General features: G+C 37.7%; 6 protein-coding genes across 10 annotated transcripts in view; 4 read left to right on the top strand and 2 right to left on the bottom strand.

The window, feature by feature from the left end:
• The window catches only part of LOC128017544 (snaclec convulxin subunit beta-like), a 3,382-nt gene extending 1,000 nt beyond the window's left edge, over positions 1-2,382 (top strand). Inside the window, exons 2-3 of the mRNA XM_052602947.1 lie at positions 828-866; positions 1,913-2,382. Coding sequence (XP_052458907.1) covers positions 828-866; positions 1,913-2,314 — 441 coding nt within the window. The 3' untranslated portion in view covers positions 2,315-2,382. The remainder of the gene's footprint in view (positions 1-827; positions 867-1,912) is intronic.
• A 10,024-nt stretch (positions 2,383-12,406) lies between these two features.
• On the bottom strand, positions 12,407-27,357 carry LOC128017468 (leukotriene B4 receptor 1). 3 transcript variants are annotated; one of them, XM_052602877.1, is made up of 5 exons: positions 27,200-27,357; positions 23,448-23,999; positions 18,339-18,612; positions 17,454-17,789; positions 12,407-12,499 (listed from the first exon to the last, which is right to left on the bottom strand). In XM_052602877.1, the coding sequence occupies exons 2-5, from the start codon at positions 23,963-23,965 to the stop codon at positions 12,434-12,436; spliced, it is 1,194 nt and encodes a 397-aa protein (XP_052458837.1). In that variant the 5' UTR covers positions 23,966-23,999; positions 27,200-27,357; the 3' UTR covers positions 12,407-12,433. The 3 variants fall into 3 exon arrangements, with proteins under 3 accessions (XP_052458837.1, XP_052458838.1, XP_052458839.1); XM_052602878.1 differs by having other exon boundaries at positions 12,408-12,505; positions 17,460-17,789; XM_052602879.1 differs by lacking the exon at positions 12,407-12,499 and having other exon boundaries at positions 16,761-17,789.
• Positions 12,786-16,106, top strand: LOC128017470 (macrophage mannose receptor 1-like). Its single transcript, XM_052602882.1, has 4 exons — positions 12,786-12,822; positions 12,913-13,260; positions 15,212-15,559; positions 15,722-16,106. The coding sequence occupies exons 1-4, from the start codon at positions 12,786-12,788 to the stop codon at positions 16,081-16,083; spliced, it is 1,095 nt and encodes a 364-aa protein (XP_052458842.1). The 3' UTR covers positions 16,084-16,106.
• A 9,506-nt stretch (positions 27,358-36,863) lies between the features above and the next one.
• On the bottom strand, positions 36,864-39,824 carry LOC128017542 (leukotriene B4 receptor 1-like). The gene is made up of 3 exons (XM_052602946.1): positions 39,243-39,824; positions 37,432-37,670; positions 36,864-37,167 (listed from the first exon to the last, which is right to left on the bottom strand). Exons 1-3 carry the CDS (start codon positions 39,822-39,824, stop codon positions 36,864-36,866), a joined length of 1,125 nt encoding a protein of 374 aa, XP_052458906.1.
• A 13,595-nt stretch (positions 39,825-53,419) lies between these two features.
• Positions 53,420-58,687, top strand: LOC128017466 (GTPase IMAP family member 7-like). 2 transcript variants are annotated; one of them, XM_052602873.1, is made up of 3 exons: positions 53,420-53,534; positions 54,097-54,131; positions 54,231-58,686. In XM_052602873.1, exons 2-3 carry the CDS (start codon positions 54,125-54,127, stop codon positions 55,448-55,450), a joined length of 1,227 nt encoding a protein of 408 aa, XP_052458833.1. In that variant the 5' UTR covers positions 53,420-53,534; positions 54,097-54,124; the 3' UTR covers positions 55,451-58,686. The 2 variants fall into 2 exon arrangements, with proteins under 2 accessions (XP_052458833.1, XP_052458834.1); XM_052602874.1 differs by having other exon boundaries at positions 53,450-53,529; positions 54,231-58,687.
• Positions 58,688-66,033: 7,346 nt separating this feature from the next.
• LOC128017472 (macrophage mannose receptor 1-like) lies at positions 66,034-68,119 on the top strand. Of its 2 annotated transcripts, XM_052602883.1 has the most exons (4): positions 66,034-66,070; positions 66,161-66,508; positions 66,818-67,171; positions 67,332-68,119. In XM_052602883.1, exons 1-4 carry the CDS (start codon positions 66,034-66,036, stop codon positions 67,691-67,693), a joined length of 1,101 nt encoding a protein of 366 aa, XP_052458843.1. In that variant the 3' UTR covers positions 67,694-68,119. The 2 variants fall into 2 exon arrangements, with proteins under 2 accessions (XP_052458843.1, XP_052458845.1); XM_052602885.1 differs by lacking the exon at positions 66,818-67,171.
• Positions 68,120-72,089: the final 3,970 nt, after the last annotated feature.

The raw sequence follows: 72,089 nt of genomic DNA, 5'->3' as shown, positions 1-72,089 counted from the left end.
AGGGATGAACCTCTTCTTCTTCTCCTCTTTGTCTTTTTCTTTTTCCTCTCTCCACACAAAATATTTATCAGTAATCACATGTATTCCTTCCTCCCAGACTCTGGATTCTGAAACAGAGGGGTGTTAAAGGCTCTCAGTAACCAGTATCACCTGTCTTCACTAGTTAACTGTGATTATCATCAATCGGTTCATTAGTAGAGTTGTTTGTATCAGCACCATATATATAAAAAAAAAAAAAAAAAAATTCAAAAGAAAAAAATATATATATATATATTTTCTAATTGTTATGCTGCTCACCTATAACATTAAATCAGCTTTTTAGTTGTGAGCATTAAAACATAAAATAATAATAATAATAATAATAATAATAATAATAATAATAGTAATAATAATAATAATTGATAATATGTAATTTTGTTGATTAACGTCCATATTTACATGTAATACTGACTGATCAAAAACATCAATATGCAAATTAGGGTAAGTGAGTACACAAATATAGAGGAAATTAAATTTGAAAAAGGTGTTTTTGAGTAATAAACAAATGAAGTGACGTGCTGAATGATGAATTAGAGCAGATATAATAATCATATGATTTGAAGCTGCAGACAGAAACATCAGACTCAGAACAGAAACACACGACCTCGAAAGTAAAACAACTCACATCTTCATTCTTTAAATATAATTAGATTTGAGGTGTTAATATTACCTAAATAGCTGTGAATCCTATTACGCTCCTAAGATGCTTTTTTTTTTTTTTTTCAATAATGTTTTACTTTGAGATGAAAATGAGAGTATCTGAGTTTTTCAATGTGTTTCTTCTTCAGAAATGGAGCAAACTCTATATTTCATTCTTCTTCTCGTTGGTGAGTGTTTGTGGTTTTATTTATGGTTTCTAGTTTCATCAGGTTTGATCCTGTTCTGAAAAGCATTAAAGCAGCGTCTTTTTTCACAGCTCTCTGCTCCGTATCTGAATGTTTTCATCTGGATGTGTTCAACATGGCCGACATGAACGTATCTGGATTGGGTTGCATAAGACGGGTCGTGAACAATGGCAGTGGTCTTCAGGTGAACCTGCGCTTTATCTAAACTAGGAGCATACACAACCTGATAGCAGAGATGATTGTGCTGGGATGAAAAATGGAGAATCGGAGGATTTGCGATGTAGTGATACCTGGCAACTTATTTTCAACAACAGTGAGTGCAGCTATTTCAAATGAATTCATGGAAATTCTTATAAAATACTTCATGTTAGATCTTTAATATAATCATGAAAATATAGTTAATATTCAATAAATCATCAGATGAAGAAGCAGCTCAAGTCTTTCAGTGATGTGTTTCTGATGTTTCCACTGATGCTCCTGTTCACATCCAAACCAGAAAGCAACATAAGAATGATGAACAAACTGATTCACAAATCTATTTTCATGTGTTTTCTGAAAGCAAACACAGGACTCGTCTTTATCAATCAGAAGAAAAACTGGAGAAACGCTCAGAGATACTGCAGACAGAATCACATTGATCTGGTCAGTGTGAGAAACCAGGATGAGAATGAGAAGGTTAAGAAGATCATTAGTGATAATAACTCATCTGGATCATATGTCTGGATCGGTCTGTTCAGAGACTCATGGCAGTGGTCAGATCAGAGTAACTACTCTTTCAGTTACTGGAATAGTGGTGAACCTGATAATAATGGAGGTGATGAAAACTGTACAGCTGTTGAAAAGAGCGCTCAGGGACAATGGATTGACATCTCTTGTAACAAAGAATATCCTTTTGTGTGTCATGAAGGTGAGTAGATCCTCACAAAACACACAAACCATCATCTCCTCCAGATCTCTTAAAGTTCCCGCTACATGTCTGACATGACAAATTCATCCACAGTGTTTGTTCTGATGTTGTTTTTGATCAGTCTCTCTCTAGTTTCTGCTTGTGCTCTGTTTGGTTTCCAGATAAACTGATTGTGATCAGAGATAATCTGACGTGGTCTGAAGCTCTGAGATACTGCAGACAGAATCATGTGGATCTGGTCTCGGTTCATTCAGAAGAGATTCAGTGTCGTGTGATGAACGTGGTACACCTGGCGTCTACTGCGGAGCTGTGGTTGGGTTTACGTCACTCCTGCACTGTGGGCATCTGGTTCTGGGTGAGTGGAGAGACCGTGTGCTATCAGAACTGGGCTCCAGGGAACGGCACATCAGAGGAGGACTGTGAACACACAGTGAGATCTGGAGCAGTTCAGTCTGGAGGAGATCAGCGCTGGATCAGCCGTCCTGAAACTGACAAACTCAACTTCATCTGCAGCAGATATTAAGAGTGAAAGGAAACACAAACCTTCATGTGAGGAAACAAGTGCTTGTGTGTTCACTTCCTTTAACTTCATTTTCACTCATCACTTTGTTAAACAATCATTATTCATATAATAACTTTAGTCTCAGCAGGCAGTCACACCAGAGGTGAATCTCTTGCTCAGATGATTTTTGTTTGGTTGGTTGATTTTTTGTTCAAATTTTATTCTTCAGTAAGCTGTTTCTGAGTTGTAAATTGACTAAATTATTCAGTCAGGGTCTGTTTTCCATCAGGTATATTAATTTATGTTGATGTATCAGTGTGATTCTTCTGGGTTTATTTGATCCATTTAAGAGCCCCGATGGCAAGAATCGCTATTAACATGTTCTGCTTTTACAACTCTCTCCATCATGTCTTTTTGTTATTTACTAATTTCAAAATTATCAGAAGTTAATCCGTTAATTGCATTTTTTGAGGGCATAATTTAAGTTTCCTTCTGTTCTATTATAAGATATTTTATGCATTTAAGCTTTACGTTTATGATTTAAGGATCTCAGATTTCTTGTGTTGCTACTTCTCTTTTTCTTTTATTACATTTGTTGTATTAACCATGTCTTTGATTAGAAATGACTGGTTCAATGTGAGTTAGCATACACATGCTTTAGCTCAGTGAAATATTGTTTATTATTAAAGGTGTGAAGGTTGGGTATAAATATCTACAATCATTTTATGCTTTACATGAAAGAACATGTCAACAACAGCAGCTCAAACTAGAACTAGCAATCTCATCTCTTGACTCTTTCCCAACATCAGAATGATCATTACATTATAAAAAGTAACATAATTAAAAGGTTTAAAAACCTGTTTAAGTTTTGATTAATAGTGTAACCCTTCTGTTGTTACCTAGTTTTTATTTATTTATTTATTTTATTAAGGTAGCTGATGAACAAGCACAATTAAATATTCATTATATACATTTATTATTGTAAATGTTTACAATTTGCTTCCCATGATAATAACAAACACTTAATTGGCATACAATTAAAAAAGATATTTCAAATAGCTTTGTATAAATAAATAAATAATAATTTTGCATTTTATATTTTTTTGTACATTTTTGGATTTAAGATGTCAAGGTAAAATGGCTATCAGATGAATAAAACTGAATGAAATGTAACAGATTATTAAAAGATCAACTAGATGAGTAAAGTTTGATGTCCAACTTTAAAGTTGGCTTGAAAAAGCTATCGCTCAGAAAGATTTAAAGCATTGCAATAGCTTTAAGTAGTTCTACAGTTTAAAGTTTTAATGTTTTGAAGGCAGTATAAGAAAGATAGACATGATTATCATGTTACTAGCATGTTGTTAGCATGTTTCTAGTATGATTTTCATGTTATTAGCATGATTAGCATGTTGCTAGCATTTGTCTAGAATGTTAAACATTCTGTTAACATGTTGTTAGCATTATTACCAAGTTGCAAGCATGTTGTTAGCATGATTAGCAAGTTATTAGCATGATTCTAGCATAATTAGCATGTTAGTAGCATGAAGATAGCATGTTTCTAATATGTCTAGCAAGTTGCTACCAAGTTTCATGCATGATTAACATGTTACTAGCAAGGTGTTACCATTTTTTTCATATGATTCACAAGTAACTAGCACATTTCTAGCATGAGCTCTGTTGCAACAATATTCAAATCAATCTCGGTGGCCTGCAACTTCTTCCGGTCCTCTCAATCTGGGACATTTGCATGCGCAATAAAGGCCTACTCTCAAAATATTTAACTTTAATTTCTACAATTAAAATTATCAAGATGATTTGACTTTATTCTCGTAATATTTTTAATTTATTCTCGTAATTTCAACTTCATTCTCAAAACATTTTGACTTTATATTCAAAGTATTTCGAGTTTATTCTTGTAATATTTCGACTTTATTTTCGAAACATTTCAACTTTATTTTCGTAATATTTCAACTTTATTCTCGAAGTATTTCAACTTTGTTCTCATAATATTTCGACTTTGTTCTCGTAATATTTCAACTTTATTCTTGACTAATAGAACATTATGAAACAGTAGGCAGTAATAACGTATTGACTGTAAATTATAATTTTAATTCAAATTATTAAATGGATATTACTGTCACAGCCACACCTTCTACACTCCCGGAATCGGACACTTACGCCACACCCACTCGTCCCCAATCACCTGAATTCTGAACTCCTGTGCATCATCACCAGAACCACATATAAAGCCATCAGTCACCATCACTCATCGTCTGGGCTTGCACCGATCTCCTCACTTGCCTGAACGCCATTATTAAACCTACCTGAACTCTTGAAACCTCTTCATCCTCGTCAGTCTTCCTGTCCCCATCGTCTTCATCTGAGCACCATCTGGATCACCATTCACCATAAGGGAAGTTGTGTTGTCACCGTCCTATCCACGTGTCAAGATTCACCTGTGTCTGAAACCTCTGATTCACATTAAACTACCTTATCACTGAATCCTCTGTGTCCTCGTCTGTGTCTGACAGAAGACCAGACCGCATGCAGAGCTCTTCGGACACGGGCGAGGACAGCACCGCGGATCCCTTCACGCAACTGGTTCACGTTGTACGGTCCTCACTGATGCAACAAACTCCCCCTTCTTCACCGGCTGTCAACAACTCAAACACCGCTACAACTCCGGTCACTTCTTCAGTTGCCCCTGCGAGTCCCATGTCCAAACCAGCGACATACAGCGGCACGGCGGAGGATTGCAGCGGGTTCCTGCTACAGTGTTCCCTCTATATGGAATCCAACTCTCATTTATTCACCTCCGAACGCAGTCGAGTAGCCTTCATCATCAACCTACTCTCAGGTAAGGCCCTCCAATGGGCTGAATCTCTCTGGGACTCGAACTCACCTGCCCTTGGATCCGTCACTAACTTCTGTTCCCAGTTAAAATCCGTCTTTGGCCATCAAACTTCTGCATTGTCTGTCCATGACCAATTATTTACCATTGACCAACAGAGAGATGAATCTGTGAGTGATTATGCCATACGCTTCCGTACTCTCGCTTACATAAGCGGCTGGAATGAAACTGCCTTAATTACAGCATATCGCCACGGATTGAATGACAAGATACAAAGTTTGATAGTTGTGTACGAAGACTCACTAGGAGTAGAGAATCTCATTCAGAAATCCATTCGAGTTGCCCAGAGACTCACTGCCTGTCATCCGCTCACTCCCGCTGTACTTCCTCCGCCCGCTATAACATCTGTCTCTCCTCCAGCACCTGAACCCATGCAAGTGGACTCTCACCATCTGTCCGCATCGGAACGTCAGCGGAGGATCAACGCCGGGCTATGTCTCTATTGTGGGGGAGATGGACACCTCTTACCATCCTGTCCAGTTCGACCTCCACGCCCAGCGGTGAGTACCATCCATATACCTCCTCAAACTGCTCATCTAACTAAGACCTGGGTTACTCTAAGACACCTTTGCTCTTCTGTTTCAGTACAAGCCCTCATCAACTCCGGTTCGGCGGGGAACTTCATCAACCGGCAAACCTTAACTCGTCTCAACGCCAAACATCACCGAAGCCCTGTCGAACTCAAAGTAACCACCATACAGGGAAAGCCGCTGGGCAAGGGTCGTGTCCACTATTTCTCCCCCACAATCATCCTCCGCGTGGGACTCCTGCACGAAGAAGACATCACGTTCATGGTGCTGGAGGAATCCACCGCAGACATCATCCTGGGACGCCCCTGGCTTAACCTCCACCAACCTCACATCCATTGGCCCACTGGCGAGATCCTGAAATGGGGAATGTCCTGCCATCATACCTGCATCACTCCTCCAGCTAAAATCCCCAAGGTCAGTCCTCCCTTAAGGAAGTCTTCCCTACCGGTCCAGTCCACATCAGTGGAGAGCCCCGACACGAAGATGGATCATATCATCCCTCCTGAATATCGGGCGTTCCAGGATGTGTTCAGTAAGCGGTTGGCAACGAAGCTACCACCTCATAGGCCATGGGACTGCGCCATAGACCTCCTGCCTGGAGCAACCCTTCCTAAAGGACGAATCTATCCCCTGTCCATCCCGGAGCAGAAGGCCATGGAGGAGTATATACAGGAAGCCCTCACTCAGGAGTTCATCCGACCATCTACTTCCCCTGCCGCTTCCAGCTTCTTCTTCGTGGCCAAGAAGGACGGAGGCTTGAGGCCGTGCATCGATTACCGCCACCTCAATTCACAAACCTTCAAATGGAAGACCGCTTTCATCACTCCTTCCGGGCACTATGAATACCGGGTCATGTCGTATGGGTTATCCAACAGTCCATCCATCTTCCAAAACTACATGAATGAAGTCTTCAGAGATTACCTCAACAAGTTCGTAATTGTCTACATCGACGACATCCTCATCTACTCCACATCCAAGCAAGAACATATCCATCATGTCATCCTCGTACTCCGAAAACTCCGGGAACACCACCTTTACCTCAAATCCGAAAAATGTGAGTTCCATACGCCCTCAGTCCAGTTCCTAGGTTACATCATCGACCCATGTGGCGTGAAGATGGACCAGGGGAAGGTGGACGCCATCACACACTGGCCTCAACCCGGCTCCATAAAAGAACTTCAACGCTTCCTGGGCTTTGCCAACTTTTATCGAAGATTCATCAAGGATTACAGTTTACTCAGCTCCCCTCTAACTTCTCTCCTCCGGAACCGGCCCAAGTCTCTGTCCTGGAACCCCGAGGCCACTGAAGCTTTCCACCTGCTCAAACAAGCCTTCAAGACCGCTCCAATCCTCATCCACCCTGATCCCAGCCACCAGTTCATCGTGGAAGTGGACGCCTCATCCACCGGGGTCGGAGCAGTCCTCTCCCAGCGGCAGGGGAATCCACCATGACTCCATCCATGTGCCTTCTTCTCGAAGAAGCTATCCCCGGCGGAGCAGAATTATGACATCGGTAACCGTGAATTACTGGCCATTAAGCTGGCTCTGGAAGAATGGCGTCACTGGCTGGAGGGAGCCCAGTTCCCTTTCGAGGTGGTAACCGACCACCGGAACCTGGAATACCTCCGTGAAGCCAAAAGACTGAATCATCGCCAAGCTAGATGGGCCTTGTTCTTCACGAGATTCAACTTCAAGGTCACCTATCGCCCTGGCTCCCAGAACAATAGAGCCGACGCCCTCTCCCGTCTTCATCAAGCAGATCCCGAACCCGAATCTCCAGAGCCAATCCTCCCTCCAGCCATGATAGTTAGTCCTATCCAGTGGAGTATTGATCATCTGATTGCACAGGAAAACCTTCAACACCCTGCTCCGCCGGGAGGTCCAGAAGGGAAACTCTTCGTCCCCCCTCAACATCGGATTACCCTCCTGGACTTAGCTCACACCTCTCCGGGCTCTGGACACCCAGGCAGGAGGCGGACCCTCTCGCTCCTACAACAGCGTTACTGGTGGCCATCGATGGCTCTGGATACGGTCCGCTACCTCAAAGGATGCTCCGTCTGCGCCATAGCAGACACCCCTAGAAGACTCCCGGAAGGTAAACTGGTGCCTCTGCCCATTCCTGAAAGTCCATGGACCCATATCGGCATTGATTTCATGACTGACCTCCCTCTCTCTCAAGGCTACACCTGTGTACTGGTAGTGGTCGACAGGTTTTCAAAATCATGTAAACTCATCCCTCTCGAAGCGGCAGAGGCACTATTCCACAACGTCTTCCGTCACTTTGGCATCCCAGAAGATATCGTCTCCGACAGAGGCCCCCAATTCATCTCTAGAGTCTGGTCAGCTTTCTTCCGTCTTCTAGGGGTGTCCGTCAGTCTCTCCTCGGGATACCATCCTCAGACCAACGGCCAGACGGAGCGTAAGATTCAGGAGCTTGGGAGGTTCCTGAGGATTTACTGCCACCGTAACCAGGACTGTTGGAGCCAGTACCTACCCTGGGCCGAATACGCTCAGAACTCCCTCCAGCAATCTACCACCGGGCTCACCCCCTTCCAATGTGTCCTTGGATACCAACCTCCGCTCTTCCCATGGTCAGGTGAGCCCTCGCAGGTCCCAGCGGTAGATCACTGGTTCCGACAGAGCGAGAGGGTCTGGGACTCGGCTCACGTGCATCTCCAGCGGGCAGTGCGGAGGCATAAGGAGCAAGCGGACGCTCGTCGAGGACCCACGCCGCAATACCAACCTGGACAACAAGTCTGGCTCTCGACGAGGGACATCCGCCTCCGACTGCCCTGCCGTAAGCTGAGTCCCCGATACATCGGACCATTCACTATTGAACGGCAACTGAACGAAGTGACCTATAGACTCCAACTCCCTGCACAGTACCGTATCTCACCTTCATTCCATGTCTCACTCCTCAAACCCTTCACTGAACCTTTGTCTCCTCCATCCACAGAACCTGGTGATGATGCCGTACCTCCTCCTCCGGCCATCGAAGACGACAACGACATCTTCCGGGTGAGAGCTATCCTCGACTCTCGACGACAGGGTCCTCAACTGGAGTACCTTGTGGACTGGGAAAACTACGGCCCGGAGGAGCGTTGCTGGGTTAATCGTAACGACATCCTGGACCCCAGCCTTCTCACTGACTTTCATCAAGACCATCCAGACCGCCCCGCTCCCCGTGGCCGAGGTAGACCCCGTCGTCGCACAAGATCCCAGCCGTCAGGAGCCGCCCGTGGAGGAGGGGGTACTGTCACAGCCACACCTTCTACACTCCCGGAATCGGACACTTACGCCACACCCACTCGTCCCCAATCACCCGAATTCTAAACTCCTGTGCATCATCACCAGAACCACATATAAAGCCATCAGTCACCATCACTCATCGTCTGGGCTTGCACCGATCTCCTCACTTGCCTGAACGCCATTATTAAACCTACCTGAACTCTTGAAACCTCTTCATCCTCGTCAGTCTTCCTGTCCCCATCGTCTTCATCTGAGCACCATCTGGATCACCGTTCACCATAAGGGAAGTTGTGTTGTCACCGTCCTATCCACGTGTCAAGATTCACCTGTGTCTGAAACCTCTGATTCACATTAAACTACCTTATCACTGAATCCTCTGTGTCCTCGTCTGTGTCTGACAATTACGACTTTAATGTCTTTTTTTTTTTCTTTTACATTATTAAACAGTATGCAGTAATAACGTATTGACTGTAAATTATAATTTTAATTCAAATTATTAAATGGACGCCATCTTAATGGGACTATAAAGCCCTCCATACACCTACCTTAACCCTAACCGATATTTAATTTGTAACTTTTTGATAATTTCCTAAATTTCATTGAAAATAAATGCTTTTCTAATGTGATTTGAAATTTGAAAAAAAAAAAAAAAAAAAAGTTTGGTAAAAGGCAGATTCGAGAACGCAAATGGAGAAAAACTAACTTAGAAGTTTTTAGAATTGCATGGAAAAACAGTATGTCCAGCTATAGACAGGCTCAAAAAACTGCTAGGGCAGAGCATATACACAAACTCATTGAAAATAACCAAAACAATCCAAGGTTTTTATTTAGCACAGTGGCTAAGTTAACAAATTACCAGACGCCACCTGATTCAAATATTCCACCAACGTTAAATAGTAATGACTTTATGAATTTCTTCACTGATAAAATAAATAACATTAGAAATACAATAGCGAATGTAGATTCTACAGCATCTAACACTTCAGTTTAATCCATCGCACGCAAAGATAAACTGCAGTGCTTTACAAATATAGGACAGGAAGAGCTAAATAAACTTATCACTGTATCTAAACCAACAACATGTTTATTAGATCCTGTACCCACTAAATTACTGAAAGAGCTGTTACCTGTAGCCGAAGAACCGCTTCTCAATATCATTAACTCGTCGTTATCTTTAGGTCACATCCCAAAATGTGCCTCTTATTAAGAAACCAAAACTAGATCCTAGTATACTGGCAAATTATAGGCCTATTTCAAATCTTCCATTTATGTCTAAAATTTTAGAAAAAGTTGTGTCTGCTCAATTGAGCGCCTTCCTGCATAAAAATGATCCGTATGAAGAATTTCAGTCAGGTTTCAGGCCCCACCATAGCACAGAAACTGCACTTGTTAAAATTACAAATGACCTGCTCCTTGCATCAGATCAAGGCTGCATCTCATTTCTAGTCTTACTTGATCTTAGTACATAGATCATGACATACTCATAGATCGATAACAAAACTATACAGGTATTCAAGGGCAGGCTCTAAGATGGTTTAGATCCTACCTGTCCGATCGCTACCATTTTGTTTACTTAAATGGGGAGTCATCTCATTTATCATCAGTAAAATATGGAGTGCCACAGGGATCCTTCCTAGGTCCCCTTCTATTTTCAATATACATGTTGCCCCTTGGTAATATTATTATTATTAGCTTCCACTGTTATGCTGATGATACTCAGCTATATATCTCAACGAGACCAGATGAAACTTCCCAATTATCTAAGCTAACAGAGTGTGTTAAAAATGTAAAAGATTGGATGACAAATAATTTTCTCCAATTAAATTCGGATAAGACAGAGATACTAATTATTGGACCAAAAAACACTACACAGAATCTTGTAGATTACAATCTGCAACTAGACGGATGTACTGTTACTTCCTCTACAGTCAGAAATCTGAGTGTTATATTAGACAGCAATTTGTCTTTTGAAAATCATATTTCCAATGTTACAAAAACTGCATTCTTCCATCTTAGAAACATTGCCAAGCTACGAAACATGTTATCTGTTTCTGATGCAGAAAAGCTAGTTCATGCATTCATGACCTCTAGACTGGACTATTGTAATGCACTTCTAGGTGGTTGTCCTGCTTCGTCATTAAACAAGCTACAGGTCGTCCAAAATGCAGCAGCTAGAGTCCTTACCAGGTCAAGAAAATATGATCATATTACCCCAATTTTACAGTCTCTGCACTGGCTACCTATTAAGTTCCGTATCAGTTACAAATTATCATTACTTACCTATAAGGCCCTAAATGGTTTAGCTCCTGCGTACCTAACTAGCCTTCTACCACGTTACAACCCATCACGCACCCTAAGGTCACAAAACCTTTATTCATTAGCTTGGGTTAAACTAATTTTACTTTGTTGGATCAGTAGCTATGCTAATGATGTCTCTATTTTGTTTCTATGTTTCGCCCCGGGATTCACATCCCGTGGTAACTAGGATTTACACAAGCTCCAGTCTGGATCCAGAACACCTGAGAAGAGATGATGCTGACCCTCAGAGGACCTCAGATGATGCTAACCCTGAATCCACAAACAGAACTAACAATTATTGCTAAATGTGTGACTGAATCATATAATAACTTAATTAATAATATTCATCGTCTAGCTGACTACGTCTTGTATTATTATTATTATTTTAATTTTTTCTAAAATCCTGTCAAATGTGCACAAACTACTAGCTACTACTAAATATTGTAGAAACATAATTTTCTGTAAAGTTGCTTTGTAACGATTTGTTTTGTAAAAAGCGCTATACAAATAAACTTGAATTGAATTGTGATTCGAACCCAGGTCGATGTCACACATTTTACCATCTGCACACCAGGAGCTGACTAATGTCAACTGTCGATTCACACATTGATGGGCTGAGGTAATGTAAATAGCCTCTTCCAACACTCAAGCTATTTGCACAAAAATCAAGCTATTTCATTTACTCTTGGGGGTCCCCTGTTGGCCACTTAGTTTGGTTATGCCTTGCGCTGGCTCTGTTTGATGGTCTTGTTTATGAAAACCTTAAACCAGATTAGTCTAACACAGCCATGTAAATATAGTTCAGCCTGAAGGTCTAAATGTGTTATGGAAATAGGCAAATGAATGAGGATGTGTTCACATGCAAATGTGTTGATGTTTTCTAAAAAAAAAAATAATAATAATAAAAAAGAAAGAAAGAAAACCTGGTAAACAGAGGAAGTATTAAATATAATAAAATTACATTTTCCAAACTTCTAAAAACTAAACTTACAAAAAAAAAAAAAAAAAAAAAAAAACTGGCAATCACAATCAATTTATTTAGACAGAAAATAAGAAACTTTTATTGTAAGACAGCAGCAGCAGCAGATTATATTATTATTTCATTTGATATAATGAGAATCCATCAACATTTACTAACATTATAAATGAACTTCAGGGGAATAAATGCATGATTTGAGCACTTAAATGCAGGGTGGTGAGAGTCTTCATCTCATCTCTGTTGTGTTCGTCTGCTGTGGTCTAGTCTTCACCACCAGGAACTCAGCTCTCGCTCCGTGGACAAATACACAAATAATATGCAAATGAAGTGACGGATGAGAGCAGATATAATCATCACAGAGTTTGAAGCTGAAGACAGAAACGTCAGGCTCAGAACAGAAACACACGACAACTAAAGTAAGAACAACTCACATCTTCATTTTTCAACTATTTTTTTTACATCCTAATGTTTCACTTTAAGATTATTATGAGAGATTCTGAATTTTTCAATGTTTCTTCCTCAGAAATGGAGCAAACTCTAGATTTCATTCTTCTTCTCGTTGGTGAGTGTTTGTGGTTTTATTTATGGTTTCTAGTTTCATTAGGTTTGATGCTGTTCTGAAAAGCATTAAAGCAGCGTCTCTCTTTCACAGCTCTCTGCTCCGTATCTGAATGTGTTCAGCGTCAGTATCACTTTATAAATGAGAAGAAGACCTGGACTGAAGCTCAGAGATACTGCAGAGAGAATTACACAGATCTGGCCACCGCTGACGACATGAATGACATGAACGAGCTGAAGAAGAGTGTGATTAATGAACGTTTCTGGATTGGGCTGCAGAAGACGGGTCGTAATCAATGGCAGTGGTCTTCAGGTGAACCTGTTCTCTATTTGAACTGGGCATCTGGACAACCTGATGGCAGTGATGAGTGCGCTGGGATGAGAAATGGAGATTGGCATGATTTAAGATGTAGTGATACCTGGCAATTCATCTGCAACAACAGTGAGTACAGCTATTTAAAATTAATTTATAGAAATTCAACAACCAATCATTTATAGATGTGCAAAGATCACATTTTTATGCAATACTAACCATTTTTTTTTTTAAATTTGATTATGAATATAGAGGTGCCTGTATATTTTTCACTTTCATTGTTAAAACAATTTCTGTATAGACACAATTTTTAATTCCAGAAAATAATAGACTTTACACTATGGGGTAATTTATCACAATGATAACCTGCAGTTAAAGAGATTAGAGATAAATAAATCACAGAGAGAGCTATTGATATGGCTCCAATAATTAATAATCATAACAATAATCGGTAACACTTTACAATAAAGTTCCATTAGTTTATGTTAATGTATTAATTAACATGAACAAACAATGAACAACACGTATTTGTGTCGTGGCACGAAGGGGCTGGTTCAAGGGCCTGTCTTATAATACTTTCTACCACAAACCAGCAACATTATTAAACCCCACTTACATAAAAGTAGCCGACTACGCCACCTAGGTTGTTTACTAAAACCCAGGACCCAAGTTAACCCAATTCAATTATTCGCTGAGGGCTGTGCACGATTGACACTCAACAGTAGTAGATTGAATTACAAAATATTTGGTCCCACTTTATATAAGGGTGGCCTTAACTACTATGTACTTACATAAAAAAATAAGTATAATGTACAATGTCCCACCACACATAGGTCTCCACAGATCCAGCCAGTCATGTACTCTCACTTGTGCACACAAATACCCACCATAACCAATATACCCTGCACCCAAATAAGTCACACTACTACAAAAAGGAAAAATATGAGTTATGGCTAGTATACTAGCAATTAGTTCTTAGTCTCTATTAATTAGATGCCAATTAGATGCTCTATTAATTAGATGGTCACAATAACATCCAGCAAACGTTCTTCAAACTGGGGTTGTACTCACAAGATGACTGGGTAGCAGTGCCCACTACCCAGTCTAGTCAATTTCCAGCATTGCACAAACCCTCCATTGCTGTCACACTTGTCTCCGAACAGCACTCGCTGAATTGCTTGTCTCCAAACAGTTGGACAAATGTGGTTACTCTGATAGTCACCGTAGTGCTCACCAACCGCTGATGCACTCGACTCCGAACACACGCTGACTCACTCGTCTCCAAAAGCTACGCCTGTGATTGCGCTACGTCGGCGTCTTCACAACACTTCAACTCACGGTTTTCTGCACAGCCATAAAATGTTCGGTTATCACTGCTCCTGTGTTCCTTTTCAGATGCCAGCACTGGCGCACAACACTCGCCAGGGCGTCGACTTTCACGTAAGTGATGCAATCCAAACGAGACACCTGTCAGTCTCTCAAGCACGGTCTTAAAAAGCAACAGTCTCCACTTCTTTTTCTAACCAACCTATGACACTAGGTCACTGATTAGTCTATCAACAGAGTCTTCACGGTTTAGAGTTGATAAAGTTTGTTATTTCAGTCTTCAGTACTTTCAGTCTCAATACAAACCTGTAACACATTTTTTACTTGTACATGAACTCAAGTCCAGTTCATTTTCAAGTCCAGTTCATTTATTAACTATTAATCTATAAATTACTAATCTACAGTCCAAATGAATGTTAACGAGCATATTTATCTGCAGTGTAACATCTTCCTCTGTTTGATGTTTCTCTCATCGGCTCTTTGTGTCTGAGTCAAGTCTTCATAATGGATCAGTAGAGAGAGCTTTAAAATCATCACAATGTTCCTCAGTGTTACTTCATGATAGATCTTTAATATAATCCTGAAAATATAGTTAATATTCAATAAATCACCAGCTGAAGAGGCAGCTCAAGTCTTTGAGAGATGTGTTTCTGATGTTTCCACTGATGCTCCTGTTCACATCCAAACCATAAAGCAGCGAAAGAATAATGAACAAACTGATTCATGAATCTTTGTCCATGTGTCTTTCTTAAAGTGAACACAGGACTAGTCTTTATCAATCAGAAGAAAAACTGGAGAGACGCTCAGAGTTACTGCAGACAGAAACACACTGATCTGGTCAGTGTGAGAAACCAGGATGAGAATGAGAAGGTTAAGAAGTTCATTAGTGATAATAACTCATCTGGATCAGATGTCTGGATCGGTCTGTTCAGAGACTCATGGCAGTGGTCAGATCAGAGTAACTCTTCATTCAGATACTGGATGTCTGACGAACCTAATAATGTTGGAGGTGATGAAAACTGTACAGCTGTTGAAAAGAGCGCTCAGGGACAATGGATTGACATCTCTTGTAACAAAGAATATCCTTTTGTGTGTCATGAAGGTGAGTAGATCCTCACAAAACACACACATCCATCATCTCCTCCAGATCTCTTAAAGTTCCCGCTACATGTCTGACATGACAAATTCATCCACAGTGTTTGTTCTGATGTTGTTTTTGATCAGTCTCTCTCTAGTTTCTGCTTGTGCTCTGTTTGGTTTCCAGATAAACTGATTGTGATCAGAGAGAATCTGACGTGGTCTGAAGCTCTGAGATACTGCAGACAGAATCATGTGGATCTGGTCTCGGTTCATTCACAAGAGATTCAGCGTCGTGTGATGAACGTGGTACACCTGGCGTCTACTGCGGAGCTGTGGTTGGGTTTACGTCACTCCTGCACTGTGGGCGTCTGGTTCTGGGTGAATGGAGAGACTGTGTGCTATCAGAACTGGGCTCCAGGGAACGGCACATCAGAGGAGGACTGTGAACACACAGTGAGATCTGGAGCAGTTCAGTCTGGAGGAGATCAGCGCTGGATCAGCCGTCCTGAAACTGACAAACTCAACTTCATCTGCAGCAGATATTAAGAGTGAAAGGAAACACAAACCTTCATGTGAGAAAACAAGTGATTGTGTGTTCACTTCCTTTAAATTCATCTTCACTCATCACTTTGTTAAATAATTATTTACATAATAATTTAAGTTTCAGCAGAAGGAAGAAGGAGGAAAGAGGTGTGCTCTTCTGTGTACATATCAGTATATATATATATATATATATATATATATATATATATATATATATATATATATATATATATATATAAGTTTCTCTCTATCTGTGTTGCAGTGGTTTCAGCATGTGTTTTTGAATTGAAACAACAGTTCATTCAACTTTCAGTATAGTTGAGGTCCAATAGACTTAAATGTTCTTGCTGTCTGGACAGTTTATCAAATGTAAAAATGTGGTGTCGAAAAATAATAAAATAAATAAATAAATAAATAAATAAATAAATAAATAAAGTAGCTGTTGTGGCTTCTCTTTATCGCATTTCATTTTTTATCATGTCTCAGATTATAAATGACTGGTTAAATGTGAGTTACATTAGAACAACTAACATTATGTGTGTTTTCACACCTAGTGGACTTGAACCCTCCAAACACTTTCAGAGTGGTTTATCTTTGTGTTTCATTAAGCTGAGTGTACCAGGAGTGTACCTGTAGCCATGTTCCCTCACTGCCTAAAATAACACACAACTTTTACCATGTTAGGCTGCGGGGTTTATTTTTTATTTTCATTATATGTAGTTTATTGTCATTATTATATATTATATAAGATCAGAATGATCAATGAATTGATAAAATCCAACAAAAATAAGCTTTAAATCATGTTGAAATTTTGAGGCGTAGAGTAACTTTCCTGTTGCGTTAACAATAAGAAAGCTGAAGAATGAGCACAATTAAACAATCATTAGATATATTCATTGTTAAAAATGTTTACAATTTGCTTCCCATGATAATAACCAACATTTAATTGACATGCAAAAAAAAATCATTTTAAAAAATACATATAGAAAAATAAGACTCCCGGTGTTTGCTTCTGTTTCACATCAGAGATGTAAATATAGTTCAGTCTCTAGGTCTTAATGTGTAATGAACGTAAGCAAATGAATGAGGATGTGTTCACATGCAAACGTGTTTATGTTTTCTAAAAAAAATAAAACATACAGTAAACATCAGGAATATGAAATGAAACAAAACTAGAATTTTCACAAAGAAACTCTTCTAAAAACTGTAAAAATAAAATAAAATGTAATGCCCGTATTCCAGTAAATCACAGTCCATTATTTAAAGAGAATTTTATTGTGAAACAGCAGCAGCAGAAGATGATATTATTATTTCATTTGAGATATGATATAAGCACTTTAATGCAGGTTGGTGATAGTCTTCATCTCATCTCTATTGTGCATGGCTGCTATGGTCTCGACTTCAACACCAGGGGTCTCGGCTCTCACTCTGTCCCCTTTGCGACTCAGTTTGATGGACAGCTTGGTGAAAACAGAGCTCTCTGTATTAGAGCTGCGACTGCTGCGGGTGGAGACCAAATCCGAGTTGGTTCCCTCAAAGAGCTTGGCCATGAAGCCCAGACCAGCCTGACGGATGTGAGAGCTGCCGGCAAACACGTACAGGACGGGGTTCACGCTGCTGCTAATGAAGGTGAACGCCGTCACGGTGGGACGAGTCGCTACTGCCACTGCTAAAACAGAAGAGGAGGAGCCCTGCATCAGACCGATCACCTGTGAGAACAGAACAAGAAAGAGAAATGCTTTTAACATAACATGAGAGAAAACTGACTTTATTGACCATAGCCTACTAGCTGTCTTTAATTCATCCACTAATGTGCATAGCTCAAAGGCTTTTATAATGTAAAAGGGTATTTTAATTCATGAACATCTTAAAAACGCCTCATTAGTAAACTGACCAATCAGAATGGTTATTCAAATAACTTCAAAAATGATTTGCCACCTTACACATAAAAACAATTAATAAATCACTATAAGTGACCCTTCAAGGCAATCATCAAGTCCAGCATGTATGCAGGCATGAACATCTTAAAGACATCTTCTAAATGTCTAGTTGACATCTGATAGGAAACCTCTTATAGACATATTGCAAATGAGCAAACACTACAAAATACATCTCGCAGATGTAAATGCAGTCAAACAGACGTCTCTGTGATGCATGTGTGCTCTCAGGACTAGATTGAATATTTTTCTGGCATGTATTCATGTGATGTTTGAGCGATGAGATGTTAAATGGATCATCCAGTGCGAGGTGTTGCTCACCTGCAGGATGTTGATGAGGTGATACGGCAGCCAGAAGATGGTAAAGGCAGCGATGATGAGGAGGATGAGCGCGTTTCCTCTTCCTTTGCGGTGGAACATGGCGCTGCGCAGCCGACGGATCGCTGAGAGGTAGCAGAACAGGATGAAGCTGAAGGGCAGCAGGAAACCCAGGAGAGTCTCAATCAGGTACTGAAAGGTTTCATGAGCGCTGCTCTCCCAGTGGTACGGCTTACACAGATAGATGGACACATTCATAGAGACTGGCAACACGGAACTGTTGGTGCAAAGAAGGAAACAACAAGACAGAAGGAGAAGGTTTACAATTATATAAAAACCAATAGTTTCAGTCCTGGACTCCTGGTTGTTGATAAAGAGTTCTGGAGGTATTTAAATTTCACTGCATTCATCATTTATTATAATTCCAACTCGAGTTTAAAATCTGTTCATGACATTTTTTTCTGTGAAATGCCACTTTATTATTCCCACAATTAGTTTTATTTGGTTTTATAAAGCATTATTTAACTATTTTGCTCCACGAGAATATCTTGAGTAACAGAACACTGATATGCAACAAAAAGAACATTCTGCTATGGAAGCTGAACTGGCATTTTGCATAATTTATTGTACTTTGTATTTTATCTTCATAAAGACACATTGTCCAAGTTCCTAATTGGTGCAAATGTATGGTAATTGCAACTAAGAAACTAGGGTTTTGTTACACAATTTAGTTTAATGTACTATAACCCAACATCTGCTTAATGCCATAATACTAAAGTGTTATGTCTGCCTTATGCAGCTTCATTTCCAGCCAAAAAGTTACATCTGTGCAGCTTTGCACTTTTTTATTTTTATTTTATTTAACCTTTATTTAACCAGGAGAGTCCCATTGAGATTAAAAACCTCTTTTTTACCTGGCCAAGAGGCAACAACGTTTACACAATTTTAAACATACAAATAAATATTAAATTAACACAGGTTATGAAAAACAATTGCACATTATTGAGGCAGTCTCCATTGCTTTCAGCTTAGTTTTAAAAGTGTTTAAGGACAAGAGCTCAGTCCGGTTCCAGTCCTTCTGCAGCATATTCCAAGCAAAAGGAGCTGAGTGAACAAACGCTTTCTTCCCCAACTCAGTTCGGGCAAAAGGAACAGAGAGCAACAGCTGATCATTTGATCGCAGGGAGTAAGAGTCAACACTTCTCTGTGTGATTAAAGTACAAATGTATAGGCAGTAATCGAAGCATAGCTTTAAAAATAAAAGTGTACCAATGTCCCTGCCTCCTGGCCAGAGAGGGCCATCCCACTCAATCCAATTCACAGTGATGTGTCATGACTACAGTTGGTAAAGAACCTCAAAGAAGCATGATAAACCGTGTCCACCATTTGAAAACATGAAGAAGCAGCATTCATATAAAAAAGATCACCATAATCTAGCACAGATAAAAAAAAGTTGCAGTGACAAGGCGCTTTTTTACTTCAATTTTTTTAATTTATTACGGAAGAAAAAACCCAGTTTAAGTTTTAATTTCTTCACAAGTTGTTTTATGTGGGGTTTAAAAGTGAGGTTAATTTGAAAACAACATTAGCTTAGTTTTGTCAGCATTAAGGACTAGTTCTTCTATGAAGGTGATAAATGATATTATTGTGGCACTTGATAAGAAACAGTTCTGTGCTTCACTTTTTTTTTTAGATCTGTCAAAAGCTTTTTACACTGTCGACCATGCTGTTTTAAAGAACAGATTAATTTGCTCAGGATTGTCAGAGCATGCAGTTGCATGGTTCTCAAATTATCCGAATAACAGGACTCAATGCATTAAATATATGCATTGAGGGACTCTGTTTTGATTTTATTTTTGTCCATAAGGGGGTGCCACAGGGCTCAGTTTATCTTGTATAGCAATGATTTGGGTCAAAATGTTTCTGATGCTAATATGCATTTTTATGCTGATGATACAGTCATTTACTGCTATGGATCATCCCTTGCTCAGGCCATTGAAACCCTGCAGAAAGCTTGTGTTGCTGTCCAGCATTCAATTCTTTGGTTGTGGTGATAGTACAGTGCCTTTTTCTGAAGCCTGACTGAAATTTAGAGAGGATGTCATTTGAATACTGGAACGCTTTCAGCTGATCACAAACAAGAGATTCCAGAATTTTCGATAAAACACATAAATTTGATATTGGCCTATAATTAGACATAACTGCTGGATCACCTCATTTTAATAAAGGTAGAACAAAAGCTGATTTCCAAACTGATGGAATTTCTTTGGTTTTGACTGAAAGATTAAAAAGAATTGAAAGTGGCTGTGCTATAAAATTTCCCGCCAACTTCAAAAAGTAAGGCTTCATCATGTCTGGTCCAGGCACTTCAACGTCTTTATGATGTTACAATGACATCCAGTGCCCGTTGGTGGAAGATGCAAGCAGAAAATGAAGAATAATAACATATTCACAAAATTTAATGTGAATATGACTCAAACTTCCAAGATTGCATAGTAAAACTGTTAAGAGATAACAAACTATATCACCTCTTTTATGAAGAGGTGATTTCATATAAATATGTATGATCATCATACTAAAACATCCCTGCTGAGAGAGAGAAAAAAAAGCCTAAGCTAAGTGATCAAAACCCCTCTAAAAAAGCTAAGATCAGGCTGGATTACCACTTAAAGCCAGCTAACCGGCTAAGACTGGTTATAGGAAGTAATTTTTTTTTTTTTTTTTTTTTTTAGCAGGGATAACATTTGTAGGGACAGAAAGGTAAGCATTAGGCTATAACATTAAAACACGCATCACTGGAGCGTAAGCAGACTGTATGAAAATGTATGAAATTCATTCGAATTGGCCACCAGTTCGCCAAAAAAAATAAATAAAAAAAAAATGACAGTGAAACTGTGTTGCCTATATGCTAACTGTCCAACATAAGAAATCAATACTATTTTATTTTGCTCATTTATATATCTCATGTATATTACCCTTCTTCGAGTTCTGATTGACAATTATTCAATCACTTATAAATTTATGAAGTGCAGTTTTTGAAATGTAGGCTGTGAACTCTTCCTCCTCGTGTGATGAGCGCAGTACAGTGAATATCAAAGCTGATGAGCAGTTGCACACACACATAGTACATCACCATCACTAAAATGTATACCATTATGCTACATCGTAATAAAAATCACAGAATAACATTTCCGAGAAAATATTAAGTAAAGGTAACCAATTAGAATTTACCATGTTTACAAAATTTACCATCTTTTATCCTACATCTACAAGGCAAATGTATTTGTTTCATTATGTCAACATCATCACCATACTTGGCTGAATGTCACTTCACTTTCACTTTCACTTTCAAACAATTCCATGGGTTTATGGTGGGTAGTTCAATTGATGCTTTGTTTTGCGTTCTGTGTAGACAGACTTTAGTGTAAGGGTAATTAGGGTCAGTGTAGGTGTTAATTAAATTAATTGAATGCATTTAGCAGATGCTTTTATCCAAAGCTTCTTATAGTGCATTCAGGCTATCAATTTTTACCTATCATGTGTTCCCGGGGAATCGTACCCCCAACCTCGTGCTTGATAATGCAATGCTCTAACAATTGATCTACAGGAACATTAATTAATAAAGCATAATCCATTGGGAAGCATTTTTTTGTTGTCACATTGTGCTAGTTACAGTTTCAAATGGTAGCAACAATTGGACAGGGTAGCTCAAATCATCAGAACATCAACCTGTGCTTATTAATAGTTTTAAGTATTAATGTTAATAATACTGAATTTGGTCCTCCACACTGTTTCAGTACATTAAGCGTTTCAGAATGTCCCTAAACTGTGCCTGAACTACTGACTGTAGTATTTTTGGTCTATTATGACATACAGAGCTGTGTGAAACACTGCAAGCTGTAAAGTAAGTAGGAAGTCTTTGTCCAAACTCAACTGGTTTTTTGCGAGAGAACGCAAAAGATTAGAAAAATATTGTTTCCTTCCACTCCATATTTTGTTATTATGTGAATAAATACTATTTAGTTGTTCCAGTTTGTTATTTTTACAGAAATTACATCTTTATAATATTATATTTTTTTTAAATATTTTTTTTTCAGATTCCTAAAATATGTTTTGTCTGATGACAGGAGGTGTAATAAATGTCAGCACTGTATGTTTTCATATCATTCAGTGGGCACATTTGTTTTAAGGACATTGGGCAGAATGTGGAATAGTGTGTTTTTTGTCAGTAAAATTAAAATAAAGAAAATAGCGGTTTTAATCTGATTAATAAAAAAAAATTATTGGCCAACTAATCAACTAATCAAAATAATTGTTATCTGCAGCCCTAGACCTGATTATTATTCCTGAGGTAAAACACGCCCTTCTCATTACTCTACGGACAAAGAAATGTACAGTAGAAATAAATAAATGTTAAAATAAGTAAATATTGAAATAAATATGTTAATGTGGAAATAAATGAAATTGAAAATAAGTAAATGTATAAATCAATACAATGTGGAAAAAATACATATATACACACACAGACACACACACACACATATATATATATATATATATATATATATATATATATATATATATATATATATATATATATATATACTTAATTTTACATTTCTTTGTATATTTATTTCTGATTTTGTCAGGTTTGGCATTCCATCCCTTACGAAAATGAGCCATTTTGAACCAAAAGTTTTTAAGTTTAGTAACCATGTATTTTGGTGTATTGATTAACATTTGGTAGTTTTACATAGTTTTACAACAAATACCATGGTTAAACTACGGTTAGCGTTGCAAAACCATGGTAAATTTGTGGCTGCCATGTATTAACTATAGTAACCATGTTTATCATTATTATTCTTTTTTTTAATTTTGGTTGTATAATCATGGTTAATTTTCATAAGTGATAGGCTGAAATTTGCCTTTGTGCTGGACCCATCACGTTATGCATTGAATTATGTGTTGGACCAATGGCATCCAGCTGTTTAATGGTCAAGGTCAATATATTATGAATCTGCTGTTCCAAATGTTGTGCTGACTGATCGAACTGTTTGAAGGAAGTGTGATTTGTGTTTCAATATCTCTGTAAAACAAACCCCTCAGACGTACCGATAGAACAGCATGGGAATAGCCATCAGAAAAGCCATCACCCAGATCGCCACCATGACGGACAGGAGCCTTTTCTTAGTCTTCAACCTCTGAGACAGAAACGGCTTTGTGACGGCCAGCCAGCGGTCCATGCTCATCAGGCAGATCAGGTAGATGGAGGCGTACATGTTAACGCAGCACAGGTAATGGACCGTCTTACACAGGGCGGCTCCAAACTCCCAGCCTTTCCTTCCTGTCAGGTACCGGAGGAACAGTGGAGCGCTCAGGAGAACCAGCGCATCCGCCACGGCCAGATTCAGGATCAGCAGACACGTGATGGAGCGGCGACGCATTCGAAACAGAACCGACCACACCACGAACAGATTCCCAGGGAAACCAAACACGAAGGCGATGACCAGGATAGCAATGCTGATCTGATGGGACAGGGACAGGGATGGGGTGTAAGGTGAGGAGGTCACGAGGGAAGACTGAGCAGGTCCAGATAGGTCTGAGGGATTCGTAGGAACAAGAGTGGCCATTTGATTTAAAGACAAGTGTTAGTTCTCGTATTTCCTGTGAAGAGAAAACAAACAGAGACAGGAAAAAAACTAGATCCATTTCCCAATTATGCTTCATCAGGGGCATCATGCACCAGTGGTGGTCAGTAACGGAGTAGCTTTACTTCATTACTGTACTTAAGTATATTTTTCTAGTAGGCCCATCTGTACTTTACTGGCAGGGGCGGACTGGCCATCTGTGTGATCTGGAGAATCACAGAACGGCCGGTACTCCAGGACGGCCGGTGGGCCAGCCCACCACCCGCCAAGCATGCAGTCATCACCGTTTTTTCCCCCCACTAATCTGTTTTTACACTCCAGTATTGTAGGTGGCAGCAATGCACTGCACTGGCCGTGGCCGCCAAGTAAGGAGAAGAAGAAGTGGAAGAGTAGGAAGAAACCAACAGCAAAGACGTTAACGTTAGATGGAAGAAGCATAGAAACAAACAAATAATATGCATAACACGACCGGCGGGTAAAAAACGGAAAGAAAAGGGTGGGGCTGAGAAGGCTAGAGAAAAAAAATTCGGAATTTAGATACTGAAGCCGCTAAATGTCCCAAACTAACTGAAATATATAACAGTATTTTCCAGTAGCAGCACCTCTCAGATAAATATTAGCAACAGTGAAGAAGTGAGCCAGACTACTATTCAGGTTGCTACATTTTTAATGATTACAGTAGTTAAAAAAGCTAAACTTTTAGCTGTAAAATGTAACATGCAGTAGCTAATATTAAGAAATATGTTGTGCTTTTACTTTTAAAAATGTTGGTAACATTACACTTAACATTTACAAATTTTGAAGATTTTGAATATAGAAGTTAAATTTGTAATGGTGTATTTTCATTTAGATGTGGTATTATAATCTGTGCAGTAAGATTGATTACTGCATAAATTAAGATTATTAAGTAATAAATTCATTTTAAGACAGCAGGAAATAGATTGTATACTATACTTTTTATAACAGCATATTATATAAACTATTCCATGCCATCTTGGAATAAATGATATCTTTTTTTTTTTTTTTTTATCCATTCCATCGTTTGTTTATTCAGGTTGAGCTTAGACCAAGAGCAGAGAAAGACACCCACTCCAGCTCAACATCAGTGCTATTGCTATAATTTGGATGGTATAGTATCATGAGCCACAATTAAAGTCTCGTGACACTCATGCTAGGAATTATTTTTGTTGTTGTCGAGTTTACGCACGCCGATTGTTTTGGGCTAGTCAAAGTCCAGGGCCGTTTTTTAGTCCCAGTCCGTCCCTGTTTACTGGAGTAGTTTATTTTGAGTTACTTTTACTTCACTACATTCCAAAGTATAAGATCCTACTTTTTACACGCAAAAGCGGTGTCTGATTTATGAACAAACTGAGTCTTTCTATGAACCTAAATTGTTTCACAAATTGGACCAATAATTAGAATGATACGATTGCAGCTGTTCTCGAGTCGAGATTCAAATGAACCGTTTAGTGTGAGTCTCCAGTGAACTGAATTCATAAGTAAGAACTGGGAGATCTTATGATCACGTGTGCATCTGATACTGTTAAAAAGTACGTTATTAATGTCGAAATTTAGGATTAATTATTGTAACTGTAAACCCTATTTAGGTCAAAAACGTCAGTTGTTTCTGAACTAAATCTGCTGTAAAGAATGATCTATTTAAGCCCACTGAAATGCTTGAATGCAGACACATCAATCAGTTTAAAACAAACAAAAAAACCTTGAAATAACACTGATTAAATAAAATAACGCATGCCCTATGTGTTTTTATATTGGTTATAAACAAAATACATTTTCATTTTTTTTTTTGGATTATCTAACCGAGTAGGCAGATATAATTTTTTTAATTCATATCCATATATTTTTATTCAACCACCTGGATTACATCTGGAGGAAAAAGGAAGCATGTGATGTTCAGAACATGTTAACTACAGTAATTATCAAAGTGATAAGTGTTTCCCTCCAGGGGCATTTGGCCAGTAAAATTTAAAAAATAAGTACTTTTACTTTTACTGGAGGAATATTTTATTACATACGCATCTGAACTTTTACTAGTACTTGATTTGTGTACTTCCACCACTGTCATGCACTCATGCTTTTTGAGGGGGCAAAACGGTAAAGAGAGTTAAAATTATACTTAGTTATAAGAATTTTCCAGATAATTCGGTCAGTGAGTAATTAAACGAAGCACTGCATTTCAGTGATGACTCATCTGAACGTCTCTGATTGGCCATTGAATTCATAAGCGCAACAGAGTCGCGTGTGATTGGTTATAATGCAGCGCTGCACCGACGCGTCTGTCTCTGGCTCAGGGCCAGTCAGCGAACACAGATTTGAATTTAGCAGCTAATGCTGTGCCACAATGAGCGATCTAATCTTAGAGGTGAGATTGTATCAAATATAAAAGATTATTCTGCTATTTGGAAGCTGCATTCATAATCCACTTGGTACATCTATCTATCTGTCTAAATAGTATTTTTTTTTTCTGCTGCGTTTGCAGTAGAGATTTTGCCCACCACAAAGAGCAGTTCCCCTTTTGGTTTCTGTCAATCCCCATAAATATGACTGGGATTTTTACATTTATGTAGGACTGCAACAAAACACATTAAGTTGGCAGAGTTGAGGTTTTTCTTACTTTCTGAAAATCTAGATGCAGTACTGCAGGAGTCTGAAGTCTCTTTTATTTTTTTCTTATTGTAAAGTTTTACTTCTCTAATTTAACAGGTGCTGAAGAAACACTGAGACCTGTTGTTTTTCAAGCACACCACAAACCGTTACACTTACATCATTGCCCATTAAAATATGCTTATGGTTGCAGATTTTGCCTTTTTAATTTCATTTTATTTAGATTTTTTGCTTAAAGTTAGTGTTACAGAATGAATTGTGTTTCAATATCAGTTATGATGATTCATCTGTATTCTGTGGCGAGTTTCCTGCTGAAAGTGAGTTAACCATATTTTACATATTTATGACTTTTAAGATGCTACGCTCACAATTTTAAATGTTGTAAAGTTCTTAAAGAACATTTCAAGCACAAGCATGTAAAATTTGACTAGGTCCGAGGTCTAGAAAAACTGTCACCAAGTCTAATTTACTCTCAATAAAACATTACCCAAAGACTATATCTTGTATTGTAAAACCCCTCATATTTTAAAACTGCACACAGAGAGAGAGAGTGAGAAAGAGATAAACAAACCTGTATATGTATGCACTTACCTCAATTCCTTGTAAACCTTTTTGCAGCTGAGCACATTAATGTGGCAGTAAACATATAGAATCAGTTCTGCCCAATGTCTCAGAAGTGTCCTTATCATTAATATCTTTTAATAGTGGGGCTGCTTTCACTTCCTCTTGACATAAACCACTTGAGAAACAACCAATTGCCTCAGACAGGAAAGAGCAAGAACACCTAACATGCACAACATTTATTATTTAGGTATCTTTTCTTTCTGTTGAATTGTGTCCTCTTGATAAACTTTTTTTTTTCTTTAAGCATTCTAACATTCTCTCTTATTTGCATAGATGTAAATGGGGAAGCTGTGTCCTGTAATCAAACTGACAATTGCGGTATGTGTGTGTGTGTGTGTGTGTGTGTGTGTGTGTGTATGCATGCACGCATGTGAAATGCTTCTATTTCAAAATGACCAACGTTGTTTGTTTTCATAAGAGGATTGTTCTAAGACTGTTGTAACCAGGATGGGAGGATACATTAATCACACGCAGTTGATTTCTGTGAAGTGATGGGACATTTTGTACAAATGGCTCCAGATTCACTTCAAGTTCAGAGTAGTGCTGCTCCAGTCCAAATGTTGTGTCATTTCAGTAATTGGTTTAGGACTCTTCTATCTCCTGTACTAGAAAACAAGAAGAAGAAGGAAAAAAAAAAGATAAAAAAAATGGTCAGGTGCAAATAACAAAATATTTGAGAATTATTATAAGAAATGGATGATTTTCTATAAAGAAAACTATGAAAGAATAGATGTATTGTGTATTGTAACAATCCCCAAGAAACAGGGAAGGAAGCCACATGGTTTTGCTGTACAAAAGAATAATATGGAAATCGATAGCCAAGGAAACACCCAACCACACAAGGTTTGTCAATACAAATATAATTATTATTATTTTTTATTTTTTTTACACAATCATATTCCTGTTAAAATCCAAAGTGGCTGGGTTGCAGGTAACAGTAAACAAATACAATTCATCTAGAAGGCATTTGAGATTGGTGACAGTTGACAGGGTTAAAGGGTTAGTTCATCCAAAAATGAAAATTATGACATTAATGACTCGTGACCCTGTGAGACCTCAGTTCATCTTCTGAACACATTTTAAGATATTTTAGATTTAGTCCGAGAGCTCTCAGTGCCTCCATTGAAGCTGTGTGTACGGTCTACTGTCCATGTCCAGAAAGGTAAGAAAAAACATCATCAAAGTAATCCATGTGACATCAGAGGGTCCGTTAGAATTTGTTGAAAACACCATTGAAAACACATTTTAGTCCAAAAATAACAAAAACTACAACTATATTCAGCATTGTCTTCTCTTCCGTGTCTGTTGTCAATCCACGTTCATGACTCCGCAGTGACGCTGCTGATGTAAGTCACTGCAGTAGCGATGGGAAGTTTGGTTCTTTTCCGCGAACCAGTTCTTTCGGACAGTTCGATTCAATAAACTGGTTAAAGAAAACGGTTTTTGCGCTCGACGTAATGACGTCATTGGCGAAGATTGCCCTTGATTCAAGCCTTCGGTTTACCCGCGCACATAACACTAGCACAGAATCAGTTCAGAATCAATCACCAAAAGAATCAGTTCGGTTCAGACGCTCTGTATGTCAGTCTGCTTCACACTGAAACACACATGCGCAGTATCATCAGCTCTTCGGTTCTCAAACCGGACGTTCTAGGCTAAGTATACTGGTGATACGAAAACCGATGCAACCGGTTCTTGACTAGTGAATGAGTCAGTCTATTGTTCATTATCTGTCTCAGCTCTGTGTTCATCTTCATGTCTCTCTTCACAGCAGTTCAGTCAGTGTACTGTTTGAGTAAATGAATTACTCCGGAATATTGGTTTGTTTGAACTCAGAGGGAGTTTCAGCCACATTAAAAAAGTTAACAGCTTAAGTCATTTGTGGATTAATGCGTATTAGAGATGCGAACCGTTTAAAACGATTCAGTTCGATTTGGTGAACTGGTTTAATCGTTTCACTAAGAAGTGACATTAGGGTGAGTCATTAATTACATAATTAACATTTTTGGGTGAACTAAGCCTGTAATTTAGGAAAAATGGATGAATCGACTAGCAGGTTAAAATATGCAGCACACTGTCACAAAGGTACCATAATGTAAACATTAAAATGAATGAATGTGACCATCCAACATGCAAAAATTAAACACACAGCAAACACACAGGAGACATGCTATAAGTATCCATAAATATACAGGTATCAATTAAATAACACCAATAAATACATACCAAAGATCACTCAGTATCAAATTTTACATTGATCAGGCTTAACATTATGACCATCTTCCCAATATTGTGCTGGTCCCCCTTTTGCTGCCAAAACATCCCCAACATCCCACTGGTGCTCGAATGGATTGAGATGCGGAGATTTTTGAGGCCAAGTGTTGGAGTGCAATAGTGATACACTTGCACCTGGCCATTCACGTGACGTAAAAGAAAACATGATTCATCAGACCAAGCCACCTTCTTCGATTGTGCCATGGTCCAGTTTTGATGCTCTCATGCCCACTGTTGGTGCTTTCGATGGTGGACATGGCTCAGCATGGGCACCCTGACAGGTCTGTGGCTCAGTCCCATATGAAACAAATGGTGATACACTGTTTATCCTGACACCTTTGCAGAACCAGCATTAACTTCTTGAGCAATTTCAGCTATGGTAGCTCATCTGTTGGATCAGTCCACACAGGCCAGCCTTTGCTCCCCATGTGTATTAGTAAGCCTTGTCGCCGGTTCACCACTGTTCATTACTTGAACCACTTTTGATAGATACTGAGCACTGCAGACCAGGAACACGCTGCAAGAGCTGCCGTTTCGCAGATTCTCTGACCCAGTTGTCTATCCATCACCATATGGCACTTGTCAAACTCAATCAAATCCTTACACTTGCCCATTGTTCCTGCTTCTAACACATCAACTCTGAGGACAAAAATGTTCACTTGCTGCTTAATATGTCCCATCCACTAACAGGTCCCATGATGAAGAGCTAATCCGTATTCATTGCTAATGCTACTTATTGTGTATAGTCTATAGCCATTGTCAATATACAGTTTAAAAGACATATGATATAACAATATCCTGCACTCTCACGCACAGATGCACATCATTAACTCCCAGTGGCAAACAGAGAAACCCTCTAACACAGCGGTCTCCAACCCTGCTCCTGGAGAGCTACTGTCCTGCAGATTTCAACTCCAACCCCAGTCGAACAAACCTGAACCAGCATACCAAGATTTGTAATGATACATCAGTGGGTTCATAAATTATATAATTTTATGACTAAATTCTAAATGACCAAACCAAAAATGTTTAACATGGGAAAATTGGGTGTTACTCGACTCCACATGGTTCACCTAATCTTAAGAGACCAGTTTTGTGGTTTTTGGCCAAACCATTCAACAATTTTATGCAAAAATATAATTTTTTTATATCTCCTAACATCTAGTTGGCACAATGCTGAAACACTGCAGGTAGTATCAGGTCATGCTTGTTATAACACACATTAAGTTTAGTCTCAATATGCCAAACTGTTGCGGAGATACAGCCTCAGATCAATTTGAAGTGATTTGCATTAAATTCATTCACACATTATTTGAGAATAGTTTGACAAATCAACTTGATTTTTGCCAGCATGGTCTGAAGATGACCTGAGCTAATTTTGTTTAGAATCAGACAAACCGTCTAGGACGAGTTTGAAAAAGTCAGAGCCAAGGATTTTCCTTCTGTGCCTTATGATTCAAAAGTTATTAACATTGATTAAATTTTGGACATACAAACATTGATGAAATTTTGGACATATAAAATTGATGAAATATTGGACATATAAACATTGATGAAATTTTGGACAAGTGGTGACACTTGAGAGTTTGAGTCAGAGACTCCAACTGTGGTTAATGTTAATACTGTCCTCTATCAGTGTGCCAAATTTCACAACTTTCCCACAAAGCGGTTCAATGGGTTGCCATCAGAGCCAACCAAAGGCATAAGCGAACTAAGTGCTTAGGGCCCACGTGGCCAACATATAAAATAAAATATTAATAAAATATTATTTTTGATGTGTGCTAATTAATCATTTAAACTGTAAAAAAAAAAAGCACTGTTAATGTTAGATTGCATTTTAATTGGTCCCCTTGGTCTATTGACTAAATGCAACTTTGCAACTAAGTGTCAACTTATTTGAGTATTAGAAGGTTTACGTTAAGATAAGAGGTTGGGAGAATGTTGACGCACTTGCAAAGACACTTATGTCAGTTTACCTGTTTGTTAATCATCAAAATAAAGTGTTAACATATATTTAGCAGACATACTACTAATGACCGCTAGTTGATGGTAGTTTCAGAGTTACTTATCAACAGCTGTCTAAAGGCTACCATCAAAATAATCAAACTGATATTACAATACAAATAGCTCAAAGCAAATGTTATATTACACATTCATCGGATCTGATATCTGACTTATGGCATTTAAGGAAAAAATATATTATTATTATTATTATTATTATTATTATTATTATTATTATTGTTACTTATAATAAGTGGTCATTACCGCTTTAAGTAAATACATTATGCATTCATTAAAATGTCTTTAGAATACTCTTTTAATGTATTCTAAATATGGGCTTCATAGAAAGTGTTACCAATTCTTTTTTTGCTGGTGCTTAATTGGAATGTCTATTTAAATGTCTGAAGTCTTAAAATAAATTGAATAGAGCGATTGAAAACTGAACAGTTTTAATATATGAAAAGCACAGAGCGTGTTTTTTTTTATGGCTCATTTCACATTTCGGGGGTGGAGGGGGGTAAATTGAGCCTGGGGTGGGAGGGGGCCTGGCTGACTAGTTCATTAAGAAGGGTATCTTTTTGTTTTAGGGATGTTCATTTAAACATCAGTAAATAGCCTTGACATCATACTATATTATAATATTTTACTTAGTTTTTGTCTTCTGTTTAAAAATAACTTTACTTTAGCTTAATCTACCTTTGGAGTCTTGCTATATTCCAATATCATTATGCCTACACTAGCTAGTTAGAGATTAAGAGTGTTAGATGGTAAATTAGGTGTGGACGAGGCCTCAATCACACAGTCGCAATGCTAAACTGTTCACTAATTTCAGCCATGTACATAACACTGATTGCAGCTAATATTTTTAATTATCAATGTAGATTTTTAGTCGCATTGGCAGGTGCCAGTATAGGACCCTGTAATTACTAACATATATATCCAAAAAATTGACATCCTCAAATTCGAACCTGTCAGCTTGGCTGTGGTCGACAAGATAACAGAAGCGAGCAGATTGCATGTCTTTTAGTAAGTCTTAACATTAAATAAGTTAACATTTGCATTAAGAATTATATCATGATACACAACAAAAAAACTTACCTGCTCCTCAACTCTTCTCGGTCCTACTGGAAGACGTTGAATTTGAATTCCGTGATTCCCGCCTGGATTCTGACATTGAAACATGCGTAATTTGCAATTAATATGTACCTAATATTTTGTGGTAATTTATGTTTAACTTTTTTTTATGATATTAATGTTAACAAATAAGTAATGTAGTTAGAATGTACTCATTTATACATATTTTATTTTATAACTAATAAAATAAAACAAAAATAAAAACTAGAGAATGTATAAGCCTTCTATATAGAGCTCTATAGGAATCTAGTGGCTAAAACAATGAACTGCAGATTTTTATTATTATTATTATATATATATATTTTTTTTTTTACTCCCACCAGATGGAACTAATCTGCCTTCAAAAATTTATTTTAAAGGCATCGTCTCTATTTTAACATAAAATACTGGCATAATTGAAAAAGTAGTAAAAAAAAGTATTAACATATTAAAAAATGTATCATAATTATTGCATAAATATTAAAAAGTATCATGCCATTCTCTCAAAATACAATATATTATAAAAATATGAACAAAAATAGATTAAATCGATTTCACTGAAAATAAAAAATTCAAGTGTCCATTTAACCGACATCAGAGAACGGTGAACATGAAAGTGATTTCTTAAATTATTCAAATACTAATTTTTATTAATCTCAGAAGATATAAATCTCAGGAGAACATAGTTTGGCTGACAAAAAAATGTTTGAGAATCCCTGTACAACAATGTTGAATATCAGAAATGGTTTCATTGTACAATATCTATAGTTGTAAAATATGAAAAAAAAAAAAAAAGATTTTCAAATGTTTAACATGATTAACACAACAATGTAGATCATGACATTTTGGATGCTTTCACACACCATTCTTAAATATGTGACATGAAAGTAGGTTGCTTTCAGTGCAACATATGGTCAAAGAACAGACACAATGTATGCTTATACTATTTATAAACAGTATTAGTTATTTCTCACCTTCCCTAAAACTGTTACACAACGCTCTGTTTTTTGTTCCGTATTTGACTTTGTATTTGTGCTTTTGTAGGTCCATTCACTCCCTCTCATGTTGTGTCAAGGTAGTATGAAACAGTCATCTGTAGACGATGCTTTGAGAAATGGGCGAGTGATTTTTAACCTACGGGGTGAGTAAAAACTGACAGATCTGTCATTCTTGGGTGCACTTATACCTTTAATCTCTAATAATCTATTAGCATGTGGAGATGATTCCCAAACAGGTTAATGTAGAAAGATGTTGATGTTAAAAAAAAAAAAACATTAATAATAATAATAATAATAGAGAACACATTTGCACATTTAATGCATATTTACTTGTGTGACTTTAATTATAATTCTACATGATATCCAGTATAATATGAAAAAACACTGGATACTCACAGCAGACTTGCTTACATTTTATTAGGCCACATTTACATTTGTAGAGGTTTATTTCAAGCATTGGTGTAAACAGACTGCAGTACTAGTCACCAATGATAACTAAGTTGGCTACTAATCAAGCAAAACAGTAAAGTCTCACAAATGAAACAAAAAGCTAAACACATCAAAGAGTAAACCCAGATTTTAGCCAGGGTTAGCAAATGTATGCTGTCTGACTGTAATCAGGCAAAACCGCGTATATGATTGAACATATTACACAAACTATGCATTGTTTTGATTCTGTTGCAGGTAATGCTTTGATGCTTAACATTAAAAGATCTTAAACCTTTTTCTAAATAATCCATTATACGAGCTGTTATTCATGTAACTCCATCCACTGGAGCAGTCGATTAACAGATGAATACATACCACACGGCTCATATTTACACACCATAAGTGAAGTTCTTGTCTTTCTATCCACACACATGCAGACATAAAACGGTTAAAATAATCGCATTTAATATGACTGATCATGTAGTAAGCCTACACATAAAAAACAGAAAGAAATGGAAATGACACTTTTAGTGATGTGATTAAACACACAAACCTTATTTACCTCACTGATGACATGACAACAGTCTCAGTTAAACCCACTCTGTTTTACTGTAATCCAGGATCATTGAAAATATGGAGCCATCAGGAAATGTAATGATACTTTTTTTTTTTTTTTTTTTTTTTTTTTTTTAACAAGGCAGTTGTAAAGTATTCATTTGAGTGCAATCTGTCAAATCATAAAAAAAAAAAAAAAAAAAAAAAAAAAAAAAAAAACCATCAAACATTAATCAAAAGTCATGGAAATTTTATTTTGAAAGAAAACAGTAACTGGACATTGGGTTCCCTTATATTTCAGTACTGAATTTCAGTAAAGCAGAAAACACTAAGAATATTAAACTAGGCCAAAGATATACAGAAAAAAAAGTGAATAAACCAGCTTAACAATACACTACAGACTATTGCGAGAACAGCACAGTACAGACAAATTGACAACACAGGAGGGAAAGAGAGCACAATATAAACTTGGGATCTCAGACATGAGGAACAGGGGCCCGTTCCAGTAAGGAGGTTCAATAAACTCAGAGTTCAAACTTGAACTCTGAGTTGACTAACTCTGAGATTGGAAACTCTTGAGTCTTCGGGTTCAGAACAGCTGAATTGTGTACGTTCAGTTAATTCAAAGTAGGTTGACTCTGAGTTTAGCACATGCACAATGACTATGAAAAGCCATGATCAATGGAGCGCTGATATTACGATTCACCATGGCTCCCACCAAAAGGACATCTGCATACTTCATACAAAATACAAGTTGTCTATTAACACTAAGTGGAATTAATATACTGTTGCCTACTTTTTTAGCGATAGACTCTATTTACACTTAGTGAAAATCATGAATCTATTTTCCACGGAAAATTAGCAGTTCTTTGCAACAGACTAAGTGTAAATAGTAATTAGATGTTAGTTATACTTTATACTGGCAGATACATTTGCACCTCAGTATTGTTAACAGGATCCAATAATAACAGATTGTAAATAATTATATTTATTAAAATTATAAATACGTTTATACTTATTAAAAATTCTTTAAGCACTTTACTTCCACTTTTTTTTTTTTTTTTGCAAAAGCCAGACTTGAAGCCCATCAATCTCATTGCAATCTAGTTCTCCGCACCCAACACATTACGTTATTCACACACGTCATAATTAACCTGGTGTAATTAAAATAGCTAGAGTATTTTTCTACTAAGTAATATATACTCAGAATAATCTTGTTTTCCATTTGCATGAAGATTATTTTTATTACCACATCTTGATGAAATATCTTATGGATTTTCTATATAAGTAAATTATATTGATTATATATATATATATATATATATATATATATATATATATATATATATATATATATATATATATAATACAATAAAAAAAAGACTTAGTAAGAAAATAATTTTTGCAGCATGCATGAATGAATTAAGTATTTAAACATAGCTTGTGCTTTAAAAAAAGGTGGAGGAGACCGAAAGAAACTCTGGGTTTGCTCCTGACCAGGTTAGGTTCATAGAGTAAGTTATTACGGTAACTTACTCTGAGTATAAGTTACCTCTCTTTCAGAAATGGGCTTGACTTACCCTGAATTCTTAGGTTCAACAAACCTCCCATTCCTAAACAGGAAACTAGTGTTTCTCTCATTTCAGGGTTAACATACTCAGAGTTTTCACTTAACCTCTTTTCTGAAACGGGCCACTGGTGACAACACTCGGACAAAAAAAAAAAAAAGAAGAGGACTCAAGCACTAAACAAGGGGGTGTGGTAATGGGAAACAAGGAAGCAGGACAAGAGGAGTGCATGGCAAACACAAAGAAAGCCTGCCATGTGTTCAGAGGAGAACCCTGTCATCAACTCAGGTTAACGATGCTTTTTGGAAACGCAGGCCTGAATCGATCACCTGTCTCAGTTGCGTGATTACACCTGCTGGACAATGACATGAAATGGTTATTGTAAAGCACTGGATACAGCTCTTTGTTTGTTGGATTTGTGGTTATAACCTGTTCCTTTTTAGCCCATCAGTCGATGTTAAAAACCCATTGGCTGTCTCAGTCCTTAGTCTGGTCATGGTTTGGCTTAGGCATTGGTCTTCTTGTTCTTTTTTTTTTTTTTTTTTTTTTTGGGGGGGGGGGTGTACACAGTCTTTATTTTATAATACAAACTTAGATTAACCTCCATCTGTTAAAAAACCCACCGTGCATTACCTTTAAAAATCCACATCCCACTGCAGATTGAGTGTCCCATCACAAGCCGCAGCCAGATGCTCATTTACCATTTTTCTGCGGCACAACTTTAATAACCGAGCTGGAGTTAGCAGTAGTGGAGGAGTCAGTGTCTTTATCTTTGAGACTGTCTCCCTCGTCAGTCTCCTTCTCTCGGTCACGGCTGTTCTGGTTGCTGTACTGGACCCTCCGCGTCGTTTTCAGCATCGTTCCCTCGAACAGCCGCGCCATGAAGGCCAGGCCATCGCGCCGGATGAACGACTTACCGGCGAAGGTGTAGAGGACGGGGTTTATGCAGCTGCTAACAAAGGCCACGGTAGAAGTAACCACTCGCGGATCTGAGACCCTACAAAAGAACAATTTCAAAATGTTTGCTTTGGATTTCCACACTAATGACAAAATTATCTTGTTTAAAAAAGTTAATCACAATTAATAGAAAAAGTTATGTGAACTAGTCCGTGTTTAAGAGATATTGGACTCTTCATTTGCTATGGTCCTGGTGTGAGTGTTTAAAGTTACTCACTTTTCATCTATTGAAGTTTTTGTATGTAAAGCTTCAGCCACCTGTGTGAGGAAAACACGTTTATGTTTAATGTTTTTTTCTTTTTGCATTTGAGAAATAGAGTGTTTGTTGAACAGACACATGACCTGTGCCACGTTTATGATGTGGTACGGCAGCCAGAAGAGTCCGAAGGTGATGATGATCACCAGAATGAGTTTCTCGCTGCGGATGCATCTGCGAAAGCGCGTCTTGCGGATTCTGCACAGGATGCACACGTAACTGCCTATGATCACGCTGTATGGCAACAAGAAGGCCAGTAATGTTTCCATACCATAATGCATCACCACCTGCAGATTAACAACACTGTCATGAAATAACAGAACCGTAATGGGAATGAACAAACACTGTATTAGACGTTTTAATTCTGTCCTTGATCTTACTGAAATGATGTCTGCCAGAAGGCCTGTTGAACACATTACAAACGAGAATGATATAATAAATATCAGAACGTGAAGAACTCAAAACGCCTGGTTACAATTCCCTTTCAATTAACCCTACAGAACCAAGGAGAATTTCCTGATAAAAAATATTACTAGAACAGAAGCAGCCAAATATGTTTTTTTTATGGGAGCTGATGCATTCTTACAATGAGCAAATGTTGCATAAGGCTTAATTAACTTTTAGGGTTACACCAAAACCATATTTTGCACATTCAAACTGTTATACATTAACTCAATTAACTTATCGTAATATCAGACTGCAACTGATTATAGATTGTATGACCAATAATTTAGATGTTCTTTGATATTACTTCTGGCTAAAATACGAATCCATAATATTACTTCCTCCAGTAATAAAAAAGGTAATCTCATTCAGGAAAGAAATATGCAAAGATCTAACAATGTATACAAGCCAAAACAATTCTAAACAAACATATGTGTGGATTTTGATGTAAGAGGACTACAGGGGCCCGTTTCACAAAGGAGGTTAAGTGAAAACTCTGAGTATGTTAACCCTGAAATGAAGGAAACTTTAGTTCCGGTCACGTTCGATGTTACGAATGGGGGATCTCGCCCGAGAGCCCAATCACCTTCGAGTGGTACAAAACGAGCCAATGGTACACAAAGTACCTTTGTCTGCGGACTTTGCATCATTAGAATTAGCTATTAGCATTAGCTATTAGTTCATTAATGTAACGTTCTGCCAGTTTTCACCTGTGATATTATAACACGGAGAAGAATTACATTTGTATTGAGTCTGAAGTATGAAGACGGCTTTTTGGCGGGTTGTGGTTTTTTATAGTTGTGGTGCACACGATTAACTCAGAGTCAGTCAATGTAGAGTTGATTAAACCAACTAATTTCAGCTGTTCTGTAACCAAAAACTCAAGAGTTTCCCATCTCAGGGTAAGTCAACTCAGAGTTAAAGTTTAAACTCAGAGTTGGTTGAACCTCCTTAGTGAAACAGGCCCAGGAGGCAGACTTGTTCACTGGAAGAAGTGTTATTATGAATTATGGACTTGTGTTTTGGCAAGAAGCAACATCTTTTTTTTTTCTTATAAATGTATAAACTTTTGGCTTTTGGCTTAACAAGACATAAACTGATGGATTAGAGTGGTGTGGATCATTGTGATGTTTCTATCAGCTGTTTGGACTCTCATTCTGATGGCACCCATTCACTGCAGAGCATCCATTACTGAGACACTGATGCAATGCTACATTTCTCCAAATCTGATGAAGAAACAAACTCATCTACATCGTGGATGGCCTGGGGGTGATTTTCTGCAAACTGCAATATTTGGGTGAGTGTGTATGCATTATGTGTATGTCTTGAAAAGCTTCATTCATTTCAATGTTCTTTTTTCTTGAATGTGCATGTAATATGTTTTAATCTGAAATATTAAGGAAGAAAAGACTCACATATAGATATTGTTGGTGTTTGCAGTAGCACTGGATACTCGGAGTCTCATTGCTGACCTTGAGAGTCTCATTGCTGACCTGGAGAGTCTTATTGCTGACTTTGGTGGTCCTGAAAACCAAAGCGGGCGCAGAGAGTCCTAGAGCAAGAACCCAAAGACCTGCAAGCACCCGTGTGACCATCCTGTGATTCGTCAGCATGCCGACACGCTTTGGCCACACTATCGCCACCAGCCTGTGGAGACTCATCAGCATGATCATAAATATGGAAGCGTACATGTTGGCGGCGCAGAGGTAGAATAGGATTTTGCACATCTCCCAGCCGAAAATCCAGCTGTCCTGAGCCAAATACACCATGAAGAAGGGCGTCAGCAGCATGAGGAAGCCATCGGCGAAGGCAAGGTTTAGGATCAAGAGGGTGGTGATGGAGCGACTGCGCGCTCTGGCCAAGATGCTCCAAATGATGAAGACGTTCCCGGGGACGCCGAGGAGGAACACGAGGCCGAGGATTGCTGCGCCAGTGATTGCTCCGATGCTGTTGCTCATGATCGTGCTGGAGGAGACCAGAGATGGGCACAAATGCATCAAAATATATTTTAAAAATAATAATAATAAAAAATACTTTTAGTTTCCAAATCCTGGTCCTAGAGAACTTTCAACACTGCACAGTTTTGGTGGTGTTGTCGCAGTGGATAAGACACATGCCTTTGGTGTGAGATGCCTGGGTTCGAATCCACTGTGAGACACCAATGTGTCCCTGAGCAAGACACATAACCCCTAGCTGCTCCAGAGGCATGAGACCTCTGACATATGTAGCAATTGTAAGTCGCTTTGGATAAAAGGGTCAGCTAAATGTAAATGTGTCTCTCTTATCTAACACACACACACACACACATTTGAAATCTTGGAGTCTTCACTAATTAACTGATGAGTTTAATCAGGTGTGTTTGAATAGAGGCAGTCTAAAATGTGCAGTGTTGGGGTTCTCCAGGACCAGGATTGGGAAACAATGCTCTGACCTGTCAATAACTCAATGAACTCAAGGTTCAATCGATTTACATTTTATATCATAACCACCATTTATATTGTCATATCGCTATAGCAGTATAGCAGTAATGCTTAAAGTTTAATGAACACATTTAACTAGTTGATAAACCAAAATCTGACCAAAAAAAAAATAAAAATACTATCAAGAGAGAGTCGTGCTAATGCTATGTTTGTATGTTTTCTACAAAGCAAAACAGCATGCATTTGACTGAAATTCCATAATCAACAACAGGCTAACTATAAAGATAGCACGGTGAATGTTTACATAGTTGTCAGTGAACGGGATGCTATATTCAAAATTAAATATCTTAAATATCTACGATTTTGGCTTCAGTAGGATTTTCCCAAGAAACCTGGCATCCTCCACGATTCCTATTCAGTCCAACAGCAAAACACTTGAATGCGCAAAGATTGTAATCAGGACTTCTGAAATTGGAAGTAGGACATTTTGATAGCACACAAAGGCAGTATTATTCCTTATTTCTTACAGGAATCCAGAAAAAGTGTCATGCCGCTGCAGCTCACATACATGAGAGGTTTAAGACTAGTTGATACAGGAAATCAGAAGACTAATAAAGAGGTTGATTGGCCAAAAATATTTTATGTATTTAAAAAATTAAATAATACTAAGATTAAATTGAAAATCGAATTCCGTATTCCACATACGTTTATGAAATACATGTATTTGAAACAGAGCCCATCCCTGGAGGAGACGATGGCAGCATGCTGTGGTACATGTTCAGAGCAGGACTGTGAAAGATAGATGTGCTGGAGGATACAGAAGAGGACAGGAGCTCAGTGTGCTTCAAGGACATCTTGGCAAGCTAAGGTTTAAAATAATGTTTTGACAGTTGCAGTGACTCTCTAGCTTGTTTTTAACACTGTTTGCACATGCGTACTGGTTGTGGCATCATAAAATGGTGACTTACATTACTGGTCAAAATAATAATTATGTTTTTTTTTTTTTTTTTTTTTTAAAGAAGACTCTTCGGCTCACGAAGGCTGCATTTATTTGATTTAAAATACTGTAAAAACTGCAATATTATGAAAAACTATTACATAAATAATGGGTTTCTAAGTGAATATATATGTATATATAATGTCATTTATTGATTTCTTCCAAAAGAACAAATTAATTTGAAATAGAAATCGATGTCTTTACTCTCACTTCACTGTATCCTTGCTGAACAAAAGAATTCAACAACACTATATGTGTCTCTTTAAACAGATATAGATTTAATAACTGTAAACATGCAATATTAAAAGTGTATAACTGAAGCTCCAAAAATACAGTTCAATAAAGGTGACATCGTTTCCTGCAGTGACTGACCAAATGTAAATGTGGAGCAACACAGTTTTTTTTTTGATTATGTAACGTTTATGTTTCCAGTCCATTCTGTTAATATGCATACAGTAAGAAGTTACTGGAATACACTCATTTCAACAGAGCTCTTTTTCCTCATTACACAGTGATTTGATAGAGCATAATTTTACTGATCAACTGATATTTTCAAATGAACTCTTTTCGTTTGATAATGGCATCAGTTTTATAAGACAGTAGATAGATACAGAGATAAGCAGTGTCATTTTATCAGTACTGGATCCAGAAGTATTTGCCATTCAGTTCTTGTTTCTTCCATAAGTTCTGTCCGCAGAGCCACTTACTGTACATTAGTGAAGTCATTAGCATACAGCAGACGCTGACAGGCTCTCTGGTGCAGAACAAACACATTTCACTGAAGTGATTACAGGAGACCTCGCCCACATCTCCACGACTCAATATGACCACAAACCATCCGTTCAAGAGACACCAATGTTGTACACAGAGTGAAAGAACACTGCGTCCATTAGAGGAAAGATAAGAGACGCAGAACACCACAAGTGAAAGTCTAGGAAACGCAGGATCAATCTGTGCTAAAAAAGAAAAAAATGGCAATGGACACTGTGCAGACTCAGTCTTTACATGTGATGAATGCCAGTGTTTGTATAAAGAACCACTTCTGCACACAAAACGTTTCATTTTTAGATATTTCAGATATGTAAGGCACAATGTTTTCAGGTTACTGATGACCTAATATTTTGTCCTGTGAAAGCCTTGCTATTCTGAACCGTACAGATTTTATTCATCATCTGAGTCAGAATGATTTGATTGGCCCAGATTATACAGATTAAATTTGTACGTGCTCATACCGGTAATTTTCCTTCTGTGTTCACACACAGCAGAATTCTGGCAATTTACTGGTAATGTTACAACTTCTCATACCGGTAAACTGCAGCGGGAACGAATTTACCACTGTTCGCCAGTGATGTCTCCACAATCTCAGGTTCAAAGCCTGAGTTGACAAAGAAAGTTATAATCAGCATCATTTAGTGATGCCATCATTTAGAGTGCCATCAAACAGCTTGAAAGATCAAAGACAATTTTTTTTCAATAACGTAGGTCATATACTCCTAGGATGACTTCAGGGTGAGTCATTTATGGCTTAATTTTAATTTTTGGGTGAAATGGGCTTGACCTATTCTGCTTTCTCGGGTTTGACAAACCTCCCATTCTGAAATAGAAAAACCTAGAGTTTCTCTCATTTCAGGATTAACATACTCAGAGATTTCACTTAACCTCCTTTCAGTAAAGGCCACAGGACTGAAAACCACTTGTTTATGGTAGTTTTTGACTTCTCTGGATCTTGAAATCTGCCCCCCCCCCCTTTTTTTTTTGGCTTTAATTTTTTTTTTATGGGAACCAGCAATTTGGATCAAAATCCCAATTCTCAAAATAATTCTCATTGTGTTCCACAGAAGGAAATCAGTCATACTGGTCTTGAACAACATGAGGGTGAGTGAGACACATGTTTATGTTTTGAGTGCACTATTGCTTAAAAGTTAGCTATCATCTCAGTAAATCAGAAATGAGCATCAGGAATGAATCATTATCATACAAGATATAACAGTATAAGCTGTAATCTCTCTCTATAAATATAAAGGTCTCATGGAACTAAAAAATATTTTTGAGGTAGAAAAATCTACATTTTACAATTTATATACATTTATAATGTGTTTGGCATGGTAAATGGGGAATACAAAGTGCATCAAAAGTAGATTTTCTTGGTTAAGTAGATATAAAACATAACATTTTCACAAGTGTGAAAATAAATAATTTAAAAAGCTAAAGATATAATATCTGAGCAGAGGATGAGGGATGTACAGTAACATGAGAACAAATAAACAAAATGGGGAGAAATGCAGTGCAAGATCTGAATGTGGAAAAGTGCCAAAATGTGTACTATTTTGCCTATAAAAAGGAAATATAATTAACAAATAAATTATTATATAAAATGTAACATTTTGTGTCTGTATTACGTTGATTGCAGACAGAAGTCTAAATTATATCACAGTTTGTTACAACACTATTCGGTGAAAACATCAGAATTCCAAATCCACAGGATCCACATGCAGAAAGTCACTTCTTTCCATTCAGTTCCAAGGAAAAAAGGGACAGAAGTTGGGATTTCTCTAAATGTTTTTCCTCATAAACCTGCTTCCTGGTAGCGAGACCAGACATGAACTCTTCTGGCATAAATGTGCTCCAGAAATCTTTCACAATTCTTTCCTAATTCCACCAAAACATCAGATTAAAGAAAGGCGGGTTGATAACAAGGTTTGCTCAAGTGAAGTCTAACACGCTTGGATTGACTTTCTGACATTCCCATTTCAATGTGGCCAATTCTTGGACTGTTTGCAGTGTTTGTCTATGAGTCTCGTCGCTGTCTGAGACATACACCTCAAACAGACGTGATAATCCACTAAAAAAGAAAAACACTCCCTCGCTGATAACACAATAGAGTAATGAGCGCTTGACCACACCTGCGTACAGCCACATACACTTTATTCTGACACAAGCAAATGCTACACAAGAAAACATATGCATTTGTGGCTTTCTACGAGAATAAATCCTGTGTATAATCCTTGTTTCCTTCCGACCACATCTAAACATTATTGTTCCTCCACACAGTTCATTCTGCAGATAATGTGTCATTCAGCAGTGGCCTCAAACGTAAGTTGCGAGTCTTAACACGCCTCACACAGATGACAATATTTGAGTGACATGGACAGAAGAAAAAAGGTAATATATGTGAGGAGATGTGCGCTGACATGAGTGGATGCCCAAACACACTTTCCCTGGATTGCTGATAGTGATCGTACTAAAAAACAACACTGACAGCAGTCTACAGCCAAAATATTTCATGCGTGCATAATGTGGGGGTGTGATATATAAATATATCTGTAAAATGCAGCAGGTTGTCAACTAATGATACTACATGATTACCATATTTAATTGCAATGCTATTTGTAGGTTGTCACATGTCCAAAATAGTACCATAATAGTACCAAAATAGTGTCCCTTGTATTTTTTGTAATGTTATGTATATGCATATTTTATCATACGATTCCAGCTCAGCACTCAGTCATACACACCTTTGTGCTATCCCTGCTATACAGTATTTTAGAGTAAACAATAGGAATACAACAATGCAGTTAATGCATGCAGTTATATCGTTAAGTATATTTATAATCCATTGCTAATCGACATACTCTAAGTGAGAGGTGTTTGCTCATCTCAACATGTAAACTCATGGATACACACGAACAGAGCCAGTTCGGAGAGAAATAAAATACAGAGAAATTAATGCAATATATAAAATTAATTATATAAAAAAGCTCTGACTGGTTGAATTCTTCTTCTGTTGCTGTTGCTTGTTTTGAGTACTGCACATGGACAGATGCATCACCAGATTTTTACATAGTTTACAGCGCCTAATTATCCTGAAGATCTTGATTGGCTTGTTCATGTGGGTTTGACTCGGGTTAAAGCAAACTTCTAGTTGAGAGAACATAATGTACAGTCTTTAAAATAAAGGTTACAATAGTGTATTTTTTTTCTCTCTCTCTCTCCACAGTGATGACATAGAAAAACAATTTTTGGCTCTTCAAAGTTCATTTCATTCAGCCATTTCAAGTGTGAAGAACATTTCCATTCTAAAATATCCTTTTTTATTTTAAATGATGTTAAATGATGAGCGCGTCAGACACTTTGCCTAATTAGCACAGGTGGAGCGCATCCAAATTAATCAACACCATGTTATAAATACCGCTGACTTACCTCTATCCATTGACCGTTTAAATGCAGTTCATATTACACTTATATGCGGGTACTCTAGTTTGAGCCATTCCCCAGACAGCAGGCCGAATATGCATTACTACTTCAGCTAATTATATATAAGTGTGAACTCATGAAACAACCTTTGGTGCAATGCAAAGGTTCTATGGGTGATAAATGTTCTTCAGTCACTTCTTGGGGTGTGTGTTCACTATTTACTCCTGTGTGTGTGCTCTTAAATTGGGTTGAATGCAGAGCAAACATTCAGAGTACGAGACACCATAATTGGCCACACATCACGTTATAGAAACATAGATGACAATAAAGAACCTCTGTGTAGATGCTTCAACACCTTAAGTTGGTTGGTTGCTGGTCCAAGATGCACTAATAGCTTGGAGAGTTAGGAAGAGTTAGGCATGCTAGTTTTATATCCCTGTATGTCTTTCCTGATGAGTCAACCAACACCATTCATATATCCTCTATAAATCATTTCTTGAAAAACACCTTAAGAAGCTGCTGCTTTAATAAAGTTTACTTCAGCTATGAATCATACGTATTAATCACTTCTGTGGTTCAGATGGTAGATGGAGCAACATCCTGGTCATAAGTTCAATTGTGTGTTTCAAATTCAAAATGTCTTCCTCGAATGATCTGGATAAAGCATCTGCTACAGGCATAAATGTAAACTTTGTATTGTATACAAAAAAAAAAAAAAAAAAGTGTAGATATGGTGTTAAGATTTTCAGTGATTAAATGCAGTTAAAGCATGTTTTCATATCTCTTTCGCTGTGATGATAATTAACCCTGATCTTCAGCTGACTGACAGACTTCGATACAATCAGAATACAGGTTTCTTACCTTCTGAGAGTTAAAGGGGCTGAAACAACAACAAGTGAAAGCGAAGTTTACAGAAAAGTTTCCCTTTTCTTTCTCTCTTCGTTCCTCCAGGAGTAATTCAGTACCCCAGTCTTCTCAATGCGGTCGTCTGTCGTTCCTCTCTCTGTTCCACAAAGTTCTGTGGCACCTTCTACATTCTGTGCCACCTCATCTCTCTCTCTCTCTCTCTCTCTCTCTCTCTCTCTCTCTCTCTCTGAGAGATGGCGATTCTCCTTCCTGCATCACTGTATCTTATCATCTGATAATCCGTCCTATAATAGATTTCTAAATATACTGTCAATGACCCTCAATCAAATTAGTGAGGGTTCTGTGACTATATATTGTGGCACAAAAGAGCACTCTGTTCATAATCACTAAAAAGCTGTCATTGATCTTAGTTCATCACAATCTCACAAAGATATGTTATTCTCAATAAAGTTCTCTACGCTGCACAACGCATCAACACTCTGTTATAATGAGATGATTCACGCTGAACACAATACTAGAGTAAAAACTATGGCAATTTCAGCAGTGAGTGGATTCTAACTTAAACGCCTCTGATTTAAGAAATAACAAGTATGTCCATGATTGGCTTAATTTTACAACACTGGAAAAACTCATTGACATAATAATCGATCTCCGACCAGAACGCAAACTATAATGCACTGGATAGTTAGCCAAATGTTCAATAATACTGTATGTCATTAATACAGCTTTAACTGAGGGTGCTTTTGATTTAGCACCCTGTAGAACCGGGACTGCACACAAAAATGCAAATATATATTTAGTGTATTGCTCATCTGTCTATTAGACGTTTCCTATCAGATGTCAAATAGAGGTTTAGAAGATGTCTATAAGATGTTCGTGATTTAGAATGCATGTACAACTAACATCTTAAAGATGTCTATCAGATGTTTGTACACCGCAGATGGTTTCCAGATGAAGCGATCTTTAACAGACGTCCAGACATACTTGTGTTATCTGGGTAATAACTAATGATCGAAGTCGATTGGCCAAACAGTGATTCAAGACTTGAATCGATCGCTCAGTTATTTTCCTTTGTGTGTTCCAGTGAGCTTTTCCTCCGGTTTCATCTTTACGCCTGTTTCACGATGGATGAGAATTACGAAGGAGTTTTTGAATCATTGACTCATATCGAATCCTTTAAACACTCTGTAAAGGGAAATGGAGTCGGTTCATGAGTTGATATATTAAGTTTATTTTAATTTGCTTTTCAATATAAAATGTAGGATAAAATGACCCATGAGAAAATTAAATAAAAAAATCAAAATTATAGTATTATAACAAACCCAAAATAGTTCAATTGCTTATCATCTGTAAGTCATATTAACATACATTGGAGATGATGAACACAAATGTTGTTAAATGTAAAGCTAAAATCGAAGGAAACCTTAAACATTTTAGTCACTTGAGGGAAGATGCAATGGTTTGGGAAAATGTTTTAATTCTGTCATGGGAAGTATGGCAATACTTTGTTTAAAAGATGATGAAATAGTTTCATATATAGAAGTTTTCCTATTTTCATGTATAATCTTAATGTGATTTCAATGCAAACTCAGTTGGTCTTCCTCTTCTCGGAAGTATTTCATGACATTTGTCGTCTGTAGCCTCATGATCAGGTTCCTGTCAGGTTTTGTTTCAGTGCACTGCTGTTTTATGAGGGTCTCGGCAGGGAAATGATGCAGGGATGATGATGTTGTGGTGGGATCTGAGTGCAGTTTTAATGGATCCTGTGTTTTAAGAAATCTTTTACATTAAACAGGATCAGTGTGAACCGTGTTTGACTCAGGATGGGTTGTGTAGGTATAGCTGCCTGGGGAAATGATAGTTCATTATTCACATTCTACAGATGTGTGTCATTTCACTCTGTGTAAGAGTAATTTGAGAAACTATTTTTATGCATCTGAAAATAAATGTAAATTCCATCCTGGAATTAAATGAAGCAACTTAAAATACTCATAACTAAGCACATGTTGCTTTATTGCTTGCACTCTTTACATACATAGTAAGTAAGCAAAGTTTATTTATAGAGCACTTTTCACAGATACAATCACAAAGTGCTTTACAAGGTACAACCACATTAATATTCAAATAAAATTAAAACAAATAAAAAGTCCAAATTAAACTTTAGCCCAGTCAACTAAAAGCTTGTTTGAATAACAGTGTCTTGAGTTGCCTTTTAAAGGACTCAACAGAATCCGCCACACACAGTCTGGGGGCTACAGCCGCAAAGGACAGATCTCCCCGGGTTTTATAACGAGTCTTTGGGACAATTAAGACTTTGGCCTGCAGACCGAAGGAAACGACCTGGGGAGTATGTGGATAGCAAATCAGTGATGTATTGTGGGGCCTGACCATTTAAAGCTCTAAAAGTTAAAATTAATATTTTAAAATCAATGCGAAATTTGATAGGTAGCCAGTGTAGGGAGGACAAAATAGGGTTGATGTGAGCCCGTCTGGCAGATCCTGTTAAAAGCCCATTTGGAGACGATTTAGAGCAGATTTAAAAGTAAAAAGAGAGTTACAATAATCTAACCGTGAAGAAATAAAAGCATGAATTACCATCTCAAGATCAGAGTCATTTAAAATCATCCTCAATTTAGCAATATTTCTTAGGTGATAAAAACAAAGCTACAGAACTATAGCAGTGTAGTAATACAACACATGCTCACTTCACCATTTTCAGATTGTTTTCTTTTTAGAAAAGTCATGGGAATGCTAACAGACTGTTTCCTCAAGGTATGCTATTATATACACTTGCTTGCATAAGTGTCATCTACAGGACAGCATTTCAGATTGGTGAACCAACACTTTAAAAAAACATTACTTGTTATATGTTACAAGAGCTCAATAACCACCCATGATCTGACAAGCTGAATGGTGTCTGTCCAACAGAAGATGCTTATACCATGCTTGATGACTGGAAAAATTATATATCCGTCTGTCTAAATGGAAAACGTTTTACTGAATGAAATCTGCTGCATAATAGAGTAAATGGTGTTTGCATGCTTGTATTACTTCACGTTTCATGGGTGCCATCTGCTGGACTGAGACTTCATATAACACATAACAGCAACAGCTACACTTTGTCATGCCAAGCAGTACACTTGAATTAGAAATATATATAGAAGAAAGTACTTCCAAATCAAAAGCTGAGAAGATTCTTCAAATGTGAACAGTATTTTGTGCTGCAGAAACAAACTGAACTGAAACTGGGACTCTGAAAGTGTGGTTTTATTCCTTATGAAGGTAAAAGCTCAACAGCAAGTCCTATCATTATTTTTAATCCATCACAGAAAATGTAGGTTTTAATTTCACCAGCATTAATATGAACAATCTTTCATTTTCAAATCTTCCAGTTTGCAACACAAAGAAAGGTATTTCGTATCCTTGTTATTGTCATTTCACTTTTTAAGTGTTTTTGAATATTGGTTGAATCCAGATAATTAGAGAAACTATGTTTCATTCATTCTGATAACAAATGTTTACTCCATCCTGGAATTACATAAAGCATAAATAATTGTATTTAATTCCAGGATGACTTAAACATGTATTATCAGAATCAGGTCATGTCTCCATACTGAGTCAATTGAGTCAATTCATACTTTGAACTTTATTTTTTTATTTTTATTTTTATCATCCGAATTATACTTATCGATCCTGTTATTATTTTCATTATCATTAAAAATTAATTATATTTTATTTAGTTTGGCAAAACCACTATACAGTACCATGTAAACTCAATAATAACAACAATAATAATAATACTATTATCAATAACATACTTCAGTTTTTAATTCCAGGGTAATTAAGAGGTGCAAAGAATAAACTCGTTCTTTTCAAATTAAAATGGTATTTTCTGTTCTATGATTCTTATTCAAAATGTGTCATTTTCTGCTGTATCAATACAGAAGCATCCGTATCAACACACGTCTCATCAAGAAGCACAGCCCTGTTTAAAGCCGTGATCTATGTGTCCCTTTATAATTTGAGCACTCACCCCTCTAAAGGTCTCTGCACGTCCCTGGACCTGCCAAACAATCTACTCTCAGATCAGACTAACTATTGTGACGTATGAAAGCCAGCAAATTTTATTTATTTTATTATTGCCTATTTCCATAAGGTTTCCCCTGTTGATGGCTTCATAACAAACGTGGTCTTGAAGACGTTCTTTTTTTTTTTTTAAGGAAAACATTTGTATCTTTAAGTAAGGTTTACTGATTTACAAGAAAATATTTATTTTCAACATGTTGTTATGTATTTTTTAAAGCAAGCGCATTTTGTATTTTCTCTACCACAGCTGTTGCATTCTTCTAGTAAGTTGATGCTGCCTTGTTCATACACTGCATCAGCTTCTTCTGCTTGTTTCCATCCAGTGATTCCTCCTCCAACAGCTGATGTGTATATTCCTAATGAATCCACAGATGTCTGGTAACTAGAACAGACCTCAGTAACACTTTACTTTTACTTTTATTTCTACTTGCTCCTTCGAAAGAATCAAGACAGAAAGGTCACTGGATGGTCACATAAAGATCTAGCTGTTTATGTACATATAAATGAATAAATATATGCGCACGTATACGCACACACACACACCTGCTACTGCTGAACTTTCAGGTTCAGCTGCTGAGATAAGCAATTATGTGCTAACTATTGTGTTTAGTTTCACTTTCACTGTGTCACATGATTTACAGTAATGTGCATGCATTTAAATTAAAAGGAGTGAGAGTACAACATTGACTGTTTTGCTTTAATATTTACAAACAATGCAAATGTAAAAGTAGCTTATAAACACTGATGTTCCTTGGATCAAGAGCTGCCAGAACTACAAATATAAATTAAGATAGACCCCCCCCCCCCCCCCATTTTTTTTTTTTTTTATTGATTTTGTAGTTCCCTGTCCGTTTGTTGATCAGCTCAGTCCGAACTATCGAAGGTAACAAGTATCAATTATATATATATTTTTTTAATTACCTATCGTTTCGCTAGATAACAACCTCTTCTTCAGCTGTGATCACGTACAGCCCGTTTAAACACTTCAAAGACTTTTGAAACTGCATTGATTTGAAATTAAAAACGATGGTAACCAATGAAGTTCATTGTTAGAAGAAAAATCCAGAAATGTTTTCCTCAAAAAACATAATTTCTCTCCCACTGAGGAAAGAAAGACATGGATATCTTGGAAGGCATTGGGTGAGTAAATTATTAGGAAATTTTCATTTTAGGGTGAAATAATCCTTTACGCATACAATGAACACTCACAGTAGCTTTTAGTCAATATACAGCATGATGTTATGTTATGTTATGTTCTTACACTGCAGTAAGTAATGCATTCATAAAGTGATTATCTATTAAAGGGATAGTTCACCCAAAAATCTAAATGATGTCATTAATAACTCACCCTCATGTCGTTCCAAACCCGTGAGACCTCCGTTTATCTTCAGAACACAGTGTAAGATATTTTAGATTTAGTCTGAGAGCTCTCAGTCCCTCCATTGAAGCTGTGTGTACGGTCTACTGTCCATGTCCAGAAAGGTAAGAAAAACATCATCAAAGTAGTCCATGTGACATCAGAGGGTCAGTAAGAATATTTTGAAGCATCGAAAATACATTTTGGTCCAAAAATAGCAAAAATACGACTTTATTCAGCATTGTCTTGTCTTCCGTGTCTGTTGTGAGAGAGAGTTCAAAACAAAGCAGTTTGTGATATCCGGTTCATGAACGAATCATTCGATGTAACCGGATCTTTTTGAACCAGTTCACCAAATCAAACTGAATCGTTTTAAACGGTTCACATCTCTAATACGCATTAATCCACAAATGACTTATGCTGTTAACTTTTTTAATGTGGCTGACACTCCCTCTGAGTTAAAACAAACCAATATCCCGGAGTAATTCATTTACTCAAACAGTACACTGACTGAACTGCTGTGAAGAGAGAACTGAAGATGAACACCGAGCCGAGCCAGATAACGAACAAAACACTGACTCGTTCTCGTGGTGAGGGTGAGTTATTAATGACATCATTTTTTTTATTTTTGGGTGAACCAACCCTTTAAAGTTGTTTAAATGTGAAAAAAAATGTTTTTTTTTTTTTTCTTTTTTTTTTTAATTGCAAACGAAGATTGTGGTGTGCGGTTGTTATTTTCTTTCCAGTATTATAATTTGTACAGTTTAACTTCTTTTAAATCCTTAAATGCATGTACAGTGCTCTCTCAACTTTCAATACCATGGCCAACTGCTCCCCAGGCGCCTCAGCATAAATGGCTGCCCACTGCTGTGCGTGCGTGCGTGTTTGTGCATGCGTGTGTGTGTGTGTGTGTGTGTGTGTGTGCGCGCGCGTGCGTCTTCGGAGGGGTTAAATGCAGAGCACGAATTCTGAGTATGGGTCACCATACTTGGCTGAATGTCATGTCACTTTTTTTCACTTTCAAACGTCTCATTTCAATGTCTTCAGTGTCACAGAATGAAATTATGAACCAGGGATTTTCAATTATCTTGGCTTTAGCTCTTCTTGAATTTATGCTGATCAGACAAAGTGTGTCTAAGTAGGAATAATTAAATACATAGATATATTTATTTATTTATTTATTTATTTTTTGTCTTCTCCTTCCTGACAATGTTTTGGCTCTGAACTTTCCCTGTTATTTGGACTTTGCCTGTTTGCTGGCTGCCTCGATCACTGGCCGCTCCTGTTTAAGCTCTTATCTCACCCATACTCTTGATACTGTGTTACATGAATCTGTTGTTAATAAAGCTGCAGCTGGATCTGCACTCCACTGACTCATCATTACACTTTCATGGTTTTATTATTTTCAGAGTCACTATTTGCAGATACCAGAAAGTAGTGTCTGAATAGCAGACAAAATTCATTTTTAATGGCCAACATGCTGTGTATTATTGGACAACCAGTCAGTTTATTATGATGAGCCATTTCCACACAAAATCAGTGGACTGACACATATTTTCCATTGACTTTATTTGATCACTTGTACAGTTTTTAGTTCAATGTTGGTGAAAGTGTTAGTTGGATGTGTGCACTGTTTAGAAAATTATTAACTTAATGTTCCTGCCCAATAAGCTCATGTAAGAAGAAAATGAAAGCGTTCTATAGATCTCGGTCTGGCCATCCATCAACACATCCACTTTCTTTCTTTTTTTAAATTCCTTTGGTGGAATAAAGAAACAGAGGTAATGTAAGTACTTTAATTTTCCATATTTACACATTTGCATGTGATGTTTTATTAGGAAAGTTTACTGTAGAGACATATATGAACACACACACACACACACACACACACACACACACATATATATATATATCAGCTTGTTCAGTAAATCATTAAAATTTCTGTACCGAACTGTGATGATAAAAAACCAAAGGTACATGCTGAACTGTCATATTTGTGTACTGTTACACCCCAAATATATATATATATATATATATATATATATATATATATATATATATATATATATATATATATATATATATATTTGATTTAGAAAATCCCACTCATACCACTGCAAAGAGCAAGGTTGATCTGTAAAAAGATTCGTGGCACTCTGCTTTATTTTGTGTGCGATTTGCAGTGAATACAGTTCAGATTCACAGATTGAATTGTAGTAAGCATACGTTTAAGAAATTATTCATCTGAATGTAAGTTATAACAAACTAGTGTTTGGTAAAATGTCATAATGTTTATATAAATGAAGATGGATCAAAAGTGAAGAATAACCTTTATATTTACCTTATAGACACTGACCTCATCAACAGACAAGGAGAATGGGATGTAAGCCAATTCACTAATAATAATGTCACACTTACAACATATTCTCTTTTTCTTTCAATAACTATTCAGAAAGACTCATATACTTTTTTTTTTCTATAGCCTGTGTGTCTATGCCAGAGAGAAGGATTGTGCTTTTAGGAAGGAAAGGTGATGGAAAAAGCAGCGCCGGGAACACAATTCTTGGAGAAAAAGTATTCACCCCTAAAGTTGCGGGTGATTCAGTAAAAGCTATATGTGAAATAAGAAAGAAGAGCCGATATGGAAGCAAGATCACAGTTATCGAAACACCTGGATTCTTTGACACAGATCATGATGATAAGGAGATTAAATCTGAGATCATCAAAGCTATGGTTGAATGTGCTCAAGGTGTTGATGCCTTTGTGATCGTTCTAAAGGTCGGAGAGTACACAAGCCAAGAAATTAAGGTGCTACAGCAATGTCTGAAAACACTGAAAGAGGATGCGTTTGACCACACAGTGATCTTATTCACTTTTGGTGAGCAACTAGAAGACCAGACCATTGAAGAGTTTCTGAAGGCCAATTCACAGCTTCAGAAGCTGGTTGATAAATGTGGAGGTCGATGTCAAGTCATCGACAACAAATACTGGAAAAAACGTAAACGGGGGAACAAGAGCAACAAAGTACAGGTGAAAAATCTGCTGGAGAGTGTTGCCAAGATTAGACACAAGAACGGCTGCTTCACCAATGAGCTTTTTCAAAAGATAGAGAAACAAATTCAAGAAGAGATTGGAAAAATGGGAGGGGAAAATTTGCCTCCAGAAGAGAAACAAGAAAAAGCCAAGAAAAATGTTCAGGAAAAAATACTGGAGAAGGCTGCAGGAATGACAACAGAATTGCTGTTTGGTGCTCTTCTGGGCGTATGTGGTGCAGTGGCTATCATTCTGGCTTTCTTACAAACGACCTTCCCTTCAAGAGCATTACAAAATGTAGCCTCAACTGTTGTAAGAGTTGTTGGAGGAGCTGTTGGAGGAGTTGTAGTTGGAGCTTTTGGAGGAGCAAGAGAAGCAGAGACAGGAGTAACAGATCCTGAGGAAGCAGCAATGAAAACAGGAGAAAAAGCAGGAGGAACATCAACAGAAACAGGAGAAAAATCAGGAGAAGGAGGAGCGGGTGTTCTTGGAGTTGCAGCTTTTGCAGGAGCTGTTGGAGAAAGAGTCAGTGGATGGAATGCAGGCGAGTCAGTGAATGCGGTGATCGAGGCAGCACAGCTTAACTACGAGAAAGCAACAGCTGTGGCTGAGAACATACAACAATATGTTGGAAATCTTTTCAATAATAGAGCAAAAACAGAAGATTAAAAATAATTGTAACTCTATTCAGTGACCGGTTTAGAACAATCAGCTATATTAATGATTGGGCACATTAACAGTTGTGACTATTCTGAGTCATTTATATTTGTTTTTAAAATCATGAAATGTTTGATTCTTTATTCTAAGCTGGCTATTATTTCTGTGACCACAGAAGAGAAAAAGTTTCATGCACAATTGCATTTGACATTATACGAGCTGTATTATTATATTTCTAAAGAATTCTAAATACCTTTTTGTAATGCATACTTGAATATGTGAATAGCATTGAATAGTTTCCAAGTGTACATTTGGCATGTAGATATGGGCTGGATTAAAGTAGTGCACCTCTTAAACAATGTGCACGATAAATGATAATAAAATGCCTTTAAAATAATCCAATATGCACTCTGTACAACTATAGTTTCAGTTAAAGCATAGCTTGTTGCAGTTGAAGGATTCACGCCTTTGTAACTGTTGTTATTTGAATTGCATTGGCCACATATACACCACAAAGACCAGGAGTGAAGCAGGAGCCAATCCATCAATTTATCTGTTTGTGTACAGGAAACACTTGTAATACCCAAATTCTTTAACCCATTGTAAAGCAAGTGGATTGACAGTGTGTACATGGTTAAATCCTCTTCTCTGTGTAGGTAAGATAATACATGATTTAGTGATGTTTCTGCAGTAGAGTTCAACAGTCTTGCTTTATGGTCATAATGACTGTTAGATAACCTCATAAATCATATAACCTCATAACATCATAAATGTTAATAGGCTGTTTGCCTACAATATAAAGTTTGAAACATTGTGTCCAAATGCCAAATGCCCCAGTAGGGTCACGTTTAAAGAGAAAGAGAAAGTGTGGCTGGCCACCAATGATCTCTACACTTTCTTTTTTGATTCTTCTGGAGGAAAAAAAAAGTAGGTATTTTGTTTTACACCATTTACAGTAACTTGAGCACTGTGGTGCAAATCGTTACCAGTGGCTGATGTAGTGCTCAGATTTCAGTATAGATATTCTTTTAGGCTCTGTTGCAATTGAAAACCCTGACAAGCTCAAGTGGCCACAGAGCTTGGCCTATGTGACCCTGTCTTTGGAAACCCAGCTAAAGTCTTTTTTGTGTGTGTGTGTGTGTGTGATTTACTGGTTTCTACTTAAAATCATCCTTCCTAAAAGTGACCAGAAAAAAAAGTATCGTGACATTCAGCCAAGTATGGTGACCTATACTCAAAATTCGTGCTCTGCATTTAACCCATCCGAAGTGAACACACACAAACCGTGAACACACACCCGGAGCAGTTGGCAGTCATTTATGCTGCGGCGCCCAGGGAGCAGTTGGGGGTTCAGTGCCTTGCTCAAGGGCAACTAAGTCATGGTATTGCCGGCCCAAGACTCAAATCCACAGCCCTAGGGTTAGGAGTCAAACTCTCTAAACACTAGGCCACAACTTCCCCATAAAGATGTAAAGAACATTATATTATATTTAATACTGACTGAGTAAGGCCATGTCAAAGATTGAAATCATAATGAAATTATTTGTTGAATTCAAGCTTTGATGCTTGATTTAGATTAGATTTTGGGACTTTAGTCGGGATTTCACAGACAGGGTCACAAATGGTTATGTTGTAATATTCACAAGAGCGCGGTCCACAACTCCGGTGCTCGGGGGGGGACATGGTCGGCTCACTTAGTTTTGTCGTGGCCACCACATAATAACTCGTGGGAATGTGATAAAATGTTGTGGCCATGAGATATTAATTTGAGGGAACATCACATCACAGTGCGAGCAGTGGACACATACAATTTAGCTTCTCCTGGTCTGGCTCCCGAAAGGGATGAGGGCAGAAGGCCTGCAGTACAATAGGCTGTGGCTTAACAGAGGGAACTTTGGGAGCATAACCCGCTCGAGGGTATAAGAACGCTTTGGCCATACCAGGGGCAAAGTCTAAGTAGTTAGGGGCCACCGAGAGGGCCTGAAGGTCTCCAACTCTCTTTAGAGACATAATCGCCAGTAACAGGGCAGTCTTAAGGGTCAGATGTCTATCTGATATATCTTGAATTGGCTCGAATGGAGCTTTACAGAGAGCCTCTAACACCACAACCAAGTCCCATGGGGGAATATGGGACCCTTACTGGAGGTCTCAGCCTCAGTGCACCATGGAGGAAACGTGTAACTAGGGGGTGCCTACCCACTGACTGACCATCGAAAGGGACGTGGTAAGCAGCTTTGGCCGCCACGTACACCTTTAAGGTGGAGGGAGTAAACCCCGCAGAGAGCCTAGCTTGTAGAAACTCAAGAACTGTACCATCTGGGCAGTAAACTGGGTCAAGCTGGCAGTCTCTGCACCATGAGGTGAAGAGCTTCCAGCTCAGGGCATACAGTTGAGAGACCGGAAGCTATGAATTGTGCCCCCTCAGGGGCCACACCCACAACTTCCACAGCTCTGGGTGAGGGTGGATTATTTTGCCCTGCGCCTGAGAGAGTAGATCTGTCCTGACCGGAATCTCCCATGGAGAGCCATTGAGGAGAGAGACCAGATATGTAAACCATACTTGACCCGGCCAAAACGGGGCTACTAGAAACAGACGGACCCCGTCCTGGCGTACTCTCGCCAGAACTCTCGAGAGCAGAGCAATGGGGGGAAAGGCGTACAGACAAAGCCTCGGCCAGGTCTGTGACATGGCATCTAGTCCCAGTGGAGCTGGGTGAACTAGAGAGAACCAGAGGTGACATTGCGATGTCTCTTGAGTCGCGAAGAGGTCCACATGAGCTTTGCCAAATATCTGCCATATTTGCTTCACCACTTCGGGGTGAAGCATCCATTCCCCAGGTCTCGACAGCATGTCTGTCCCACATTCAATCTCCAAGGAAAATATACTGATCTTAACGAGAGGAGTTTGCCCTGGGACCACAGGAGGATCTGGTATACCAGCTTGTATAAGGGCCGTGAACGCAGACCTCCCTGGTGATTGATATAAGAGACCACCGATGTGATGTCAGTGCGCACCAACACATGACGGCATCTCAGGTCTGGGAGGAAATATTTCAATGCTCGATACACTGCTAGCATTTCTAGACAATTGATGTGCCATGTCAGATGGCGACCGCTCCACAGACCGCGGGCAGAGTGGCCACTCATGACCGCACCCCAACCGGTGAGGCACCCAACGCGTCTGTTGCTAGCATTACACGGCGACCAAGAGCTCCTAATAGGGGGCCCTGATTCAGGAACCAAGGTTTCTTCCATATGTCTAAGGCAAAAAGGCATCGCCGCGTGACCTTGATAAGTCGTAATGGATTTCCCCTCGGGGGAAAACCCCTTGGTCTTGAGCCACCACTGCAGGGGTCTCATGGGCAGGAGGCCAAAAGGTATCATGTTGGACGCAGCTGCCATGAGCCCTAATGCTGTGTTCACACCAAACGCGAATAGAGCGTCAAATTCGCGTCTACCACGTCTAGTTTGCCGCTGGAACATTTTGAGATCATTCGCTTTATTCGTGCATGAAATTAACTTCACAACAGCCGCAAATTCGCATCATGGGGGGCTTCTGCCAGCTGAGTTCACGCAGCATTTTCAACTGCCATTTTTATTCGGATAATTTTCTAAATATTACTGTTGTCGTGTCATGAATGTATGTATGTATGACAAAAGCATTATCATCTCTTCTATTCTATTCCAAGATCTGAGTCAGGAGGTTTTAACACACTTTCAGACAAAGAAGAGAAAGCTTCAGAGAAAAGACTGGCTGTACTGCCAGGTGACAACACAACAGTGAGGAAAATGATTTCTGAGCTGGACCAGACATTGTGATATAAAAAAAATAGGCTTATGATCAGATACACAAAAATCTGAAATATCAACATTATGTACAGAAATGCCAAATTATAAGATCAGATCCAGTGTGTGGCCATGGTCATGAGTTGCGCCAGAGATATGCTGTGTAAGATTTAAAGAGTCAATGAGCTGGATGAAGTCCCTGACCATTGGCTTGGAGGGGCAGCAGACATAAATATTAAAATCACTGAGAATAATAAGACTGTCTGTAGTAGGCACAATGTTTGAGAGAAAACAAGTCCTGAATAAAATCCTTATTGTAAGTTGGTGACCTGTATATAAGAGAACAAAGTACTGGACAAGGCAACTGTAACTGGAGTAGGAGATCTTCAAAGGTATTATAATGATCCGTAGGCAGCAATTGGCACTTAAAAGTGTTTTTAAAAACCAACTGCAAACCTCCACCTCGCCCCATAGTCCTAGGCGAACTAAAAAACTGACAGTCATTTGTAGAAAGTTCAATTAAAGGATCCAACTCACCGCTGCAAAGACAGGTTACCGTTATAAACAAACAATCCAGGTCATGAGACGTAAAAAAGTTGTTTAAGATGAAAGGTTTATTATGAAGAGATTTGTATATCTTTATAGATCTGTGGTGTTTAATTCCTAATCTAATATTTGAAAAGATGTGTGGTGTTGCTTTTCTGTTGCAGTGCAACTTTGAAATAAGTAAGAGTTTCACAAGCAGGTGCTACTCTCATGGATGCTTATATACAGAGGTGTCTAGTAACGAAGTACAAATACTTCGTTACTGTACTTAAGTAGAAATTTGGGGTATCTATACTTTACTTGAGTGATTATTTTTCAGCCGACTTTTTACTTCTACTCCTTACATTTTCAGGCAAGTATCTGTACTTTCTACTCCTTACATTTTAAAAATAGCTTCGTTACTGCTATTTCATTTCGGCTTGGTTTAATTCCGGCTTGTCATCATTCAAAAAAAAAAAAAAAAAAAAAAAACCTATCCATATAAATCGCGCCATCCGGATGGAGTGAATTTGATTGTGGTTGGATGAGAAGTATAAACATATACCATTCCGACACCCTATTGGTCTGTACGCGATCCATCGCACCTGCACATGACACAAATCACATCACAGTCCAGCCAGGACATAGACAGTTTTGGGTTCGTTTATCAAAAAATATATTTCTTAAAAGTAGGGTTGGGTATAGAACCGGTATCCGATCGCCTCAGAGTCAGTCCCCTTAAATTTCACATGAAACCAGCGTCAGACCGGTCTCCTCCCGTCTTTCAGCGCGCTCTTCAATCCGCAGAGGCGCAGACCGCGAACGGAGCAGCACATGCGCTCTTAAACAAACAGAGGACACAAGGTATGTGTTTATCGATAGATTGTTAGAATATCCATATCTGTGCAGTTCTTTGTCATAAATACAGTTTACAAAAGGTCACGAGGTAGCAGTCGGTTTCTCATCTGTAAAGTTTTCGCTCATCACACCACAGCCGGTTTCCTCCAGCGAAAATCTAGCCCTTAACACATATGAACGAACACATACTTTAATTAAACTTATTTAAATATACTTAATTTAATCATACGTACTTTATACATATACTACTGTGCAAAAGTCTTAGACACGTTAGTATTTTCACTTAAAAGAATGGTGTTCGGACAGTTATTTATATATTTTGCTGTAGTGTGTCAGTATAAAATATCAGTTTACATTTCCAAACATTCATTTTGCCGTTGTCAGACTGCTTGTGCATTCAAAATCGCAATAGATTATTATTAAAATTAATGGCAAACTGATATTTCCTACTGACACACTACAACAAAAGATATAAATAACTGGCTTAAAACCCTTTTTGGGGAGAAAATACTATTTTTTCCATAAGACTTTTGCACAGTACTGTATTTTAAAAACGACATTGTTGCTACTTTATAAAGAATTCATTAATGACCATACAGTAATTCACAGAACTGATTTAAGACAGTGACAGACAATGCTGTTAACTAAATATCAGAGTGAGTGACAGAGATACAGTAGAAACATTATGTGTGGTTTTGTATTAAATAATGACCCAGATTGTGAAATACATTTATTAGCCTTAGATTAAGGGAAGCACAACTTGCACAACAAGCTATGGATTTATTTTAAATATTTGTAATGTTCTTTAAAGTTATCCATAGTTTTTTTGTGGTTCTTTTTTTTAAAGTATCGGTTCAGGCACCGTTTAGGAGCCGGTACTGTTTTAAAAGTATTGAAAAGGCACTGGACCCTACTTAAAAGTTATTATTTCTCACTGGCTCATTTACCAAATGAGTGCTTTTTCTTCGTCCTCCACAAATTAAGCTACTGTACGTAGTTCGGTAGCGAGACGTTTTAATAAATTAGCGTTTTCGATTGACGATGCGATTGACAATGTTGTGATAAGTAGGCTTTACCAACTTTGTAACTCGTTACCCCCCCAAACACTGGACATAGCAGACGTATGTACCAAATACAAGAAGGTATCAATCAAGAAAGTATCAGGATTATGATTTCTTTTTCAGTTTTAGTTTTTGATTAATCACTTGGATTAATCATTCATTTTGACAGCACTATAATGTTTACTGTAAATAGACAACCATACAAGTGTAATTGTTACTAAGCCTGCACCAATGTTCTTGTCCATTGCCCTCGCAGATTCCTGCAGCTAATCTTGGATGTACATTCCATTAAAAGTTATTGATGACAAGCCTCTGAAGTTTGACTTTTTGCACCATAACAATACTTATTGGCAACTAGTCATCATATCTCTAGTCCTTTAATGTATTTGCATTGTACTAAAGTGCGTTCATTTTAAATGGGCATATATGCGGCTGAGGAAGACCTGAAGGTCGAAATGTTGCTTGATTAAATTCCTCTGGAGCAGTAGTTTTCAGTGTTCAGACTTCACTTCTTTATTTGTCTATATCATTTAGTTGTCTTGCACCTGCGTCCTAATTGGATGTTTGGGATGTGCACACCATTTTTGTATATTCATATATGCGGCTGAAACAGGAAGCCTAGTGCATCCCAAATTTTTCAACATGAACATTTTAATATAACATTATAGTCATTATGGCCTATGGCCTTTAGAAAAATGTTTTTTGAGGAGGTGGGGTAGTGCACAATAGGCCCCTGTGGTGCGGCCTAAGCTTTTGTTCTTAATGGCATTTTTTCCCCCTTACATTACTTTTACTTTTATACTTTAAGTAGTTTTTTAAACCAGTACTTTTACACTTTTACTTGAGTGAAAATCTTGAGTTGATACTTCAACTTCTACAAAAGTCTTTTTAAACCCTAGTATCTATACTTCTACTTGAGTAATGAATGCCAGTACTTTTGACACCACTGCTTATATATAAGAACAATTTCTCTCCAAATAAATATATATTTTGGAATAAAATATGTATAATTTATGTATTTGTTATTATTATTATTATTGTTGTTTTTGTTATTTGTTTGTTTATTTATTAATTTATTTATTTTTCAAAAAAGGTAATAGTATTACATTTGTTAAACAGTTATTTAATGAAAATAGGTAACCTACACAGAGTTCCTTCAAAGGTACAATATTCAAATAATCCCTAAAGAATATTGTATAGTGTTTGATGCTTTATCATCCAAATTAAAATGTCTGTTTAAAGCAAATGTTAATAAGGAGAAATTATGTTGAAACTATTGTAATTACTATTAATGATATGGAATAATTATTTTATCAGGAAGTTATTAACAGAATACAGTCCAATATCTTCTAAATCATTATGAATTTGAGTGCATTAACTCGAAATCTTCATGGTTGCTGCCTAAAACATATTGCATAACAAATAAGGTTTTTATATTAATAGACAAAGATTGCCACCAAATGTGTCCTTTATTGTTAAACGTTGTTTGATTACCAATAAACATAAACAGAAATGGGCTAAAGGAAACCCCAACTTATTGTTATTTCAGATAGATATGAAAAATTATGTTGAGTTACTACACTGATAAAACAAAAGATTTGTGATTAAGTAAATACTACATAAAAACAAATGTAATTTATACATTAACTAATTAAGGCAATAATTTAAAAAAACTAAAGTCAATTCTATATTACTAATCCAGATTGTAGAAGATTGTAGATGAAAATTCAAATTATAAATATTTTACTCAGAATTGTTTCTTACAAGGATTCTTTAAGTAAATATCAAAATTATGATCCCGTTGAAAAGGTTAAAATTATCACTGTTTTCGAGTTTACACTGATGTGTGGTTGATTTTGTCATTGTTTTGTGATACCATTTATACTCAAACACTATCCATTGATTTTGTATGTTGTCCCAAGTGTTGAGTCTCTGTGTTCATTTGGCTAATAATTATATTGAGTGGACAAATTATCTTCAAAAGATAACAAGCTGTCTACTTGCTAGTGTGAGAAAATCTGGGTGGCAAGGAGGAAAAGAAAGGGAGAGATAGAGCGTCCTTGCCTGATGCCCCTCTGAAGATTGAATCTGGGTGACATACCAAAACTAAATTTCAATGAGCAATTACTATTAGCATAAAGTGTCCTGATAGCATAATAAAATATATATATATATATATATATATAAAAAACACATTTTAGAAAAGGCAATGGAAGATACAAGCATGCTCCATGGTGTCAAATGCCTTGTAGAAGTCTAAAAACTTTCCTCTGAAATCAAATCAGAATGGACAGGGATGTCTAAAATTAATATGATGAAATGTATACCTATTTTTAATTATTTATTTATTTATTTATTCCGATTGAGATTTATCAGTTGAATACTTCATCACTTTCTGTAATCATTGTGCAAAGATTTGAGCTAGAATATTGTAATCAGTGTTAAGTTAACAAACAAATTGGACCCTTTTTGGGTTTTGGAATCAGAGTAATAGCTTGGAATAAGAGATGTTCTCAGAATCTCAGATCTCTGCGTAAACCTCTGCAAGAAATGGAAAAGGGTCCAGAAAAGACCTTCTTAAGATCTGTCATCCTCATCGAATCTAGAGGTATATAACAACTTATAAAACGTATAGCAATAACTAGAAATTGTCTTGGGGTTATCTGTTATGACACCATCAACACTTAGTTTAGTTCATGCTATTATAACTGGCACTCGACTTCTCTAACATGAAGAAGTATGTTTATTTTCACCTTGCTCCATCCATCTCCTCCTAGATCTCACAAAGGCACCTTCAACTTTACAGAGTGTTCATTTCCATGAGAAAACCAAAGGTCATTACCCCATTGTGATCTCCAGAGTTTTACATCATTAACAGATGAATGGGATTCATTCAGGCTTCAGTTGTCTCGCAAAATAAAAATTACCATCCGTCTGGTCATTTAATGAAAAAAATAACAACACAGACTACACCGGTTACATTAAGTGAACCAACTTATCATATAACCTCTTGACAAGTTCCAGACAAAAGGTTTTGGACTATACTTAAAAGCATATTAAGGCACAAAATCTGGAGGACATGGCCAAACAAAAGATCCTTGACTAGCCAGCCACAGACAACAAACTTCAAGGTGGCTGAAGGATTTTTTGCCTTCATCAAATGCTCGGGCTCTGACATAGTATGCCTTTTTTCCTGCATCCCTCGCACTTTGAACTGCAAGCTTTTTTTCTCCTTTCTCTGTCTCTGTCTTTCTCCTGCTATCACAGCTGGTCTCATCCTGCATCAGAATTCAAAGTTTCATGCATTTTCTATTTTTAGATTGGTTTCCTGCTCTTGTACCTCGTATGTAAATAAATTTATGCTGTATGCAGATTTTGTGTGCTATATTATGTAGCTTCTGTTGCTGTTCCAGAATAAAAATGGTGAATGTGAACATGAATTTTAGAATGAAAAAGGAAACTTTTTATCTGCCCTGACCCTGTATCTAGTCATATGCATGTAGATCAGTGAAAGAAAAATACAGAGAGAGAAAGATAATGAAATGCAAGCATGTGTTTTTTTTTTTTTTTTTTTTTTTTTTTTTTACTCCAGTGAATTAAAATTACTTTTATATAAGTTGACATTATATGAAGAAAGCAACAGTGCATAGTGAAATAATGTGGATGTTCTCTGAGGCTATGATTTACATAATTAAAAAGTTGAGTGTGTTGTTACTGTTGTCTTTTATTTGCATGTTTTCATTTCTCTATGTGATAGCACTCAAGACACAACAGATAAGAAACAAATTCACATTTTGTGAGAATATTGTTTAGTTTGGGAAGCAGAAACATGTTGTTGGTATCTGACAATGTCAAAACTGAAGGAAAATGGAAAACAGAAATGTAAATGTTGAGGTTGTTCCAGTGAAGCTGCTGGAAATACACTTCATTCCAGAACACACAGATTCTCTGTCTGCACCACATTCAAATGAACACACTTCCACAGAATTACAGCAACAAAGACACACAGACATCAACAGCAACAGAAGGAAATACATGTGAACGAGGAAGGAGAATGAAAAGAGCTTTTGTTTTAGAGTAATAAACACATGAAGTGACGAATGAGAGCAGATATAATCATCACAGAGTGTGAAGCTGAAGACAGAAACATCAGACTCAGAACAGAAACAGGCGACCTCTAAAGTAAGAACAACTCACATTTTCATTCTTTATATTAGACTTTGAGATATTAATATCGTCTTAATGATTGTGTGTGATGCATTTATGTTCCTGTTATGATGGATTTTTAATTAACACTGAAATAATGTTTAACACTAAAATTAATTATTGAATTGTTAATTTATCTGTATTTCTCCCCCCTCAGAAATGGAGCAAACTCTAGATTTCATTCTTCTTCTCGTTGGTGAGTGTTTGTGGTTTTATTTATGGTTTCTAGTTTCATTAGGTTTGATGCTGTTCTGAAAAGCATTAAAGCAGCGTCTCTCTTTCACAGCTCTCTGCTCCGTATCTGAATGTGTTCAGCGTCAGTATCACTTTATAAATGAGAACAAGACCTGGACTGAAGCTCAGAGATACTGCAGAGAGAATTACACAGATCTGGCCACCACTGACAACATGAACGACATGAATGAGCTGATGAAGAGTGTGAATGATGGAAGTGTTCGGTTTGTCTGGATTGGACTGGAGAGAAAATGGCAGTGGTCTTCACGTGAACCTGTGCTCTATCTGAACTGGGCTCCTACACAACCTGATGGCAGAGATGAGTGTGCAGGGATGAAAAATGGACAATGGCATGATTTGAGATGTAGTGATGATAAGTGGAAATTCATCTGCAACAACAGTGAGTGCAGCTATTTAAAATTAATTTATAGAAATTGTGTCTGAGTCAAGTGTTCATAATGGATCAGTAGAGAGAGCTTTAAAATCATCACAATGTTCCTCTGTGATACTTCATGATAGATCTTTAATATAATCCTGAAAATATATTTAATATTCAGTAAATCACCAGCTGAAGAAGCAGCTCAAGTCTTTGAGAGACATGTTTCTGATGTTTCCAACACTGCTCCTGTTCACATCCAAACCATAAAAGCAGCGAAAGAATAATGAACAAACTGATTCATGAATCTTTGTCCATTTGTCTTTCTTAAAGTGAGCACAAGACTCATCTTTATCAATCAGATGATGAACTGGAGAGACGCTCAGAGTTACTGCAGACAGAATCACATTGATCTGGTCAGTGTGAGAAACCAGGATGAGAATGAGAAGGTTAAGAAGATCATTAGTGATAATAACTCATCTGGATCATATGTCTGGATCGGTCTGTTCAGAGTCAGAGACTCATGGCAGTGGTCAGATCAGAGTAACTCTTCATTCAGATACTGGAAGTCTGGTCAACCTGATAATGCTGGAGGTGATGAAAACTGTACAGTGATTGAACCGACTGCTCAGGGACAATGGCATGACATCTTTTGTAACAATCAGTTTCCTTTTGTGTGTCATGAAGGTGAGTAGATCCTCACAAAACACACATCCATCATCTCCTCCAGATCTCTTAAAGTTCCCGCTACATGTCTGACATGACAAATTCATCCACAGTGTTTGTTCTGATGTTGTTTTTGATCAGTCTCTCTCTAGTTTCTGCTTGTGCTCTGTTTGGTTTCCAGATAAACTGATTGTGATCAGAGAGAGTCTGACGTGGTCTGAAGCTCTGAGATACTGCAGACAGAATCATGTGGATCTGGTCTCGGTTCATTCACAAGAGATGCAGCGTCGTGTGATGAACGTGGTTAAACGAGCGTCTACTGCAGAGCTGTGGTTGGGTTTACGTCACTCTCATATTTTGGGCGTCTGGTACTGGGTGAGTGGAGAGACTGTGTGCTATCAGAACTGGGCTCCAGGGAACGGCACATCAGAGGAGGACTGTGAACACACAGTGAGATCTGGAGCAGTTCAGTCTGGAGGAGATCAGCGCTGGATCAGCCGTCCTGAAACTGACAAACTCAACTTCATCTGCAGCAGATATTAAGAGTGAAAGAGTACACAGACCTTCATGTGAGGAAACAAGTGTTTGTGTGTTCACTTCCTTTAACTTCTTTTTCAGTCATCACTTTGTTAAACAATCATTTTTCATATATAACAACTTGAGTCTCAGCAGGCAGTCACACCAGAGGTGAATCTCTTGCTCAGATAGGGGGAGTCGTGGCCTAATGGTTAGAGAGTCGGACTCCCAATTGAAAGGTTGTGAGTTCGAGTCCCGGGCCGGACGGAATTGTGGGTGTGGGGGGAGTGCATGTACAGTTCTCTCTCCACCTTCAATACCACGACTTAGGTGCCCTTGAGCAAGGCACTGAACCCCCAACTGCTCCCCGGGCGCCGCAGCATAAATGGCTGCCCACTGATCCGGGTGTGTTCACAGTGTGTGTGTGTGTGTGTGTGTGTGTGTGTGTGTGTGTGTGTGTGTGTGTGTGTGTGTGTGTGTGTGTGTGTTCACTTCACCATACTTGGCTGAATGTCACGTCACTTTTAAATATGATTTTTTTGTTTGTTTGTTTTGTTCAAATAGATTCTTCAGTCAACTGTAAATTGACTAAATTGTTCTGTCGAGGGTCTGTTTTACATCAGGTAGATGAGTTTCTGTTGATGTATCAGTGTGATTCTTCTGGGTTTATTTGATCCATTTTATGAGCCCCGATGGCAAGAATAGCTGTTAACATGTTTTGCTTTTACAAACTAATTCTATCATGTCTTTTTGTTGTTTACTTCAAAATTATGATACGTTAATCTGTTAATTGCATTTTGTGAGGGGTCAAAGGGTATAATTTACTCAACATTGCATATACATTTACAAAGTTTCCTTCTATTATATTATAAGATAATTTATGAATTTTTATAAGTTTTACATTTATGATTTAAGGATCTGAATTTGCTGGTGTGAATTTGATTTATCTTTTTTCTTTTATTACATTTGATGTATTAATCATGTCTTTAGATTAGTAATGACTGGTTGAATGTGAGTTAGCGAACACATGCCTTAGCTCAATGAAATATTGTTTATTATTAAAGGTGTGAAGATCATGTATAATATATATACTATCCTTTTGTACTAAACATAAAAAAACATGTCAACAACAGCAGCTCAAATAAACTACAACCAGCAAACTCATCTCTTGACTCTTTCCCAACATCAGAATGATCATTACATTATAAAATCCAACAAAAAAGTTTAAAAACCTGTTTTACTTCTGAGGCATAATGTAACTCTTCTGTAGTTGTTATTTTTTAATTGGACTTATTAAATGTGAATTTAACTTTTGAAAGTTAATGTGATATAAAAACAGAGCCAGCCAGTGAACGCAGATCTGAATTTAGCAGCTGATGATATGACCCAGCAAACATTGGTCTGACGGCGACGTCGTTTGTCCAACCAAAAATAGGTGTGGTAGGACGGCATAAATCGGTAAAAATATGTAACACAGAACATGTGTTATACTAAAAATACATTCAGATACATTTGTACATGTCTGAGCCTGTCCTCCAACAAAAAACGACCATATAGGTCTTTTGTGCAAGCACCTTATTACGACCTATGTTAACGTTTTAAAGTTAAGCGCCCTCTAGCAAAAATAATGACAGTATTGCGTTGCGTCTGTCATCATGAAATGACGTATAACATCATTACAAATCAAAACGCACAATTATTTAAATGTAATGTGTGGACTTTTTACACCGATCTCACAGTAATTTGTACATATTTTACTAGGTGGCTTATTCGTTCGAATGACCACACCTAACCCAACCCCTAATCCTAACCCTCACAGAAATCATGCTAAATTATGATTTATTGAGCATATACATATTACGCGCACATCCGTTCTCAATAATCTACCAACTGAGCTAATAAAAGAGTACAAAACATTAATATGAAAATGACCTTTTGCCGATAGGGGCGCAATTGTAGTATACGCTCGTATGGGTCGTATTTCAGGGATTTGGACAAACGACCTATACGAGCGTATTGGTTGGAGGACAGGTTGACATGTCTATAGTTCTATGGGGTTGCATGTATAATTGTTACTTTGACTTTTAGCTATGTGTAGTTTATAAAAACCTGTGTTGTAATTTGGTTGTGAGAGGACATCACCAGTGATGCCGGTAACGCGTTACTTAGTAACGCGTTATTCTAATCTGACCACTTTTTTCAGTAACGAGTAATCTAACGCATTACTATTTCCAAACCAGTAATCAGATTAAAGTTACTTAACCAAGTCACTGTGCGTTACTATTTTTGTCATTTTCCTTAATAAAAATATTTATTTCTTCTTGCATCTCGGGGAGTGAAGTCACGTATGCGACAAGTCACGTTTTCAGCATGCATGAAGTTCACGTCATGTGTACGTGCCACGCAGCGACACAAACGTAAACAATGGAGGGAGGCGAGAGATGTGCGTTTTCTAGATGGAGATAGTCGCTATTTTGAGTTTGTGTCAGCTAAAGATGACAACATTAAGGTCCGTTGTACACTCTGTGCTGGCGGCGATAAAGTGTTATCTAGCTACAAAAAAACTATGTCGAATTTGAAAAAAACATTTGGAGTCGCAGCACTGCACAGTCAAAGTCACACCAGGTGATGAGAAGCAGGGAGCAGGAGGTACCCGACCACCTAAACAACAAAAGCTGGACTTCGGTGCAAAATCAGTAAGTGGGGGAGAGTTGAAGAAGTTAGTCGGGCAGTTTGTTGTGGAGGAAATGCCATTAAATACGGTTGACTCGCCCTCATTTCATGCCATAATAAACAAGATCCCTACCACTGTCAATGCCGCGCTGCCTCACAGAACAGCTTTTTTTTCTTACATGAAGGAGGAGTATTCAGTGATAGAGAGAAATCTAATATTTTAATATTTAATATTTTAATAGTATTTATGTTAAGTCAAGAAAGACTGCCTTTATTTTTTGTAAAAACATGTATTTTTTCAGAAAATAATTTTTAAGTTCAACTTTGTCAGGAGATAGATTGTGGATGTTACTGTTAAAAATACACTTCCAATAAAGTGAGTGTTGGCAAAACCGGTTGTCATTTTTATGTTGTCGGCAGCTGCTGAATGTAACTAGTAAAGTAACTTGTAAAGTAACTTAGTTACTTTTAAAATCAAGTAATCTGTAAAGTAACTAAGTTACTTTTTAAATCAAGTAATCTGTAAAGTAACTAAGTTACTTTTTCAAAGTAACTGTGGCAACACTGGACATCACAAAGCAAGACTAGCAGGGAAAAAAATTGTATACAAAGTAAATATATTTACTTTATCTTGTTTATATAAATTACAATCACAAACTGCCCAGTGTTGTTAAGTGATTGCAAAGCCACGCTGCAATTTAGTCATTATTTCAACCTGTTTTATGTATTTGTTTTTATTATTTTTATGGAATCTATGCATATACATGTAAAACAGATATATATCTGGTTTAGGTCTGAGTTGGATGTATTTGCCAAAACGGTGCTACCAATATGTAGATGTAGATTTTTTTGTACGCTTTATTCAGGGTATATCAAAGCCCACCTGCCTTATCAGAAATGTCCTGTTCACTTTCTCACAGTTACACACCCAGTTAAGGGTCTTTCTCAAGGGCATCACATTAAAGCACAACATCTTTTATAATAAAAAAAAAAAATATATATGCATGTTGATTACCTTTTTTCTAATGTTTCATTCATGATCAATTCATTTAGTTCCAAGGTTTTTTTGTTTGTTTGTTTGTTTGTTAGGTTTTTTTTTTTAGCTGTAGACCATAAAGATATTTTAAAAAAAAGTGCATTTCATTTATATCAATTTTTGAGATAAATGAGTGGGCATATCTCCTTTTAATTTCCCCCACTCTTTCCGCACACTTCTTCCCGTGGGTGTTCAGTTTGGTGGTTCCAGTCACTCCTGTTTGGCCCTGGTGGATCCTGGGGCCGGTGGTAGTTTCATGGACACGGCACTGGCCAAGCAGTGGGGAATTCCTGCCATTCCCCTCTCTACTCCTATCTCTGTTCGGTCTCTTGATGATTCCCCGATCACAACCATCACTCACCTCACCCCTCCTGTAAGTCTTATCGTTTCGGGCAATCACCATGAGATCACCGAGCTGTACCTTCTTGACTCCCCGAGTGCCCGAGTGGTTCTGGGACACCCATGGTTGGTGCAGCATGGTCCTCATGTGGATTGGGCCAGAAACTCAGTTTTGTCTTGCCTCAAGTCTTGTTTGGGTTCTGCCTCTTTTCCTGGTGCTGTGTTTCCTGTTGGGCAGGTGGATGATGTTGATCTGTCCGGGGTTCCAGAGGAGTACTCCGATCTATGGCAGGTTTTCAGCAAGTCCCGGGCTGTGTCCCTGCCTCCTCACCGGCCTTATGCTTGTGCCATCAACCTCTTCCCAGCCACTTCTCC

This window comes from Carassius gibelio, chromosome A7, assembly GCF_023724105.1.
Source record: "Carassius gibelio isolate Cgi1373 ecotype wild population from Czech Republic chromosome A7, carGib1.2-hapl.c, whole genome shotgun sequence".
Lineage (NCBI taxonomy): Eukaryota > Metazoa > Chordata > Actinopteri > Cypriniformes > Cyprinidae > Carassius > Carassius gibelio.
This window is presented reverse-complemented; position numbering and strand designations above follow the sequence as displayed.

Coding starts and splice junctions, on each gene's coding strand:
- LOC128017470 (XM_052602882.1), top strand. CDS start 12,786: ATGGAGCAAACTCTAGATTTCATTCTTCTTCTCGTTG. Junction 12,823..12,912: donor TTTCATTCTTCTTCTCGTTG/GTGAGTGTTTGT, acceptor TCTCTTTCACAG/CTCTCTGCTCCGTATCTGAA. Junction 15,560..15,721: donor TCCTTTTGTGTGTCATGAAG/GTGAGTAGATCC, acceptor TTTGGTTTCCAG/ATAAACTGATTGTGATCAGA.
- LOC128017468 (XM_052602877.1), bottom strand. CDS start 23,965: ATGGCCACTCTTGTTCCTACGAATCCCTCAGACCTATCTGGACCTGCT. Junction 17,790..18,338: donor ACCTCATCAACATCCTGCAG/GTGAGCAACACC, acceptor CTGTTCTCACAG/GTGATCGGTCTGATGCAGGG. Junction 12,500..17,453: donor CCATAGCAGCCATGCACAAT/AGAGATGAGATG, acceptor GACGAACACAAC/AGAGATGAGATGAAGACTCT.
- LOC128017542 (XM_052602946.1), bottom strand. CDS start 39,824: ATGCATTTGTGCCCATCTCTGGTCTCCTCCAGCACGATCATGAGCAAC. Junction 37,671..39,242: donor AACACCAACAATATCTATAT/GTGAGTCTTTTC, acceptor GTTAATCTGCAG/GTGGTGATGCATTATGGTAT. Junction 37,168..37,431: donor AAACACTCTATTTCTCAAAT/GCAAAAAGAAAA, acceptor GTTCTTTTGTAG/GGTCTCAGATCCGCGAGTGG.
- LOC128017472 (XM_052602883.1), top strand. CDS start 66,034: ATGGAGCAAACTCTAGATTTCATTCTTCTTCTCGTTG. Junction 66,071..66,160: donor TTTCATTCTTCTTCTCGTTG/GTGAGTGTTTGT, acceptor TCTCTTTCACAG/CTCTCTGCTCCGTATCTGAA. Junction 66,509..66,817: donor GAAATTCATCTGCAACAACA/GTGAGTGCAGCT, acceptor TCTTTCTTAAAG/TGAGCACAAGACTCATCTTT.